The sequence below is a fragment of the Manihot esculenta genome, chromosome 11 (assembly GCF_001659605.2).
Source record: "Manihot esculenta cultivar AM560-2 chromosome 11, M.esculenta_v8, whole genome shotgun sequence".
Taxonomy (NCBI): Eukaryota; Viridiplantae; Streptophyta; class Magnoliopsida; order Malpighiales; family Euphorbiaceae; genus Manihot; species Manihot esculenta.
The window spans coordinates 30119852-30190890 of record NC_035171.2 but is presented as its reverse complement, the minus strand read 5'-3'; the positions used below and the strand labels follow the sequence as shown (position 1 = coordinate 30190890).

The 71039-nt window shown below is 34.4% G+C and overlaps 5 protein-coding genes and 1 non-coding gene across 12 annotated transcripts; 2 read left to right on the top strand and 4 right to left on the bottom strand.

The window, feature by feature from the left end:
• Window positions 1-22729: 22729 nt before the first annotated feature.
• On the top strand, window positions 22730-26079 carry LOC110626410 (2-alkenal reductase (NADP(+)-dependent)). Its single transcript, XM_021772282.2, has 5 exons — window positions 22730-23115; window positions 23254-23431; window positions 24389-24555; window positions 25231-25313; window positions 25540-26079. Exons 1-5 carry the CDS (start codon window positions 22744-22746, stop codon window positions 25916-25918), a joined length of 1179 nt encoding a protein of 392 aa, XP_021627974.1. The 5' UTR covers window positions 22730-22743; the 3' UTR covers window positions 25919-26079.
• Window positions 26080-39921: 13842 nt separating this feature from the next.
• LOC110626409 (probable NOT transcription complex subunit VIP2) lies at window positions 39922-47252 on the top strand. 5 transcript variants are annotated; one of them, XR_002489720.2, is made up of 15 exons: window positions 39922-40077; window positions 41295-41433; window positions 42125-42233; window positions 42311-42489; window positions 42605-42986; window positions 43649-43861; window positions 43960-44061; window positions 44142-44230; window positions 44317-44496; window positions 44775-45200; window positions 45308-45360; window positions 45455-45496; window positions 45730-45874; window positions 45981-46092; window positions 46580-47252. XR_002489720.2 is itself a non-coding variant. In XM_021772278.2 (15 exons), exons 2-14 carry the CDS (start codon window positions 41416-41418, stop codon window positions 46038-46040), a joined length of 1998 nt encoding a protein of 665 aa, XP_021627970.1. In that variant the 5' UTR covers window positions 39922-40077; window positions 41295-41415; the 3' UTR covers window positions 46041-46058; window positions 46167-46469. The 5 variants fall into 5 exon arrangements, 3 of the variants coding, with proteins under 3 accessions (XP_021627970.1, XP_021627968.1, XP_021627972.1); XR_002489721.2 differs by lacking the exon at window positions 46580-47252 and adding an exon at window positions 46167-46469; XM_021772278.2 differs by lacking the exon at window positions 46580-47252 and adding an exon at window positions 46167-46469 and having other exon boundaries at window positions 45981-46058.
• Window positions 42153-42233, bottom strand: LOC122725230. Its single transcript, XR_006352700.1, has one exon. It is a non-coding gene; the product is annotated as a small nucleolar RNA snoR35 (small nucleolar RNA).
• A 6223-nt stretch (window positions 47253-53475) lies between the features above and the next one.
• Window positions 53476-57128, bottom strand: LOC110625702 (probable LRR receptor-like serine/threonine-protein kinase At1g05700). Its single transcript, XM_021771334.2, has 8 exons — window positions 56975-57128; window positions 55926-56460; window positions 55077-55546; window positions 54855-54993; window positions 54679-54747; window positions 54500-54571; window positions 54336-54407; window positions 53476-54245 (listed from the first exon to the last, which is right to left on the bottom strand). Exons 1-8 carry the CDS (start codon window positions 57045-57047, stop codon window positions 53759-53761), a joined length of 1917 nt encoding a protein of 638 aa, XP_021627026.2. The 5' UTR covers window positions 57048-57128; the 3' UTR covers window positions 53476-53758.
• Window positions 57129-58363: 1235 nt separating this feature from the next.
• LOC110625701 (uncharacterized protein At1g24485) lies at window positions 58364-60335 on the bottom strand. Its single transcript, XM_021771333.2, has 3 exons — window positions 60229-60335; window positions 59567-60119; window positions 58364-59198 (listed from the first exon to the last, which is right to left on the bottom strand). Exons 1-3 carry the CDS (start codon window positions 60302-60304, stop codon window positions 58622-58624), a joined length of 1206 nt encoding a protein of 401 aa, XP_021627025.1. The 5' UTR covers window positions 60305-60335; the 3' UTR covers window positions 58364-58621.
• Window positions 60336-62755: 2420 nt separating this feature from the next.
• Window positions 62756-68897, bottom strand: LOC110625700 (ankyrin repeat-containing protein At5g02620). Of its 3 annotated transcripts, XM_043961529.1 has the most exons (6): window positions 68671-68897; window positions 65684-65809; window positions 65557-65599; window positions 64901-65470; window positions 64396-64805; window positions 62756-63648 (listed from the first exon to the last, which is right to left on the bottom strand). In XM_043961529.1, the coding sequence occupies exons 4-6, from the start codon at window positions 65235-65237 to the stop codon at window positions 62770-62772; spliced, it is 1626 nt and encodes a 541-aa protein (XP_043817464.1). In that variant the 5' UTR covers window positions 65238-65470; window positions 65557-65599; window positions 65684-65809; window positions 68671-68897; the 3' UTR covers window positions 62756-62769. The 3 variants fall into 3 exon arrangements, with proteins under 3 accessions (XP_043817464.1, XP_021627024.2, XP_043817463.1); XM_021771332.2 differs by lacking the exon at window positions 65557-65599; XM_043961528.1 differs by lacking the exons at window positions 65557-65599; window positions 68671-68897 and adding an exon at window positions 65938-66216.
• Between the last annotated feature and the right edge of the window lie 2142 nt (window positions 68898-71039).

Genomic DNA, 71039 nt, shown 5'->3' with positions numbered 1-71039 from the left:
TAGTTTAATACTATATATCGTTATATATTTTCGGTAATTTAGATATTCAGAATTAATTTCACACTTATTTATATAAAGAATTAATTTAATATAAAATAATATGTTTTATAATAATATTTATAAAAAAAAATATATGTTTTCATTTAAAAATTAAATAATTTTAAAATATGAAAATTTTAAATGAAAATTATTTTTTAATAAATTTAAAATTTATTAAAGAGCAATAATTAAATTTAAAATAATTTTTAATTGAATTTAAGATGGATTTAATATTAATAATATTAATTACATCTTTCAACGTCATTTTCATGTATATTTATTCATTTGGTTAATTAGCGCACTAAATATTAGTTATGTTTTATGGCCACCAACCTGATTGGCATCAAAAAGTTTTCTTTTTTAAATTAAATGAATATTTTAGAATATTCTTTCAAAATAAAATAAAATAAAATAGAATTATAATAGTTAATTTATATATTATATAATTTATGAAAAAAATAATTAATTATAAAAAATAGATAAAAATTATAAAATAAATGAAATAATTTTTTTTTATTTAAAATAAAGGCTTGAAACGAACTCTTGAGGTCTTGGGAATAGGATATGAATCAACTTCCACTTCTTCATGGAAATTATAAAAAAAAAAAAACTTATCTTCAAGATTAATATGATTAGAGACATTAACAGAACTTGATGATGATAATAATAATAATAATCACATATTTGAACGTCATTTTCATATATATATATCTATTCATTTGGTTAATTAGTGCACTAAAGATTAATTATGATTTATGGCTACCAACGTCATGGCATCAAAAGTTTAGTTTAGTTTTCTTTTTTCCTTTAAACTCAAATAAACTTAGTTTTTATTTAAGTTTTTTAAAACAGAGAAAATAAATGCATTATAGATAAATAAAATACAATAGAGACATGATATTGGAAAAAAAAATTTTTAAAAAAAAAAGAAAAATCAAACAAGATCTATAAGAACAAGTCCAGCCCAAAAATTAAAAAACTTCACCCAGCCAAACACAATCCAAGGTAAATTGCAGCTCCAACCCAATTAGAGGACCGCTATAAGCATGTCAAGATGCTGAAAAGGGTCACAGCAAACAACGGGAGAGGAAGGCATAAAAGATAGTGGAGACAACCTCAGCAAGCGGCTGAATAGAGCTGAACTATATCAATTCCATATAGGTACAAGAGAATCGTGAGGCCGATGAAGGGTGGTGTCGCAAAATGGAAGGAGAAAACTAGAGCTTCCTCTGCCCGAAAGGAGCAGGAAAAATTGAGATATCGACACTAATAAAAAAAAAAGAAGAAGAGAACTCAACTCAACAATTTTAAGTTTTCATAAATTGTTAAATTATATATGATTGATTAGCAATTCTATTTTTATAAATAAATAATTTCAACTAAATAAGTTTTAATTATTATCTGAGATTAAGCAAATTGAATATCTAAATTTTGCTTAAAAAATATAAAAAAGTAATTTATATCTCATTAAAATTTTTTTTTCACATTTAAATTTTTAAAAAGAAATAAGGTATGAAATATAAACAAATTGAGTCACTCAATTTTTGAAAAGTTTAATTTTCATTCGTTAAAATTTTTCGATATAAAATTAAATTCAAACATAATTTATCTTAAATTTAAGTTGAATATTAATAAATTTAATTTTAATTTATTTCGTAAATGAGATTTTTTATTCAATTAAATATAGCTCAATTTATTTACCCACCTTAATAAATTTTTAGCTTATAAATAATAAATTTAAAACTAAATAACTGTAGCTAAATAAATATATATATTTATAATTCTGTTTATAACTCATAAATAATCTTGTTATCCAGTTTTAACTAATCAAATATCTACATATTTAAATTTAGTTTATTTATTAAATAAAATTAGAAAAAATAAGTCTAAATTTAATTTATTTAAAATATAAAATTTTTAATCAAATTAAACTTCATCCAATATGCTATTTCGATTGTAATAAATGATATTTTTCAAAAAAATAATATTTTTGCTTATTTCAATGATCTCCAATAAAAAAAAATTTAGAAATTACTGAGACCATAGATGTACATTTTTTTTCTAGTATAGAAGTACATTTAATCCTTAAAAAAAAATAAATATATCTTGAGATTATAGGAAGAAAACTGTTTTTATTTTCTTAACTCTTGTGTAGTAAGTTACAGATTTTATATAGTACATAATATGAACAATTAGATCTTTGATTGTATCCTCAATTATGTCCTAGAATCGTGCTATGCTAAACATGGTAAGATTTGATCATGATTGATTTACAATCATGTCAGAGGATTCTTTCCAATACTGATTGATTTACAATCATGGCAGAGGATTCTTTCCAACACTCCCCCTCAAGTTGGATCATGTGGATCTAGCATACCCAACTTGCCCAAAACCTCATGGAATATTCGTCCAGCTACTGCTTTGGTTAGGATGTCCGCCCATTGATCCTTTGATCGAACAAACGGTAAAGATATCAGACCACTGTCCAACTTTTCTTTGATGAAATGTCAGTCTATTTCAACATGTTTTGTTCGATCATGCTTGTAATACCCGGCTAAACCCGGCATCGGAATTCTTACCGTCCGGTGGGATTCAAGGATGTCAGAGGTTTCCTGAGGATAGAGTGAAGGTTTTCTAAAATGTTTTAAAGTATTTTAACGGTTTGATTAGGAAATAGTTGAGTTTTAGGGAGAAATGGCCAAAGGAGTTTCTGTCATGTTCGGCCCCCGAATGTTAAGTTCGGCCGCCGAAAGTGCCCAATGTTCGGCCCCCGAAGTTTATGTTCGGCCCCCGAAGTTTATGTTCGGCCCCCGAAAGTTGCATGGTTTTGCATGCAGTTTCGGCAGCCGAAACTGGGATGGTCGGTTAGTTGTGCACGCTCCTCAGTCCGTGATTTGGCCAGGTGTTCACCTCCAGATCATGACCAGAGGTTAGGCCACGTTTCTCCTGACTCATATGCAAGGTTTTAATCAGCCTATGCAGAGGGTTGATCATTTGCAAAAGGTTTTGAACGTTTTGGAGAGAAAAGAAGAGTTGTGAGGGTTTGAAGCTTTGGAGGAGGAGTTGCTGAGTTTGGTTGTTCCTCTTCTGATTTCAGGAGGTAAGGGAAGTCTTTATACTTGTTTTAATGATTTCTAATAGCTTTTTAAGAGGTTAAGGGTAGAGTTATGGTTATAGGTTTAGTTGTGATGTTTTAATGGTTTATGCATGATTATGTGTTATGTGTGTTGATTGTTGGGGTTGATAAGTAGTTTTGGACCCCTTGGAGCATATACTTGAGTATATGTAAGTTGAGGTTTGGAGTTATGCATGTTTAGAGCAGAGGAAAAGATGGAGGAGCTAGGTTGCGGAAGAAGCTGAGTTCTTAAAGAACTCAGGTTCGGCAGCCGAAGAAGGATTCGGCCGCCGAACCCCTTGCATGGTGGCTTAGACTGCCACAGCTTGCCCCTGAGTGCTTTGAGGTTCAGCTCTGTTTAGGGGATTCGGCCTCCGAAAGTAGCCCGAAAGGGTTCGGCCGCCGAAAGAGGATATTCGGCCGCCGAAGGTACTTGAGTTTCGGCTCTGTTCAGGACATTCGGCCGCCGAACCTGCCGCCGAATGTGTTCTGTCCAGCCTTCTTTTGCATGCTTTGTGTGATTGTTTTTAGAGGTTCAGAAGGGGTTAGGGGGGATTGTTTAAGCGTTGATAAGAGTATGTTTGACACCTCATTCGAGTCCATTTGTGTAGGATTGGACCCGACAGTTCAGGGAGGTCGTCAGGATTAGCAGTTGCAGAGTCAGTACAGTTTCTGCCAGAGGAGCAGAGGTGAGTAGAACTAAACTTAATATTTTATATTAAAGTAACAGAATGCTTGTTAGCATAGTTCATGCATCATGGATGCCATGATATATCTTAGGGTGATTGCATTAGAATCACGAATATGGTGCATTGCATTTTCATTGTTTATGAGGATTGGACCAAGGCGACATCAATAGCCCGTCGAGGGAGTTTTGAGGTCATGTCTAATCCAAGATATGGAATGTTTGAGTTGTGATGCATTTTCATATAAAATGCGTATGAATGAACTGTTTTCAGTGTTTCTACTCACTGGGCTTTATAGCTCATCCCTTTCCCTTAATCCCAGTTTTGCAGGGACAAGGTTAGCTGGGAAGTCAGAAGCATCAGAGTGTTGGCTTCAGTATGCTTGTGTATAGTTAGTGTGGACATGATGTAAATTAAAGAGATATGTAGTACAGATGTAATAAACAGTCAGATAGTGTGCTTGTGGATTAGTATGTGCTTTGCCTATAGTATTTCATCCCTTGTATATGCATGTATCCTGTTTTCAGTTTCTTGATGAGAAATGAGTCAAACCAGGCTTAATACATATTGTGTTTCGAAAACCCAGTGAATTATAACTGTGAGGGAAGACAGGGTGTAATTCCCTTGACCCAAGACCAGTGCAGAGGGAAGACCAGGTTTGATTCCTGTGACCCATAGAGAGTCCATTAGAGAAGACCAGGTTTGATTCCTGTGACTCTATGGTAGCCAAGGTTAACTTATGATATGCTGACCCTACAGAGTGGGTTCTATGTTTCCAAGCATAGTGCATGGAGGTTACTTGGTAGTGTATCACTGGTTTAGCCCTGAGGGCTATTTCAGATTGAGATGTCTGATGTTTTAAAGGTTAAGTCTGGTATTTTTACAGAAAAAGTGTGTCAGCTGGTAGTCCAGTCGGATCATGTATGGGATAGTTGGAGTGTAGTTTAGGCTTGCTACGGGTTCTGGCGGCCTTAAGCCGACCTGAGTCCTAGCGCCGAGCAGTTTGGGCCGTTACAAAGAGGGTACCGGTTTCCGGGCTGTTACAATGCTGAACTGGATTTTCAGAAATGCTTATTGCCACCTTGTTGTCACAACGGAGTTCAGCTGCATCCTTTGATGGGAATCCAAGCTCAAACATCAACTTTCTGATCCATAGGAGTTCTGCCAATCCTTTTGCTACAAGTCTAGCTTTATATCTGTCCACCGTTCCGTCTGACTTATACTTTATGGTAAACACCCATTTGCATCCCACTGGTCGTTTTCCCTTGGGTAGCCAGCATTTTTCCCAGGTCTTGTTTTTCTCCAGGGCATCCATCTCGATCTCCATTGCCTCAACCCATCTTTTGTCCTTCTGGGCCTCTGTGGCATCCTTTGGTATCCATTCTGAGCAAATGGATTTCTATAGGTTGACCAACTGAGGTGATAGTCTTTCTCCTTTGGTAACGTTTGCCACAGGGTATCTGGATTTGGCTGCCTCGAATTCTGGATCATATCTCCTGGGTGGAATTCCTCTATTATTCCGAGGGGGTAGAACATATTGGCCTGTTTCAGGAACCTCAAGGGAAATGGGTTCAGTGGTAAGATTATTAGAAACATGAGAAAGTTCAGATTCACATACCTCAGTTGTGTGTTCCTCAGGATATTCTACGGTGTCAGGTTCTGGTTGTGACGTTGAGACCGAGGACTGTACTAGATGGTCAGTGTCTCCCAGTTCTGGTGTAGACTCAGGAAGAGAAGAATGATCAAGTTCTGGCCCCTCCTGACTAAGCCAATTTGGCAGTGGTGGTGATTGTGCCATTGTCTCCCCCTCACTACTAGTTGGCGAGGGAAAAAAATATTCCTCTTCCAGAAAAGTGCAGTCCATGGTAGTGAAGAGCCGTTTAGAGATTGGGTCAAAACACCGATAGCCCTTTTTATGGACACCATAACCAAAGAAAACACACTTAAGAGCACATGGATCGAGTTTAGTGCGGTGTGTTTTAGGAATGTGAACATAAACTGTACAGCCAAAGATTTTAGGTGGAAGGTTGAGAAGGGAAGGGTGTAACGCCTCGGAAATCCGGACCGCTACCGGCGCTAGGATCCGGGTCGACTTAAGGCCGCCGGGACCCGTAGCAAGTCTGACATAAAACCTGTAAACCTGTATAATCCCATACATGATCAACAACATGCATAAAAATTAAAACTTTTCCTCATACATACTGTCATCTACTAACTCAACCTGTGCATACTCTGAACATATACAAAACATAGTCCCTCTGTGGGATCTCATCAAGCCTTAAAGGAAAAACAACCTGTGTTGAGTTAGTTTACATGAACATCATAACATAAGATCATGTATATACAAAAGGGATTAACAATACATTATGGTCAAGCACAACTCTATCCTCAATAACCTCATTACATAACATTCTGAATATTTTACATCTCATCATAATACAATTGTCATGTCCACAAACTAACTATTACATATATATGACCTTTCTCGTCTTGCCTTCTCTATCTATCCCGTACCTGCAAACCTGGGGGTTAGGGGAGAGGGGTGAGCTAGATGCCCAGTGAGTAGAACTGTAAAAAGAATATTTAAAACATGCTATCATGGAATGCGTCACTGCACAATCAAATCACACCACGGATGGACTGATTCAAAAATCCCTCAACTCCATGCCCGGCCCTATTATGGGCACCACAGGACTTCGTACTCGGAGTTATTGCCCGGCCCTATTATGGGCACCACAGGACTTCGTATTGCCCGGCCCTATTATGGGCACCACAGGTCTTCGTATTGCCCGGCCCTATTATGGGCACCACAGGTCTTCGTATTGCCCGGCCCTATTATGGGCACCACAGGACTTCGTATATAGAAGGCTAATGAATCATCCTAATGTCCATCCACTATCATCTATCACAACAATACAATGCGGCATAGTCGTGAATTCTAATGCAAACAACCTATAATATGATCATGATGCATGAAGCATGATAAAAGCATTTCATTTCTTAATTTAAAAAAAGTTAAGTTAGTTCCACTCACCTCTGGCTGACTCTGACAAACTCTGTAGCAGCTGGCTCACTGCTGGGGTCCTTGGTTCCTCGGGTCCGAACCTACACAGGTGGACTCCAATGAGGGACCAAACATACATAAACATGACTCTAATACATTCCCCAAAAACCCCCTAAAACATCCTGAAAATAACACATAGAGATATGCATGAAGTGGCTGAACAGGGCACTTTCGGCGGCACCTTCGGCGGCCGAAAGTCCTGGACAGAGACGAAACTCAGGTAGGTTCGGCGGCACCTTCGGCGGCCGAAAGTCCCAGACAGAGACGAAAGTCTCTTTTCGGGGGCAACTTCGGCAGCCGAAAGGCCTGCCTCCCCAGCCATGTTCGGCGGCCGAAAGTGCCTTCGGCTGCCGAACCTGGTTTCTGCCAAAGGGCAGAAACTTGGCTCCTTTGTGCATTCTCGCCTCCAAACTCCCCAATCATGCATATATCTCAACCAAAACATGCATACAAGCTCCTAGGGGCCTCAAACAAGCATATACCCCAACTACAACACTTCAAACATACTCAAACATGTCACATTGCTCAAAAATCACATAAAACCTAACATTTACTTAAAAACTCATACAACCCTATACATGCCATTCTACCCCATAAAATCACTTAAAACTTACTTAAAACATATAAGGAGCTTAAGATCGGCTCTTACCTCTTGAAGATCGAGAGGAAGACGACCTAAACTTGGAGATCCACGAAAATGAGCTCCTGAGTTCCCAAAGCTCCAAAACTTGGTTTAAAAGCTCAAAACCTTCAATGCAAGCTTAAAACTCAAGAAAAAATGGTAGAGATTTGGAGGAAGAGCACAAGAGTTGCAAAGGGAAGGTCGGAAGCTTGCTGTGGCCGGAAATGGGAGAAAGCTCACCCATTTCGGCTAAGTGCCCCTTTTATAGGTGGCTGGCCAGGCCACGTTCGGGGGCCGAATGTGCCTCCGCATCCATGCAATGTTCGGCGGCCGAACTTGACTTTCGGCGGCCGAACCTGAACTTCCCTAACTCATGCTTTTGGGGGCCTAACGTGCCTCCAAAACGCATGCATGTTCGGCGGCCGAACTTGACTTTCGGCGGCCGAACCTGGGTTTTCCTCCAATGCTATTTTCATGCAAAAACTCATTTAGTTTCATACTTTAAAACCATTAAAATTCATGAAAACATTTTATAAAACATGTCTTTACCCTTCTAGAAGTTCCCGACATCCGAAATTCCACCGGACGGTAGGAATTCCGATACCGGAGTCTAGCCGGGTATTACATTCTCCCCCCTTAAGAACATTCGTCCCCGAATGTTCCTCACTAGCACACATAGCATGGCAAAGAACATAACACATATACAAGACACATAAACACATAGGGATCTAACCTTAAAAGAGCTGAGGGTACTGCTGGAGCATAGACTCCCGTGTCTCCCAAGTGCACTCTTCCAAGTTGTGGTGGTTCCACAGGACTTTCACCATCGGGATTTCCTTGTTTCTTAACTTTCTGATCTGGGTGTCTAGAATCCGCACCGGCTGCTCTACATAGGTGAGATCCTCTTGGATCTCCACATCAGGCTCATTAAGAACCTTGCTCGGATCTGACACAAACTTCCTCAACATTGAAACATGGAAAACCGGATGGACTCTTTCCATCGAAACAGGTAAATCCAGCTTGTACGACACATTCCCAATCTTTTGCAAGATTTCAAAGGGTCCGATGTATCGTGGGGCTAGTTTACCTTTCTTCCCGAAGCGAACCACTCCCTTCATTGGAGACACCTTGAGCAATACCAGATCCCCCTCCTGAAACTCTAACTGTCTTCTGCGGACGTCTGCATAGCTCTTCTGTCTGCTTGCAGCAGTCTTGATTCTTTCTCTGATTATGGGTACCACCCTGCTGGTGATCTCTACTAACTCAGGCCCTGCCAAGGCCTTTTCTCCAACTTCCTCCCAGCAAACAGGTGATATGCACTTCCTTCCATACAAAGCTTCATATGGAGCCATCCCGATGCTAGCATGATGGCTGTTGTTGTAGGCAAACTCCACCAAAGGTAGATGCTGCCTCCAAGAACCGCCAAAGTCCAGCACACACATTCTGAGCATATCCTCGATAGTCTGGATGGTCCTTTCTGACTGTCCATCAGTCTGGGGGTGGAAGGCAGTACTGAAATCCAACCTAGTACCCATGGCATTCTGCAGACTCCGCCAAAATCTGGAGGTGAACTGGGGCCCTCTATCTGACACTATCGAAACAGGAACCCCATGCAGCCTGACGATCTCATCCACATATACCTGTGCCAACTTGTCCACAGAGTAGCCACTCCTAACAGGAATGAAGTGAGCAGATTTGGTGAGTCTGTCCACAATCACCCATATGGAGTCCAATCTGTTGGACATCGCCGGTAACCCCACTACGAAGTCCATAGCTATATTCTCCCATTTCCATTCTGGGATAGGTAGCGGGTTAAGCATTCCAGCCGGCTTCTGATGTTCCAGCTTCACCCTCTGACACACTTCGCAGGCTGACACGAACTGTGCCACTTCTTTCTTCATCGCTGGCCACCAATAAACTTTCTTCAAATCTTGATACATCTTGGTGGCTCCGGGGTGAATGCTGTATCTTGCATTATGAGCTTCCCTCATAATGTCTCCTTTTAGCCCAATGTCATCTGGTACACATAGTCTGTTCCCATAGCGGAGGATCCCCTTACTGTCGAATCTGTACTCGCTATCATTGCCTGACTGAACAGTCCTGGCAATCTTCACTAACTCCGGGTCCTCATGTTGTTTCTGAGCCACCTGCTCCAGAAACACGGGTGCCACTCTCATCTGGGCCACCAAGGCTCCTGTACCAGACAACTCCATCTGTAGACCTTCCTCAATGAGCTTGTAAAACTCCTTTACCACTAGTCTCCTCTCTGCCGCGATGTGGGATAGACTGCCTAGTGACTTCCGGCTTAGGGCGTCTGCCACAACATTCGCCTTACCCGGATGGTACTGAATCTTGCAATCATAGTCACTCAGCAGCTCTACCCATCTCCTCTGCCTCAAATTCAGATCCCTCTGACTCAAGATGTACTGCAGGCTCTTATGATCTGTAAAGATCTCACATTTCACCCCATAGAGGTAATGCCTCCACATCTTGAGTGCAAAGATTACTGCTGCCATCTCAAGGTCATGTGTGGGGTAATTCAACTCATGCTTCTTCAGCTGCCTAGAAGCGTATAGCGATCACCCTCTCATTCTGCATCAGTACACAACCCAGTCCCACACGGGACGCATCACAAAAGACTGTAAAGTCCTCATCACTAGATGGCAGAGCTAACACTGGTGCTGAAGTCAACCTCTTCTTAAGCTCTTCGAAACTCTCCTCGCACTGGTCGGTCCACAGAAACTTCTGATTCTTCCTGGTTAGTCTGGTCAGAGGAGCTGCTATCTTTGAGAAGTCCTGAACGAACCTCCTGTAGTAACCTGCCAAACCCAAGAAACTTCTAATCTCTGTCACTGAAGTGGGTCTAGGCCAGTTAGCCACAGTTTCTGTCTTCTTGGGGTCTACCTCAATACCATTCTCTGACACTACATGCCCCAAGAACGAAATGCTCCTCAGCCAGAACTCACATTTAGAGAACTTGGCATACAAGTCATGTTCCCTCAAAGTCTGCAAGACCAACCGCAGATGATGGGCATGCTCCTCTGCATTCCTGGAATACACCAAGATATCATCAATGAAGACAATAACGAAGTGATCCAGGTACTGGCTAAACACTCTGTTCATGAGATCCATGAATGCTGCAGGGGCGTTAGTTAACCCGAACGGCATCACAAGGAACTCAAAATGCCCATATCTGGTCCTGAAAGCCGTCTTTGGCACATCCTCATCCCTTATCCTTAGCTGATGGTACCCCGATCTTAGATCTATTTTGGAGAAACAACCCGCTCCGGCTAGCTGGTCGAATAGATCATCGATCCTAGGCAATGGGTACCTATTCTTGGTAGTGACTTTGTTCAACTGCCTGTAGTCGATACAAAGTCTAAGGGATCCATCCTTCTTCCTCACAAACAAGACCGGAGCACCCCAAGGTGAGGTACTCTGTCGGATGAAACCCTTTTCTACCAGCTCTTGCAATTGCTCTTTCAACTCCTTCAACTCGGCTGGAGCCATCCTGTAGGGAGGAATAGAGATCGGTCTAGTTCCAGGCATCAACTCTATCTCGAACTCTATCTCCCTAGCAGGTGGTAAACCTGGAAGCTCATCAGGAAAGACATCCTAAAACTCTCTGACAACTGGCACCGAGGCCGGCTCCCTGACCTGACTGTCTAGCTCTCTCACATGAGCTAAGTACCCCTGACATCCCTTCCTAAGCAACCTACGAGCCTGAAGAGCTGATATCAGACCTCTAGGTGTGCCCCTCTTGTCTCCTCTGAAGACGACCTCTGACCCGTTCTGATCTCTGAACCTGACTACCTTGTCCCTGCAGTCCAAGGTAGCACCATGGGTAGATAGCCAATCCATCCCTAGAATGACGTCAAAGTCTGTCAAATCTAGAACCACAAGGTCGGCGGAGAGGCATCTTCCCTCAATAAAAACTGGACTGTACTGGCAGACTGACACTGCCACTGACGGGTCACACTTGGGTCCACTGACCCATAGGGGACACTCTAACCCAGAGACTATCAGACCTAACCTCTCAACGGCTCTCGGAGCAATAAATGAATGAGATGCACCCGGGTCCATTAATGCATACACATCAGAACACCCAATGACGAGATTACCTGACACCACGGTGTTGGATGTGTTAGCCTCCTGCTGCGTCATGGTGAAGATCCTGGCTGGAGCTGATGGACCTTCACCTCGGGAACCAGAAGAAGAGGCTACCCCTCTCCCTCTACCTCTGCCACTGCCCTGAGTTGTGGCTGGAACTGCTGGCTGTGCCACACTACCAGAAGCTGTCTGCTGGGGCTGGCCCATAAAAGGCGCTCTAGGACAATCCCGAGCCATGTGTCCCTCCTGTCCACATCTGAAACATGCATTAGTCCCAGCTCGACACACTCCCCTGTGCGGTCTTCCACATCTCTGGCATTCTGTACCATCTGAGCCTGAGCTCGAGCCACCGCCGAATCCCAGACCGGATTTCAACTTGTTCCAAAACTTATTCTTCTTCGGCTTCTTGGTGGTGCTATCCCACCTCTTCTTACCTGAACTCTGAGAAGAGAAACCTGGTCCTCCTCTGTTTGGGGTCTTAACCCCTGAAGACTGGGTCACTGACTGCTTCACTGACCCCTCAACTATAGCACTTGCCTCCATTCTTCGAGCCATATCCACCACAGTGTGGAAACTTTCTCTCTCAGCTGACTGAACCAACGAGGAGTACCTGGAATGCAGCTTCATAACATATTTCTTGGCTTTCTTCGTATCTGAATCTAGAGCTTGCCCTGAAAAAGGCAATAGCTCCAAGAATTTATCCGTGAACTCCTCTACACTCATGTGCTCTGACTGCCTCAGTTGCTCAAACTCAATCATTTTCAGTTCTCTAGAACTGTCTGGAAAAGCCCATCCAGCGAACTCATTCGCAAATTCTTCCCATGTCATACCGTCTAGTCTCGGGTCCACATAACACTTGAACCATTCCCGTGCCTTCTTGCACTTTAAAGTGAACCCTGCCATCTGAATGGCCTTGCTGTCACTTGCCCCTAGCTCATCAGTTATTGTCTTCACTACTCTCAGATACTCAAAGGGGTCATCCCCTGACTTATATTTGGGAGCATCTAGCTTGAGGTAATCTGTCATCTTTACCTTGCTCCCATCGACTGAGCTAGGTCTAGGAGGTTGAGTAACTGGGGCTGCTGGTTCTGTAGGTGGTGGAGGTGGAGGTGCAGCATTCCCCGAGGTGGGGTTTGCTGGGTTTGGATAGAAGGGTGAGGGTGGATAAGCTGGGTACTGTGTATAGGGTGGATAGAAAGGTGGATAAGGCATGTAGGTAGGGTAGGGGTTAAAGCTGGAGTAATCCGATGTACCTCCCATCGGATACCCTGAACCGTGTGGGAAGGGTGGATAATGGGGTGGAAAACCATACCCCGAGGCCTGAACGCCTCCCTGTGACTCCCCTGTCCCTTCTTCCTCCATGCTCACATCCAGGTTCCCATCCCTCCTCTGATCCTCTCCTGTAACCTCCCTCACATCTGTAGAACTTCCTCCTCTATTTGTCCCCCTTCTGCTAGCATCAAAAGACCTTCTAGGGTCCCTTGACACTCTTTCTCTGTTGGCTCTACAAGACATTGCCCTAGGCAATGTAGGAGGACGGGCGCTCGTGCCCTCATCCTCAGGTGGCACTCCAGTCAATCGCGCAAATCGACGAGTTCCTCTCATCCTATTCTCTGAAAAACAGCTCATAACAAGCAACCATTAGCATCATATGGTTCATGTGGGCACACATGAACCCTCATCACATACATCACATAGCATATCATATCATTAATGCACATGCATAAAGTCATGGCATTTCACATCATCATGCAAGACAGGACTCAACATCCTATCCTAGTGGACATGACCTTCCTATTGTGCTTGACCTTCTAGAACATCTATGAGCCCGACACTCTAGGTCCGATCCTATGAACCTAGGGCTCTGATACCATTCTGTAACGCCCCGAAAATCCGGACCGCTACCGGCGCTAGGATCCGGGTCGACTTAAGGCCGCCGGGACCCGTAGCAAGCCTGACATAAAACCTGTAAACCTGTATAATCCCATACATGATCAACAACATGCATAAAAATTAAAACTTTTCCTCATACATACTGTCATCTACTAACTCAACCTGTGCATACTCTGAACATATACAAAACATAGTCCCTCTGTGGGATCTCATCAAGCCTTAAAGGCAAAACAACCTGTGTTGAGTTAGTTTACATGAACATCATAACATAAGATCATGTATATACAAAAGGGATTAACAATACATTATGGTCAAGCACAACTCTATCCTCAATAACCTCATTACATAACATTCTGAATATTTTACATCTCATCATAATACAATTGTCATGTCCACAAACTAACTATTACATATATATGACCTTTCTCGTCTTGCCTTCTCTATCTATCCCGTACCTGCAAACCTGGGGGTTAGGGGAGAGGGGTGAGCTAGATGCCCAGTGAGTAGAACTGTAAAAAGAATATTTAAAACATGCTATCATGGAATGCGTCACTGCACAATCAAATCACACCACGGATGGACTGATTCAAAAATCCCTCAACTCCATGCCCGGCCCTATTATGGGCACCACAGGACTTCGTACTCGGAGTTATTGCCCGGCCCTATTATGGGCACCACAGGACTTCGTATTGCCCGGCCCTATTATGGGCACCACAGGTCTTCGTATTGCCCGGCCCTATTATGGGCACCACAGGACTTCGTATATAGAAGGCTAATGAATCATCCTAATGTCCATCCACTATCATCTATCACAACAATACAATGCGGCATAGTCGTGAATTCTAATGCAAACAACCTATAATATGATCATGATGCATGAAGCATGATAAAAGCATTTCATTTCTTAATTTAAAAAAAGTTAAGTTAGTTCCACTCACCTCTGGCTGACTCTGACAAACTCTGTAGCAGCTGGCTCACTGCTGGGGTCCTTGGTTCCTCGGGTCCGAACCTACACAGGTGGACTCCAATGAGGGACCAAACATACATAAACATGACTCTAATACATTCCCCAAAAACCCCCTAAAACATCCTGAAAATAACACATAGAGATATGCATGAAGTGGCTGAACAGGGCACTTTCGGCGGCACCTTCGGCGGCCGAAAGTCCTGGACAGAGACGAAACTCAGGTAGGTTCGGCGGCACCTTCGGCGGCCGAAAGTCCCAGACAGAGACGAAAGTCTCTTTTCGGGGGCAACTTCGGCAGCCGAAAGGCCTGCCTCCCCAGCCATGTTCGGCGGCCGAAAGTGCCTTCGGCTGCCGAACCTGGTTTCTGCCAAAGGGCAGAAACTTGGCTCCTTTGTGCATTCTCGCCTTCAAACTCCCCAATCATGCATATATCTCAACCAAAACATGCATACAAGCTCCTAGGGGCCTCAAACAAGCATATACCCCAACTACAACACTTCAAACATACTCAAACATGTCACATTGCTCAAAAATCACATAAAACCTAACATTTACTTAAAAACTCATACAACCCTATACATGCCATTCTACCCCATAAAATCACTTAAAACTTACTTAAAACATATAAGGAGCTTAAGATCGGCTCTTACCTCTTGAAGATCGAGAGGAAGACGACCTAAACTTGGAGATCCACGAAAATGAGCTCCTGAGTTCCCAAAGCTCCAAAACTTGGTTTAAAAGCTCAAAACCTTCAATGCAAGCTTAAAACTCAAGAAAAAATGGTAGAGATTTGGAGGAAGAGCACAAGAGTTGCAAAGGGAAGGTCGGAAGCTTGCTGTGGCCGGAAATGGGAGAAAGCTCACCCATTTCGGCTAAGTGCCCCTTTTATAGGTGGCTGGCCAGGCCACGTTCGGGGGCCGAATGTGCCTCCGCATCCATGCAATGTTCGGCGGCCGAACTTGACTTTCGGCGGCCGAACCTGAACTTCCCTAACTCATGCTTTTGGGGGCCTAACGTGCCTCCAAAACGCATGCATGTTCGGCGGCCGAACTTGACTTTCGGCGGCCGAACCTGGGTTTTCCTCCAATGCTATTTTCATGCAAAAACTCATTTAGTTTCATACTTTAAAACCATTAAAATTCATGAAAACATTTTATAAAACATGTCTTTACCCTTCTAGAAGTTCCCGACATCCGAAATTCCACCGGACGGTAGGAATTCCGATACCGGAGTCTAGCCGGGTATTACAAAGGGATGGTGTGATGAGAGGACAAGGTATGCAAGGGAGATTGGAAATTAAGGACGCGAGACGGAAGTCGATTGATGAGGTAAATGGATGTGGCAACTGCTTCAGACCAAAACTTAGGAGGAACTTGGGCTTCAAACAATAGGGCTCGGGCAGTCTCAAGGATATGTCGATTTTTCCTTTCAGCAACCCCATTTTGCTGCGGTGTATAAGGACAAGTGGTTTGGTGAAGGATCCCATTATCCCGGAAAAAGGTTTGGAGATGGTTATTGACAAATTCCCCCCCATTGTCAGATCGGAGGACTTGAATGGTCTTGTGAAATTGGGTTTTAATCATGCGGAAAAAATCACAGAATTTCTCAACCACTTCACTTTTTTGTTTTAACAGGTACATCCAAGTAACACGAGTGCAATCATCGATAAAAGTCACAAAGTATCTATAATCAGAGGAGACAGTTTCCGGGGCAGGCCCCCATACATCAGAGTGTATTATTGAGAAGGGAGTATCAGATTTATTTGTGGATATATGATAAGTACTCTTATGACTCTTAGCAAGTACGCATGAAGTACAAACTGGAATGTCAATGGATTTAGACTCAGGAAACAAAGTACGAAGATAATCACTTGAGGGATGGCCGTAGCGCCGATGCCAGAGCCATAATTGTCGGGTTGAGGACCCTTGAGCTAAATGAGTTGACCTAGTACTTGAGACCTCCTCCACATAGTACAGTCCATCTTTCTCAGTACCACGGCCCAGTACCGTGCCCGTATGAATATCCTGCAAAACACAAAAATGAGGATACATGAGTACTCTGCAATTTAACTGTTTGGTGATCTGACTGACAGAGAGTAATTTGCAAGATAAGGAAGGTACATAGAGGCTGTTGGAGATATTTAAAGTGGGGAGGTCGACCATTGTTGTTTTGGTGAGAGAAAGAAGTTGGGAAAGGTATTTGGTAAAAGATTATTGCAGGACGGCAATATTTTTAGACCGAAACCCGCTCTGATACCATCTTGAGATTATAGGAAGAAAACTGTTTTTATTTTCTTAACTCTTGTATAGTAAGTTACAGAGTTTATATAGTACATAATATGAACAATTAGATCTTTGATTGTGTCCTCAATTATGTCCTAGAATCGTGTTATGCTAAACATGGTAAGATTTGATCATGATTGATTTACAATCATGACTGATTTACAATCATGACAGAAGATCACTGATTGATTTACAATCATGTCAGAGGATTCTTTCCAATACTGATTGATTTACAATCATGGCAGAGGATTCTTTCCAACAACAATATTTTAGAAAACAAAAATATTTTATAATTAATTTACTAAAGAATAAATATAATCCATTGGATTCACCTATGCAAATGACATTGAAAGAAGTAAAGAGCTTTACATCAATTTTAGAAAATTACACAAAAAATTGAAAAATCACATCAGAATAATTAATGACAGAGATAATGAAGAAGAGGAAGTCCACATAATGGAGTTATGATGTGATGGGAAAGAGATAATGATGCTATTTCAAAGCCGTCTCGAATTTGAACACCCTAAGTTTGAAAAAAATTATATAATACGTCGAAAGTATTACAGGATTTTATCTTAATTGATTTCCAATTGTCAATATTTAAAAAGTTTGTCAAATTATTTTATTCATAAGTTTGAATAACTGAAATAGGTCAAGATAAAATTACGTAAGAACCATCCAATTTAGAAATTTGACAATTGATTAAAATGTTAAATTTATCCTCAAATTATCAATAATTATTAAAAAATTAAATAAACTCAGCAAGGTCTGATTTATATTTTAAAATCATGATAAGTAAAAATTAAAATCTTAAGTCAAATAAATTAAGAAAAAAATAAATCACAGTTTAAAATATTAAAATTTAACAAAACATGAGATGTTAATTTAAAAAATAAATACTTATTTTTAGCAATTACAATAGTTGAACATCAATTTATTAATTTTAATTATTCAAGCATGTAATAATATAAATATATTTAAATTATTAAAAAATTTTAAATGTTTCAAAAATTTAAAACCTTTATCTCTTTTATTAATTTTAGCATTTTTTTATTAATTTTAACTTAATTTAAAAATTTGTATCTATTTTAATCATAATCAAAATTGAGATAGAGAGTTACTAATTCGGCGGCTGATATGACTTGAATAATGATGTTTTATTTGATATTGCTGATGTAGATAAAAAATTTTATAATAATTTTTTTTTTATTATATCCTAATTTTAAAGTTTTATTTTAAGTATAGCTAATTGATTAATTTTGATCTAATTTAATTAAAATTAATATTTTATTATTTAATACAACAAAATTTTAATATATTTATTTATTTATTTTGTATATATTATACTAAGTAAATATAATAATTTATCACCACATAATGTCTTATTTATATTAGTACAATTTAATTCTAATATAGTAACTCTAATTAATTTTTTTGATATTTTTCTGTTACCATAGAAATTAACTCATTTTATAAAATTATAATTCCACTAAAACTCAAATAATAATGCTCACTTAAATTTAAAATTATATATATATATTTCTTTCATTTTTTATGATTCATTTTGTAATAAAAAATTTAAATAAATTTCTATAAAATTATATATATTTTTATTTTTTAAACAATAATTTTATAAATTATAAAATAAATACAATTTTTCATTTTAAATAGAAATTTGATAAAAAAAATTGAATTTAATTTTTTTAAAACTTTTTAATTTTAAGCAAGGGATCATGATTAATAGGATATCCGAAGATTATGTAAAAGAAATTTAAACACAAATCTGACACTTTATTATATGGGCACAAAACGACACTGTTTAATATTAAATTATGTTGACTTAATTCGACATAACATTATTCATTTGAAAGGGACTTCACACAAATTAACTCATGCAACAAAAAAAAAAAATCAATATATTATAAAAAAAAATTATTAATTAATTATTTTATTTTAAAAAATATACTAAAATATTTTTAACATTTAAAAAAATTTATTAATTAATTTTTCTATTAATTTTATTATTAAATATTTTATTATTTAATTTCTATAATTTTTAAAAAATTATTAATTAATTTCTATAATTTTAAAAAAATTATTAATTAATTTCTCATATTTTTAAAAATTCACTAATTAATTTTTTTATATTAAAAGTATTTTATTTTATTTTAATATTTAATAGTTAAAATTAATATAGAGATTAATTAATAGATTTCTTAAAATATTAAAAATTATTTTAATATATTTTTTAAAATAAAAAAATTAATTAGTGAGTGTTTTATATCATAAAAATTAAATAATAATTTTTTATTTAATTTTTTTTTGCGGTTTTCACGCTATTAATCTTAATATTTTTAAATTTAATCTTTAAAATTTTACTTAATTAATAAAATATTAATCTTTTATAATTTTAAATTTAATCCTTAAAATTTAATCTTTTAAATATTAATCCTTAAAATTTTGTGGTTTTCACGCTATTAAATATTAACCTTTATATTTTTAAATTTTATTTAATTAACAAAATAATTTTTTAATTTAAATTTTTTATTTTTAATTAAAATTAATTTTTAGATTTTTTAAATATTATAACTACTAATATATTCTTATATTTACGAATTAATCTATCAATTTATAAAGTTTTAATACCTGAAAAATAACAAAATAAAAAATTTAAAAGATTCGTGATTTCCTTTGAACTCTAATGAAATAAAAAAATCAATAAGAAAGGAAAAATTGAATAAAAAAGAACTCTTTAAGTTTAAATATGGATGCATATTCTAAAAAAACATGAGATATTAATTTAAAAAATAAATACTTATTTTTAAGCAATTATAATATTTAAATCTCAATTTATTAATTTTAACTATTTAAGAATGTAATAATACAAATATATTTAAATTATTTAAAAAGTTTAAATGTTCTAAAATTCTAAATTTTTTTTATATTAATTTTAGCTAATTTTTTTAATTTTAACTTAATTTTAAAATTTTAAATCAATTTTAAAAATTGAGTTTTGAGATTGATATAAATATTAATACTTTATTTAATATCACTGACATAAATAAAAATTTTGTAATAAATAAATTCTCTAAATTCAAAGACAGGGAAGGCACCAGAAAAACAAAGCGCTGTTGTACTAAAGAACGGACACGAAAAACCAAAGGATCGAAAAAAACAAAATACGCGACGTTAACCTACCACTAGTTTCCAAAAAAAAAAAAAAATTCGTTTAGAAAATTATTAAGTATACGAGTACCAGTAACTTTTTTTTTGAAAAAAAAAAAAAAGCTACAAATCAAAAATTTAAGGTATCAAATCCAAAATTGATAATATATATATATAGTTTATAAATATAAAAAATATATTATTTAAATATAAATTTATATTTATTCATAAAATAGTGTTACTTTAAATATACATTATAAAATTCTTAATATATAAAATGATATAATTTAAAATCTATAATTTTTTTAATAGTTTTTACACTAAATTAAATTTAAATTTCCAACTTCAAATGTTGGTATCTAAACATTATATTACAGATTTATAAAACTTTCAAACTTTCAAATTTTTAATTTTTTAATTCATTAAATTAAATATTTACAAAAAAAAATTATGTAATAGAAAATTAAGATGTTAAATTTAAAGCAACTTATAATTCAATTAAATAGAATTATTATCATCTTAGACTCGCTAAGTAATTTTCGGTCTCTCGTTAATGAAATAAAATATTTTACTTTTACCTTTCATTTTCATACTTTCTATCTGAAAATTATAAATTATCTTTTTTTTTATTATTATTATCGGCATGAAGTAAAAAATATCCAAAAAAATCATAAAATCTCAGAAGTTCACAGGTAGAAGCCCAACAGCCCAACCCGATACTTAATTCCACAACCCACTGAGGTATGTTCTGGAGAAATAGATACCGTCATCCTCAAACCACCGGAAAAGAAATCAACCATCGGAAAAGAAAATCGCAACACCAACAATCAGCTCCATCCATCGCTTTACTAAAACAGAATAGACCAAATGAATAAATCCACCACCAAACAGAGTCCCAAGCCACAAAAAGCCATGCAAAACCCAACGACAACACAACAATTAGACCCACTCATCGCAATTAAGAGTAAGCAAAGCGGATGAACAGAGGTGCGATCACCAACAAATCTCAAACCCAAACGCCACCTAAAGACTGACGCAAAACTTCCACCGCAGGCGTAAAAGTCATCGTTAACAGCTACCGAAAAGACAAACGGTCCATGACGCTTTCAGTCTCAGGCGGTCATGGAGCAGTCGAACGAATCAACAGATTTCTGCGCCGAATAATTACCGGTCGATATCCTCACCAACAGCAACAAGAAAATAATCATCCAAAACAAAACTCAAAACGATTCGAACAAGAAAACACCAAAACTCAACAACAAAAGACAAACAAAACTATACAAGCCGATGACCGCAGAACTCCACACCCAAAGGTAAAAGAGTTCGACGGCCGCAGCATCGATCTCTTATAGCCCTTTTTTTTCTCAAACTTCTGTTCTCTAAATTCTTTTTTTTTTTCTCTCTTCTTTTTCCAGAAAGCATCCTTCTTTAATAAAATTAAATATTTTTCTTAAAGTACATTTACTTTAAATAGCAAGTATTACATTTATCTTAAATTTTTAAACTTTCTATTTAAGTAATATAATTATCATTTATTGTATCTTTTTCTCATCAAATTAAATATTTTACACCTTTTTCTTGTTTGAAAAAAAAAAAAAAAATCATGCTTCCTATTTAAATAATATATTTATCATATATATTTGAATTGATAGTTAAAAAAATTATTTTATTACAATTATACTTTATATTTTTTTATAAATTAAAATTAAAATTTTTAAAATTACTCTAATTATAATCTACAGATATTATATCATTAAAAATTAATAAATTAATAAAATTATTATATCACTCAATACGTTAATATTATATCAAATCAGTAAAATTTAAAATTAATTATAATATATATATATATATTATTTTTGTTATAATTTTATTTTATAATTTATTTTTTATCAATTAAATTCTATAATTTTAAATTATTTGTATAATTGAAGAGTTATAAAATAAATTACTCTCTTTTACTATTAAATATATTTAAAAATTATTATTTATTTTATTATTTTAAATTTTTTAATTTTTATCAATAATTTTATAATAATAATAAAGTCTTGATTTTATTTTAATTAAAATTATTATCAATCATTTTTTTTAAATTTATACTTACTATTTAACATTACTTTTAAAATTATAATTAAAAAATAATTTTATTAAATATATTAATTATAAAATATTAAAAATAATTTAAAATAATATTTAACAAGATTCAATTTAAAAATATAAAAAGTAATAAAATTATTTTTTAAAATTATTTTTTTTAATTATGCTAATTTATTTTTTTTAAATTATACTAATATTTAGAATAAATTTTAAAAAAATTAATAGTATATAGATGAAATATTTGATTGTATAGTGTGATTTGGTGAATTGGTTAAGATAATATATAATTCATTTAAAATTATAAATTTAATTTTAATTTATTTATTTTTAAAAAAATATTAATAAATTAAATAATTATTAAAAAATTCATACACTTTTAATTCTATTATAATTTTATTCTAAATTTATAAATTATTATAAATTTTACTTTAAAATTTATTGACATATAGTATTTACATAATGAGTAACGCACAATTTTATTAGTTTTTAATAATATAAATAATAATAAAAATATAATTGAAATAATTTAAAAATTTAAATTTTAATTAATAAAAAATATAAATATAATTACAACAAAATAAAAAATAAATAATTTTTTTAACTATTAACTTTATATTTTTCTCATTAAATTAAATATTTTTACCAATTAAATAATATAACTTATCATTCATCTTTTTCCGATTAAATTAGATAATTTTACTCTATGACCTTTCGTTTGCCAAACAAAAAACTTACATATCCTTGCAACGCGATCGTTCAACAGAGTGTAAAGCCCAGGCGACTTGCAGTCTCCGGCCGGTGTAGGAAGTTACGGTTGTCGGAAGAGAACAGACAGAGAATGGCGTCCAGCGGTGAAGAGGTGAGCAACAAACAGCTGATATTCAGAGACTACGTCACTGGTTTTCCTCAGGAATCCGACATGTATGTCACCACTGGTACTGTAAAACTCAAGGTATCAGAAGATTCTAATGGTGTTCTTCTCAAGAATCTCTATCTATCCTGTGATCCTTACATGCGAATTTTGATGAAGAAACAAGAGGGTGTTGGCGGATTCTCCAGCTACACTCCAGGCTCTGTAAGCTCTTTACTTCAGTTTCTTTGTAATTAGTTAATTTCTCTTCTGTTTGGTTAACCGAATGAATCCCATTTTAATTTTGCATCTGCAGCCCAAAATTCATCAGATTTTTTAACTTGTGTTGATGAAAACATGCAGCCACTTACTGGGTTTGGAGTGTCTAAAGTTTTGGATTCAAGAAACCCTGAGTTTAAAGAAGGAGACTTGGTTTGGGGAATAACTGGATGGGAAGAGTACAGTCTCATTACAAATCCACAAGTACTCTTTAAAATTCTGCATACTGATGTTCCTCTTTCATACTATACTGGAATTCTTGGTAAGTCTCAGAGAATTCTGCAGCAATTGTATATGGTATCAACGATTAATTGAGAGCTAGGTTTTGATTGCTTTGATTGCAAATGTGATTCTGAAGTTCCATGAAGTGCATGCTACCATAAGTGTTTCTTCCTTATAATTAAAGACATGAATGATATGGGTTTTATCTTGATGGTTAGATTGGCTTTGGAATGTGATGTATGAAATTGAATTAGTGGATATATTGCAATCCAGTATAAGCCATCTGCATAATGAAAATGTTTATTTGCTTTGTTGTACTCATTTCAAGGTAGTAAGATGACTTCGTTGGTCCACTTAAAACAAATAATTTCGGACATGGTAGTATATGCGTGCTTTTGAGGAGGGGGGGGGGGATTAGATCTTAGATACATCAGCAGTCTATGGTATGGTTCATGATTATATGACTTGAATGTTGGATATATTTTTTTCATGGGCCAATTGGGATCCGATTCGAAAGTTCCATGATGTGATCTGAAATAAATTTTTGTGATGTATGTGGTGGTGGTGGAGATTGTAATTTTCCTTGCCTTGTAAGAATATGTGAGATTATTCGGGAGATACACTGGAGTTAGGATAGTGAAACTTTATCCCTGTCTACGTGTGTGCCTAATATTGTGGGTATGTTTCAATAGATTGATTGCGTGCTTAAGATATGAGAATAAAATGAGAGATTGTTCCATGTATCTATGGCATGTGGATGGAGAATTTTAAACCTCAAGAAAATGAGCTGCAATTAATATCGCACACATAAAGATTTGAACATGTAAAAGTGGCGTGTTTTAGATTACATCAAATTCTTGAAAGTTCATTTTAAACTATACTTATGTTTTTAGGTATTTCAAATTCATTCTCAAACAAAAAATCCATTTTATGACTCCATATCTGAGCGTTTCTTGATTTCCTTTTTCATATCTATATCCATGCATTATTTTTGTAGGTATGCCTGGATTGACTGCTTATGCTGGCTTTTATGAGGTTTCTTCTCCCAAGAAAGGAGAAAATGTTTTCATTTCAGCGGCCTCTGGTGCTGTTGGTCAGCTTGTTGGCCAATTTGCAAAGCCGATGGGCTGTTACGTTGTTGGAAGTGCTGGAAGTAAAGACAAGGTGATTTGCTTTCATTTTCATTTGATTGTATATTTGCATATCAATACCACTTAACTAACTTCATAAATTTGTGTTCCAATCACATAAAATTTTGTTTTGGAAATTCAATTAAAACATTTTGGCAAATTTCATAATTTCCAAATGTTTTGCAGGAAAAAACATTGATCATATACTTTGATATTCCAACTCTTCATTTTGCCATGTCGTATCCATGTGGACAAGACACTTCATAATATACGATACGGAATATGTGTTTTATACATATTCGTGCATTCGGACACTTAGTGACATACTCATACATAGTTAATAGAGCATTTTTTCTCTCAAGATGAAGAGCATGTATATAGATGAAAATAATTATTTATTTGTATATTAGATGATGTATTTAGTTATATTTTATTATCTATTTAAACTATAATTATTACTGTATAACTATATTTTTTTATTCTAATTTATTTTATATAACATAATGTGTCCAAGTACCCGTGTCTGAACTTAGATCATATCCCCATATTTTCTTACTTAGATCCATATCCCCAAATTTTCTTATTTATAAAGTTGATAAATTAGACATAGGGATATGCACCCATTTCTGACACTCATATCCGATAAATGGATCAAGGATGAAACGAATCTTAAAATGAATTCTCTCTTTCTCCTCGTCATTCTAATCAGGTTGATTTGTTAAAGAATAAGTTGGGGTTTGATGAGGCCTTCAATTATAAAGAGGAGCACGACTTGGATGCTGCTTTGAAAAGGTCAGTATGTATTACTTAATCAAGACAAACATGAAAATTGCTTCACAGTTATTTCTCAAATATTCATGAATCTGAAGCAGGCAATTTAAGGCACTGACTTAAACTATGAATTTTTACCGCAAAACCTGTCAGGCTGTGAGGCGAATAATTATTATTCTTCAATTTTCAAGAAAAACAACAAAATATGAGAGATGGTATTGTTATTGTTATTATTACATTGTCACAGATGCTTCCCTGAAGGCATAGACATCTATTTTGAGAATGTTGGTGGGAAAATGCTAGATGCTGTTCTTCTCAACATGAGACCTCACGGTCGCATTGCTGTATGTGGAATGATCTCACAATACAATCTTGATCAGCCTGAAGGTGTTCATAATTTGATGTCCATTATTTATAAACGGGTCCGATTGGAAGGATTTGGTGCACCTGATTATTTTCCCCAACATCCCAAGTTTTTGGATATTGTGCTGCCTTACATTAGAGAGGGGAAGATAAAATACATTGAAGACATTGTTGAAGGACTGGAGAAGGGCCCTGGAGCTTTCATAGGCCTTTTCAAAGGTCAAAATGTTGGCAAACAGGTGGTTGTAGTTGCTCGTGAGTGATCGGATCTTTTGTTATGTGTATATTTTTCGCTCAAGTTATCTTAAATCTCGTATCGAATAATAATTCTACGTCTGCATAGAGATGTCAAATATGCTGTTGAGATGCATTATGTTGGACTGTTTTTAAATGGAATGGAAGCAAGTGAGTGCATTAGAGTTTCCTTTTTGTTTTGGCTCAATCTATCTATGCAGTCTGGCCTTTTTGCATCTATGCATTCTTGCCTTTTTTTTTTTTGGAACCTCACTATATGCGTCTTGGTTGAACTTGCAACTAATTGTCTGACTTTTAATATTTTCTAGAAAAATTTACTATAATATAGAGAAAGTCATTAGTTAGTCTATTGATTTTTTTATGACGGTCAGACTCTAAAAGCCTAGGCTTTGGTAGTGCCTATGTTAGAATGACCGGGTCTGGTTCAATTAGGGCTCAAGGTGTGGCTTTATGTCTTGTGAAATCCCGAACTCGGTCTAGATGGGCCGGATTGGACTAAAATCTGTTCGAGAGGGCTTTAGCTCTATAGATCCATTGGCCTATGCAGAACAATATAATCCATAACGTTCAGATAGTGTTTCAGAGATGCCGCATGAAATTAAATGACTGTCTGACGAAAGAAAAAGGATATAGCGCCTCTATACATACGGTCAGCGTGAACATGACAAAAATGTACTAGCCCCAAACAGCAGTTACACGTCACTCGGATAGCGGTTACACGTCAGTAAAAAACAAAAGAGAAGAGAATAAAAAGATATGTAAAGAAAATAGAAATCAAGCTGATGAAAATATACTTTAAGCCTGACCCATGATTAGATCTGAGACATCAATTGACGCGTTTGTGGAAGCGAATGAGATCTTTTCATCATCAGAGTTATCATCCTCATTTCACCCACTGAGATCCACATGGCCAATCACAGTAAAACTCATACCGAAAACACCCCAAACGACCTGAGTTCAACTCAAGAAGGTCCACACTTCTCATTCTTTAGCCCAACCGCTCTAGTAATCAATCACCTATGTTGTTTAACTCTTCACCACCCAGAACTATCTTATTTGACTAAGAATTGCAAAGCATGACTCTCCTACTACATAACACTAGTTAGGCCAGATGTTACAGCAGAGAGAGCTCAGTACCCCATTGAGTATACCACCTATAGCCGAGGATATCACTAAGTCCCAACCCACATTAAACTATCAAATCCCTCAATAGAATAGTAAGATAGACGATGGAGATGAAGAAGTCAGTCGAAAAAACGAGTCGACAGCCTCAGCGAGGCAGGGTAGTGAGACAACTTATCGAGAATGATGAGACTGGAGTGAAGAGTTAGAAAGAAACTACTGCATGGAGAAGAGGCCCAGAAGGAAAGACGCAGACGTAGATAAAAAGTTAGAAAGATTGAAAGAGCAACTACTGACAGAGTTAGGAGCACGAGACAACAACAATCCCTTATTGTCAACCTCATCGTTGTTTATAAAATAAATTCAACAAGAAACCATATCAAAGAAGTTCATGATGCCAACTATGGCAACTTATGACGAGAGGGAAACCCCCGAGAGCACGTCTTGAACTACAAGACATTCATGGAGTTGCAGATTCATTCGGATGCTCTGATGTGTAAGGTCTTTCCCACCACCTTAACGGGACTAGTCCGGACATAGTTTAACAACTTTGGAATCGGAGAACATCAAGAACTTCATAGACCTGACCAGTGTATTCATCAGTAGATTTATTGCCGGAGTTCCTGTTAAAAGAAAAATGAGTTACTTGGGAATCGTGCGGAGGAATGAATCCTTGAGAGAGTATGTGGCCAGATTTAACTCTAAGGCTTTGCAAATACGTGAGTTGGATGAGGGAAGGGTAGTATAAGCCATGCATAAGGACACAATCTCCTTGGAGTTTTTCAGGTCGTTGTGCAGAAAGTCTCGTACTACCCTGTTGAAGCTGATGAAAAGAGAAGAGAAATTGACGGGAGTTAAATTCGTCAATTTAAAATTTAACTTGATAAGAACTTGTAGATGCCGAGTTCTTCAATCAAGAACTTGTAGATGCCGAGTTCTTCAATCAAGAACTTGTAGATGCTGGGTTCTTCGATTCCTATTTTGGCATATGAGTTGCATTCAGTCCTCCATAATTTATAAGGGCTGCCGAGCTCTAAAGGATAAGCTCTACTGGACATGAAAACTAATTCAAAGTTTGAAAAGGTTGGGAATGAGAAAAAGATCTTTATTCCTAATAACTGGAGTTTGTTTAGCAAATAGGAATACTTGGAAATAGGAATAGGACGTAAGAACTGGAATAAAATTAAAGTATTCCATTGTTTTATCTCCTCATACGAGTATTATAAAACCATGAAAATAAATTTTAATTCACCACTATATCTTTTTAAAAGCCAAATAATTTTTTTTTTTAAAATAAATTCTTAATTTTATATTAAAGGCCAAATAGATTCTATCATATTAAAATTTTAAAATAATATTTTTTTAAATAATAAAATAAAATTTTTATAATTTTTGAATTTATTTTTATATGAAATCAGTATAATGACACTCAGATTTGGTGCAAGTAAGATTAAATTTGGGTCCAAATAAATTAGAGATACTTATGAATGAATCCCAAAGAGTGAATAATTTCCCCTAACCCACATCACTCCATAAGACATTCTTATGAATTATGATGGCCTGCTATACCACTCATTGGAAATTTGCTTGGAATTTGGGTTTTATCAAAGAAGAATAGATTGAAAGTAAGCATGAGCACATCACTCTCAATTTTTTTTTTTTTGGAATGGGCATCACTCTCAATTAATTACATCAATTATATATCTTGTTTAATCCAAAAGCTTCTTCGCGAGCCATCCGCCCCAGCCCAACCACGACCACGTAATATTAATATCTTAAGCACAATCCTCCAAAATTTGTAATGAAGTTTATGTATGCATCCTTAGTTATATCTTGACGATTAACAATGAATTTAAAAACAGTTTAGAGGTTATAATATATATGCAGGTGGTTCTCCAGTTCACTTTCGATGATCCTCCATGCATGTCTTGGTGAGCCTAGAGCCTTCTTCACAGGGATGCTTGGTCTTCTCTGACAACCTTCACACCGTTTCATCGATTGCACTTGCCCTAGACATGTGAAGAGCTTTAACTTGATTCTTGATGCAAAAAGCCTTGGGATCATTCATCTCCTTCTCTTATTGAACTACTGATCCTTAGGCACGATGATAGTTGATAAACTCTCCTTAATGTCCCTTCCATGGCTTTGATGAAGGAAGGGTTTGGTTCTTGGTCATGCGGCTTCTGTGTTCCTCTCTTTTTGCAAAGTTCTTTCTCTAGGTTGTTGTGCTTCAAAGTTGTTTACTTGCTGTTTAGGTGACATCTTGGCTCCTCGTTGGTGGCTTTCTTTTCAGACGGCGATGATACTAGAAACTTCCCATTTAGCAAGCTAGGTTTTTAGCTAGGCTTAGACTTTGCCTATCTATGGGCGTGGACCTGAGCTCTTGGGCCTTGTATTCTTTTGCTTATTTTGTTTGGGCTTAAAAGCATATTATTTTAAAGTCTGGGTGATATATTTAGGTCTAGGCCTTAAACCTCTTAATATATCGATCAAATTGATAAAAGTAAAAAAAATAAAAAATAAAAAGAAATCAACTAGCTCAGTCTACTAAGGCCCAACCTAGAATAAGATAAACCATAGCTACAAAGTATAGATCTTTGCATTTAAACAATATATAATGTTGTCATCGATATATGAATATAAATTGATGAGAAGAAGTACTAAAAGTTAAATAGTTTAAATCAATAACGGATTAAGATTAAGATCATATTTTTACCTATAAAAGTTTAGTAAAAACCTATAAAATAGTTGTTAGAGATGAAACTCATAAATTATCTGAAAAATTTATTATTTAGTTCTTGTATTATGAAAAATTTTATTAGTTATTTAGAAATTACAGCTCTCTCGCTCGACTCTCTCTCGCAGTGCACGATAGCACTTCTACGCATGCCGCGTTCTGAACGAGGAAGGATTGGTGCGGGCTTGGCTTATTGGGAAGACAATGGAAGATATGGTGAAGGGAAATGGCAGTTCTGAGGGTGAAGATGCGGTCGAATGGAGGACAGAACAAATGAGATGTAATATCCGGCTAGACCCCGGCATCAGAATTCCTGCTTTCCGGCGGAATCTCGGATGTCGGAACCCTCTAGAATGGTAAAATCATGTTTTTATACAATGTTTTCATGTGTTTTAAGGTTTTAAGTAAGAAAGAAATTGAGTTTTTGAAAGAAAATGTTTTGGAGGAGAAACTCAGGTTCGGCTGCCAAACGTTGGTGACTTGCGGAAGCTCTTTTGGCCCCTGAAGGTGGTCTGGCCAGCCACCTATAAAAAGGCCCCCTGTCCGAAAATGGGCGTGTTTTCTCTCTCTATTTTCGGGCAAGGTGAGTCTCCGCCACCCCTTTTATCGATCTTGTGTTTTCTCCTCAAATCCTTCAAGTTTTAACAAGTTTTAACTTGGTTTTGAAGATTTTTGAGCTAAGAACGAAGTTTTGAAGCTTGGAGACCCCGAAGCTCGATTTCTCCCATCTCCGAGTTTGGATCGCCTCTCCTCTCGATCTTCAAAAAGTAAGTGGAGATCCTACCCTTCTTTTATATTTTATGAAAGTTTTGAGGGGTTTTAGAGAGTTTAAATGCATGTTTAGAGTAGTTGTAGAATGTTAGGGTTTATGTGCCCTTTATGCCTAAATGTATACTATGTGGATGTTTGTTGGGGTATAGGCTAGTTTTAAGCCCCTATATACTTAAGAATATGTATATGCATGTTTTAGAATAGTTGGATGTGTGTTGAGAAGGTTTGGTTGGCTGAATGTGTGTGAGAGGCTTGAGTTCTGCCATTTTGGAAGAACTCAGGTTCGGCTGCCGAAGCCATGTTCGGCCACCGAACCTGCCTGGGGAGGCAGTTTGGCCGCCTAAACTCGCCCCCGAAAGTTTGGACTTTCGGCTCTGGAGGAGAGTTTTGGCCGCCGAACCTGCCGCCGAAGGTTGGTAACCTTTGGCTCTGGACAGACTTTCAGCCGCCGAACCTATCCCCGAAAGTGCATGACTTTCGGCTCTGGAGGGACTTTCGGCTGCCGAACCTGCCGCCGAAAGTGCCCTGTTCAGCCTTCCTTTGCATGTTTTCTTTAAATGTTTTATGGTGTTTTGGGGAGATGTTTAGAGTTATATTAAGAGTATGTTTGGTCCCTCATTTGAGTTCACCTGTGTAGGTTCAGACCCGAGGAACCGAGGACCCCAGCAGTGAGATAGCTGCTTCAGAGTCTTCTCAGAGTCAGCCTGAGGTGAGTAGAATGGATCTTTATGTTTCAAAGTAAATAAATTTTGAGCATGTTCATGCATCACGAATGCCATGTTATATACTAGGTTGTTTGCATTAGAATTCACGAATATGATGCATTGCATTAATTATTGTTGATATGGATGGTTATTGGATGATCCATTAGTCCTCGATATGATATGATATGGTATGGTACGAAAGTCCAAGTCGAGGCCCATTCTACGCCCCTGGCACAGAGTAAGAGAAAGTCCAGGTCGAGGCCCATTCTACGCCCCTGGCACATTGGAATGTTATGTTATGTTATGTTAAGGGAAAGACCAGAGGCCCATTCTACGCCCTGGCACTGTTGGATTATGTAGAGGGCTATTGGAGACAAGTCTATCCTTGATGTGATTTGTTTGTGATGTGATGCATTCCATGAAAGCATGTGTTTTAATATACTGTTTTACTATTCTGCTCACTGGGCTCTAGTAGTTCACCCCTTTCCCTTAACCCCCAGGTTTACAGGTTCGGGATAGACCAGGAAGTTAGCAAGAGTAAAGGTGTAATGTATGTAATAGTTAGTTGTGGACATGAAAAATAATGTAATGAAATGTAAGATGTTGTACAAAATGTAATGAGTATTAGTATTGTGCTTGACCTTAGTGTGTGTGGTTAATCCCTTTGTTCATGATCAGTATGAAATGTTTTAATGTTGAGAAATGTAAACCGAGCTTGATGTATGTAATGTTGACCCAACTAGAGCATTTGATGAGGGCTCTAGTGTGGGTTTTTATGTATTCAGTACCAGTGTATGCAGGTCAAGCTTGGTAGATGAAAAATTTAAAATTTTTATGTAAATGTATGATCATGTATGGGATTTATCCGGTATGTCAGGTTGTATGCTAGGCTTGCTACGGGTCCCGGCGACCTTAAGTCGATCTGGATCCTAGCACCAGTAGCGGTCCGATTTCGGATCGTTACATGAGGGATGGGTCTATTAAAGCTGTGACACAAACGGAGCTTCAACCAATGGAACCAGAGCAATAAACGGTGGAACCAAACGACATCAATGAGAAGGCGGAGTGATAGTAGTCATGCAAGAAAGAGAAGGTGACCTAGGGAAGAAACCTTGGGAAAAAAAGTGAGCAATCGATTTAAGAAACCTAAATCCGAATTAAGGTATGTTCCGCCTTTAATTTCGAATGGTAACAGGGTAGTAAAATTTCATAATGTTGAGTTGAAATCTTAAGAAGAAAAATGGAGGAATGCTCTTATTAGAAGTGTTATTAGGCCTGCTCCTAGATTTGTTTGGGTAGAGAAATATGCTATGAGTAAGTGGAGAAGGCATGGTTTGAGGAATGTTCACATGGTGAAAACAAATGTATTCTTGTTTATGTTTCAGAGTGAGGAAGGGAGAGATTTACTTATGGAGGAAGGGCCATACATTTTTTATAGGCGACCATTTATATTAGCACCTTGACAATCCAGAATGAAGATGGAGATTGATAAATTATAAAAGTAAAGTATGGGTTATTAGTACTAACAATAGTGAGGGGGAGAGTATGGCTAGAATTGTAACGTCATATAGAGTAGAGAAGGGAGATGGAGAGAGGGAAGTAGGAAGGGGTAAGGATCTCCCCTTTCAAAGGGGACGATTGGCTCTTGGAATATAAAGGGTCTTAATGACTCTAAAAAGCAGTTAGAGGTTCACTCTTTGATTGTTAGGTGTCGGTTAAAGGTAGTAGCAATTTTGGAGACAAGATTTAGGGAGTGAAATAAAGAAAATGTTTAAAAAGGCTTGAGGCTTTGTGAATGGGATGTGGTTTGTAATTACCAAGATATGGATCTGGTACGAATTTGGGTGTGTTTTGATATACGTTAGGTAAAACTGCATGTAATTATTTCTACTGATCAGCTATTTCACACTCATGTTGAGGTGGAGGGTAAAAGGTTTTTCTGGACAGTTGTGTATGCAAGTAACACTAATATAGAGAGAAAAAGTTTGTGGGAAAATAATGAGCATATTTCGAGTGATATGGAAGGAGCATAGCTAGTGCAAGCCGATTTTGATTCTAGCCTTTTTGCAAGTGAGAGATTGGGAGGACAAAAATCTACGAATCTAGATGAGAATTTCAAATGCTATATTGAGAACGCGGGGTTGGTAGAGGTGTGCATGAAAGGATGATTTTTTACATGGACAAACAATCAAGCTGGAGAGAATAGAATTTGGCGGAGGCTTTATAGATGTTTGGATAATGTCCATTGGATGGATGAAATGAGAATTGTTGATTGTGAAGCTTTACCTGCAGGTGTCTCACACCATTCACCTTTAATTATCATATTTATGGGTGTTGTTAATATGAGAAATGTCTCATTATGATTTTTTTAATATGTGGGTGTCACATTCTGAGTATGAGGAGATTGTGAGAAAAGTTTGTAAGAGAAAAGGAGGTGAAATGCTATATTTAAGCTCTAGTATAAGCTAAGTGAGTTCAAAAGATAATTGAGAAAGTTGAATAGAAGGGAGTTTTCTAATTTATCAAGGAGGGTTGATAGCCGTAAGCAGGTGTTGGAGCAACTACAAGAAAGTTCGCAGAGTGATCTGATGAACCCTATACTTTTGGATGAGGAGAGGGTTGTGATGAATTCTTTTAGAAATCTGTTAAAGCAGGAGGAGGAATTTTACAAGCAAAAGTCAAGGCTCATCTGAATCCAATCAAGAGATCTCAACACCAAAATTTTTTCATAATTTAATAAAAATTAGGCGGGTAAGAAATTCAATCCCAGTTTGGTGGTTAAAAATAGTAGTGTTATTGAATACCAAAACGCCATTAAACAAGCAATGGTTGGTTATTATCAAGGTATTATAGGAGCCTTCTGCTGGTTAGGTGGCACGTAGATGCAAGGGTTATCATTGCGAGTCCAGTGGTTCAGAAGAACAAAACTTTAGTTTTGTGTGAAAAGTGTCGAATGAGGAAATCAAGATAATTTTATAGTCTATTGAGAATCATAAGGCGCCAGACATTGATGGGTATAATAGCTATTTTTTCAAAAAGGCTTGGGGGACTATAGGAAGAGGCGTTGTGAATCCGGTTAGAGAATTCCTTCAGACCGGTAAGATATTAAAGTAGTTCAATGTGACTATTATAACTATAATCCCTTAGATGGAACATCCTAGTAGCCTTGGGGATTATAAACCCATTGTTTGTTGTACAATTATTTACAAGATTATTAGTAAAGTGCTTGCCATAATACTAGGGAAGATTTTGTGTATAATTATTAATCTTAGTCAATCTGCTTTTATCCCAGGAAGCAAGGGAGAGCATTCGGTCGGTTCAATTTTGAACCGAAATGAAATAAAAAAATTAAAAAATCAATCTATTGAAAAATGCCAACTGAAACTGAACCGAAATAAGAGAAAATTGAATCAAACCGAAATGATTCGGTATGATTTGATTTCAGTTCGAAACTGAATTGTTGGTTGGAGAGAAATGCCCAAAAGTATCGTTGAATTTCGTTGCCTCAATCCCAATTCTATATTTCTAGTATCCAACAATAATCTCAAACATAATCCAAATCATATCAATCAATAATTCCAAATTATAATTACCAAATTTTACAAGAAATTCACAAGAAATTTCAATTAACAGTAATTCAATACCTCAATACACAAATTGACAACAAGCCATTCACATAAACAGATTCAATAGAAAAAAATATGACAAATATGTGTTTCTCTCATATGGTCAATAAAATTAAGAATCATTTGGATCCTAGTCCCCAAATTAAATCAGCAACTCAACATCCAAACAAAGAAAAAAGTAAATTACAAAGGCACCACCTGAATAATAACTAGATCTTGAACAGTCTTTGCACCATAAAAAATCTCGTCGCACCATCAAGGATCGCCATCACACCATATTGAATCACCGTTGTAGGAGATAGAAATCGCCTTGCCGTCACACCATCACAAACTGCCTTTGCTGGGTCTATCACATTTATGGGGAAGAAGGGAGAAGAAGAATGAGATATAAAAAGAGAAAGGGGTCTAGATTTGTGGATGGGTTGTAGCGGCCTTAGATGAAGGAGGATGCGATGCTGGTAAAGATAAATGAGAAGGACATGATGTTTGTAGGGACGAACTAGTGATGAGGCAACTCACGAGGCTCTTGTACGAAGAATCCATATCTGACTTGCCAGGCTATGGGATGCGACTGCGATGCAACTCGTTAGCTTTGGAATACGAACTTGATGGGAAGAAGAAGAAGATGAAAAGGAGAAGGGAGGTCAAATGAGACTTTGAGAGAATAGGGAAGCATGGAGAGATTTGGAGCTTATGGATTGATTGAGAGGTTTGAGAGAAGATAAGGATAGGATCGACAGAGACAGAGTCATAAGGACTAGGAGTATTATTAGGTAAAGTATAAAAGGTTTTGTAAATATATATAAAATCGGTCGATTCAATTTTTAATTTTAATTTCTATTATATAGCCGAACCGAACCAAGAATTGAAATATTATAAAATTACTAACCGAACCAAATTGAAATAGATCAAATAACCAAACTGATCGGTTCAGTTTGGTTTGATTTTTTATTTTAATTGAAAACTGCTTAGCCCTACCAGCAAGGAAATTTTTTGATAATGTGTTGATTGCGCATGAGCTTGTTGGGAATTATCTTAGGAAACATGGTCCTCCTAGATGTGCATTAAAAATAGATTTAAGGAAAGTTTATGCCTTTGTGTATTATGATTTTATTAAGGAGGTCTTATTGGGTTTAAGCTTTCCTGGTAAATTCATTAATTGAGTTATGGAATGCGTTAGAACTCCTTGGTACTTGATCAAACTAAAATTAGTCTTATTTTTTATATTGTTATTAATGTTAACTTACACATTTTCTATCTAATTTTGTAGTTTTGATCTAATTTTGTAGTTTTGATCTTATTTTTGCAGAAAATGGTGTAAAATGGTAATTTGGTGAAAAATGGCCTTAAAGTTGTTCAAAAGAGAATAAAAGAGGACAAGCCTGATTTGCCCAAGTCGGTTTGCCCAAACCAAGTTGAAGTTGAGATGAGAGAAGGATGAGAAAAGCGCAGATTTGTTGTTCGACCAGATTGTTTGCCCAAGCAAACTGGGCAAACAGATCCTGCAGACAGAAGCAGAGAGAGAGAGACAACACCCAAGACAGACTGTTTGACCGAGTTATTTGCCCACACAGACTGGGCAAACAGATCGCGCGACAGCAGAATAGTAGGGACGCGAGAAACTTGGAATTCAAGCCTTCAATAAGTCTTTCCCTCCCCAAACATGTGAGGATAGCTCAGCAAATCTTCAAAACACCTCAGCACTCTATCCCACATATCTAGGAAGCCAAATCTCAAAAAGATATAATTGTCTTCCAAGAATTCAAATCCAAATAGGAAAGAGAACTCCATCTCAACAAGGAAATAAAGGGCAACATATTCAGCTATAAAAGGACAACAAACCAGCAAGAAAATAATCTCATCATCGGCAGAAATCGCACAACAGCCACGCACCAGCAGCCAACCCTTCCTCTTCTTCTTTTTGCTTTCTTTCTTTTATTTTTATGTTAGTTTCAACCATGAGTGGCTGAAACCCTTTTTCTAGTCGAAGATTAGGTGAAACTTGAGTTTGTTTATGGATTGTGGGATCTGAACATATGATGTTTATCTTTTATTCATCAATCTTTGTTGTTTAGATCAATAAGGCCCATTGATTTTTTATTGCAAAGTAATAATTTGTTAGTTTGGATAGTTTAAATCTGTAATTGCTTGAATTATTCAAACACAAGTAACTCTTGGTGTAAAAACCAATGAGATTGTATAATCTAACAGGATCATCATACGTTTAGGTAGCTAGAATTAAGTTTCTCTATTTTTTAATGCAATTGAGAGTTGTATGATGCTAAAAGCTCCAAGGACGTTCCTTGGCAACTTGTTGATTAATGATTAATTAGAGAACGTTTCCTAGTTAATCTATACTTAAGGAGGGATATGGTGGTGAGAAACGTCTTCCACCCCATAACTAATTTATTGAGACAAATAAAAGAATATAAGTGTTAATGATCCATCCTAACAACTGAAGTGGATCCAATTCTTCAACTAGGCTTTTCTCATTATTGAATTCTCTTCACTTTATTATTTGCTTTACTTTATAGCTTTTAATTCTAGTTTAGTTCATCAATCTCAAAACTCTCCTTTTATTTTATTTTCAATTTATTTACTTAGTCTTGATAAGAAAAATAGGTAATTATTAATTTCCTGTGGATTCAATTATTTTACCACTATCTACAGTTGTAAAATTGTGGATAACAAAAAAGGTTATTTTTGATCGGTTTTGACAACCGCACAGTCAGTACTATGTGCTGGTTAATGGTAGTGTTGAGAGATTCTTTCCAAGAAGAAAAAGTTTAAGATAGAAGAATCCTATGTCGTCTCTCTTGTTTGTGATTGCTATGGAGTATTTGTCCAGTTGTTTAGTAGTGAAACGCTCTGTTATTTTCAAGTTTCATAAAAACTGTAAATGTGTGAGTTTGAACCATCTATACTTTATAGATGATTTATTTTTATTCAGTTATGGTAATGTGGAATTTGTGAGATTTTTGGCTGGTGCACTATAATACTTTTAAAATGTATAAGGATTATAGTTTAATGAGGATAAAAGCCTTATTTTCTTTGCTAATGTTGATGATGAGGTTAAAACTCAAATTTTATAAGTGTTATCTGCTGTCATAAAAAAAGTGCATTGCCAGAAATTAGTGAACAAAATAACCGCAAGAATTCAATGTTGCGCTATAAAGCATCTATCATATGCAGGAAGGGTTCAACTAAGCTGTATTGAGAAGTATGTATGTATATTGGTGCAGTATATTCGTTTTACCCAAATCAATTATTAAAGAAATTGATAAGAGATGTATGATATTCTTATGGTCGAGAACAATTGAAGAGAAAAAAGGAGGGATGATTGCTTGAAAGATGGTTTATAAATCCAAAAATGATGGTGGTTTAGGAATAAAAGAGCTTTAAACATGGAATAAAGCAGTGGTAAAGAAACCCATTTGGAAATTGATAACTTCCAAGAGTTTATTCTGGGCTATATGAGTTAGTAGAAATAAATTGAATTAATTGAGCTTTTAGAGAATTATTAAACTGCTGGATGCAAGCTGGGGCTGGAGACATATTGTGAAGATTAGTAGTGTTTTCAAGCAGTTTTATGATTACAAATTGGGCAAGGGTAACATATCCTTATGGTTTGACACTTGTTTGAATGGTATTAGTATTTATAATAAATTTTCTAATTTGAATTTTGAGGATGCAGATGTACCTAAACATGCAAAGGTAAATGACCTGTGGAGGTAAATAAATTGAAAGCTATCGGATCCTAGTGATATGGGTACTGTGCCAACTTGGGAGGAGGTGAGGAATTAGAGGATGGTTAACAACCAGGATGATGCCACAAGTAAGTCTCTATTGCTGGTGCTTGAAAGGCAATAAGAGAGCCCAATAATAAAGTGAGCTTGTACAAGTTGATTTGGGATAGGTTTATTGTCCAAGACATAATTTTATTACTTGATTAGTTTTGATAAATAAATTAGCTGTTAAAACTAAATTGGTGAGATAGAGAGTTATTAATAACTCTATTTGCCACCTATACTTAAATGGTTTTGAAACAGTTGAACATAACTTTTTTACTTGTTTTTTTTCTATGAAAGTGTTAACAATTATTTTGTAAAAATATAATGTGAACAGTTCTATTATGAGATAAATGATGAAGGTAAGTTGGTTTGTAAGGAGAACTAGATAGAGAGGGTTCGTTCATAAAAGAATAATATTCAATGCAACAATTTACTTTATTTGGATGGAAAAAAATATTATTATTTTTAAGCAATAACCCCTAATGTAATAGAGTTTTACATATTTTTTTTTCACTATTAAATTGAAATTAGGTGATGTTTACAAGTCTATAAATTGACACAAATAGAACAGCTAAACTGTATTTTGTTTAGAATGTCGTTTTGTATATAGGGTATTGTGTAGTTTTGTTTCTGTTATTTAATTGTATCCTGCTACTTTTGTTTACAATAAAATAACTTTTTATAAAAAAATTTATTTGTTGATTTATCAATTTTAAAAAATATATTAGAATATATAATTTTAAAAATTTTATTAAGTTAAATATTTTACTATTTAATTTTTAATGAATGTGAAAGTTAATTAATTAATTTTTTAATTTTATAAAATATCTATTAATTAATTTTTTATATTAAAAAAATTTTGAATTTTTTTACACCACTGAATAATTAAAATTAATAAAAAATTAATTAATAATTTTTTAAAGAAAAGTCTTAATATATATTTTTAAAACTGTGAAACTAATTATTTTATGAACTTATATTACCGGAGCAAAGTAGCAATTTAAAAAAAAAGCTATTAGCTATTTCAAAAAACTTCAATCAAACGCCATCTCAGGCCTTACACGGATCCGAAACTGGACCCAAGTCGGCCCGTGTGCAGGGTAACATTAAAGTGCGCTCGCACAATAAGACGCACAATCCAAATGCAAGTATTTATGACAAAAGATTTTCATCCAATCAAGGGGCTGACAAAAGCGCATCTACAAAAGTAATCCTACATATCACCGTACACAAATTCTTCTTGTCTTTTATTGTGCACTTATCAAATCATATCATCCCTCAAAAAGCCCATTATTTCTCTGTGACTCTGTTTCTCTCTCTTGTTCGCTTCTTTCAACTTAGGGCAAACTCTTAACTCGCTTCTTTTGACTCACAAGCCTGAAAGATCTCTATATGCATCGCTGATCTGCCCCTCAGGTACTGCTTTCGTATCTCTCCCCGACTCGGGCTCGCTCTGGCTTCGATCTCCAATGATCTCCGACTTCATTTGTTTCTTTTATGATGCTTTCCTGTATCTGTATCTTGGCCTTATAGCTCACTGTTTGTTGTAAATCCGGGCCAATTTTCTAGGGTTTTTGGAATTTTTTGTGTTGGATTTTGTGTGTTTTAAGGATTTTAGTTTGAATGTTGAAGGAACTGATATGCAATTTAGTTTGGCATTTGTTTGGTTGATCAGAAACCGTGGTAATATAGAAGAAATGAGGTATCATGTGGCAGTTTAGCATTGAATTAACGTAAACTAAATGCATCTTAAGTGAACCAGTAGCAATTGGAGTTTTTCCGACTATTTTTTGAACTAATGGCGAATGAGTAATTTAGATTTTAACAAGCTGTTGGTTTTTTTCGTATGCGTTTATTTTGTGGCTTACCAATAAAATAATTAAGTTGCTGAATAATGAGTTCTGTTTTATTTGCTGGGTACACATAATTTATTTGCTGAATAATGTAAATTTGATACATTGTATGCTGGAAAGGTTTTGAGGGTTTTCTTTATGAGCACAAAGCATGATTTGGCTTATAAACAGTACCGTTGTTCAGAAGTGTTGGTAGACCGCTGTGAACTGTGAAGAGCTATGTGCAAGTGTAATAATCTTCCTTTTCAATAACTATTATTTCCCATTCTGTGAGTGTAGTAATTTCCTGTTTATCAATTTTCCTGTAATTTATCTCAGGAATACTAAATTATGAGTTTCTTTCCTGTGGTAACTTAGCAGAAATCATGTTTATTTGTTCACTTTGCTGTGGGCAAATTTAGTTAAGGTTTAGGGTTCTGCAAAAGATGAATGCATCTTGTGGTAATTGTTTAAAGAAAACTGAAAGTAGAAGCCAAACACATGGATGTTATCTATGTCAAGGCTTTGTATAAAAGCATAACTGTTATCTGTGTATAGAGATGGCAAAAACTGAAAACTGATGCTTGGTATTGAAAATTAGATAGATGCATTCATGATTTTGTTGGTTAATTATTTTATAAAATTATTTCTTTCTTTGTTGCATCTAGTGCATGTCTGTTTTCCTTGTTTCATCAGAGGTTATGGTCTCTTTCTACTGCCTTTGTCCAGAAGCATGCCCTTTTTGTTCCCTTTCTTTTGGGCATTTTTCTGAGTTTCTCACAGTATCCTGGTTCTTTTCAGGCTGTAGATTCAATATTTATTGGGAAAAGCTTTTTGTTCAATTTCTATACCTTAATCAAGACAAGGACAGCTACTCCCCAGCAAGGAATGATTTTTGGCATGAACTTTTGACATTTTTGCAATGTCGGGGTTACTTAATGTATTGACACTTTTCTGTCTAACATAGTTGTACTCCCATGCTTCTGGACTATTATCTCCTTGGTTATTATTGGGTTCGGTTGTTTTTATGTTTCATTGTGATAGTGCTTTCCTAGGTGCGCATATTATTTAAAAACTAGTTAAAACCTCATGGGTATGAACTTGTCAGTTTTCTTCAGAATCATGCAAGATATGTTAATGCGTGGTGTTATATTGCACATGGATTTTCTTAACTCATGGACATGTGGTTTCTCAAACATGTGTTTTTGTTTGGCACATTGCTGGTTTTTATTGCTGAGCATGTGATGTTGGAGGGGATATTATGTGAATTAGTGAGGAAGTGTGAGATTGGGAAATAGGAATTGAGTTGGAAGCAGTTTTGGTTGGAGTTATTCCAAAGAACAATTGCAAGTTCTTGCAGTTCTGTTCCTTATTTGCCCCAGTGTGGAAGATATAGAAGTAAATTAGTCCTCATAATGTTTGTGTCGTTATGGGTTATTGCGTAGCCTTTTATGTTGAATACTTGTTAGGTGCCTTGCCTTCTTGCGTCGTACTTGATTTCTGTTTTGTTTTTAATAAAAGTTTCCCCTTCTCTTTGGAGTTTATAAACCTGTGATTGGGATTTCAGATTACTTCTTTTGTATGGTTTTCTCATCTGTTTGTTGTAAACTTTAGTTTGTTTTCACTTGCAGTCTTCGCTAAACAGTTCAGCTTCAAATCTGCCTGACAGCACTGGACGATCTTTTACTACTTCTTTCTCTGGCCATTCTGGTGCAGCATCTCCTGTTTTTCATCATACTGGTATATGCTAGTGCTTCTCTCTTTTGTTCTATGTAATATTTCTCTTTCCTTTGTAATTTTGAGGTTTCTTATTGCAGGAACTATTCAAGGGCTGCATAACATCCATGGGAGCTTTAATGTCCCCAACATGCCAAGTACACTTGCATCAAGAAATTCCACCATAAGTAATGTTCCTTCAGGTGGAGTTCAACAACCTACTGGGAGCCTCTCTAGTGGTCGCTTTGCGTCCAATAATCTTCCTGTTGCACTCTCTCAGGTACCTTAGGTATTCTTGTGAACTAGCAAATGTATCTTGATTTGCTTAAGCAAAGTAAGCAAATATTTTTCCTGCTTTCTCATTGTACTTTTTCGCCCTTCCATCGACTCTGCAGTTATCTCATGGCAGCTCTCATGGACATTCAGGAGTCACAAATAGAGGAGGTATAAGTGTTGTAGGAAACCCTGGATTTAATAGTAACACAAATGGAGTTGGCAGCTCTATTCCTGGGATTCTTCCGACCTCTGCCGGAATTGGAAACAGGAATGCTGTGCCAGGATTGGGAGTATCCCCAATTTTGGGAAATGCAGGTCCTCGGATTACAAGTTCTATGGGGAACATGGTTGGCGGGGGAAACATTGGGAGGAGCATAAGCTCGGGTGGAGGATTATCTATGCCTGGTCTTGCATCTCGGCTAAATCTAACTGCTAATAGTGGATCTGGAAGTTTAAGCGTGCAAGGACAAAACAGATTAATGGGTGGTGTGCTTCCACAAGGTATAAGTGTGCAGAGATGGTCAATTAATTCCTTAACTGATGATTTTGCAGAGAGTTTGTGGGTTAAGAGAGAAATATTTGGTGCTGGCTTGAAAATTGAGTTTATATTCTGTTTAAGTTTATTTTGTATATACATTGAACTTTTGCCATTGGTATGGTTACTTTTTGTTATAACATTTCTCCTAAATCCCAGAACCTCTAGCTGGGGCACTTTGCCACCCCATATTTGATTATTGTTTTCTTTTGAATGGAGTTTTGTAATTGTCTTCTTGATATGAATGGAGATTCCAGGTAAGTGGACTCTTGTAAGATCTTGAAAATCACTGCTGGATTTCAGAGAATTTTTTTTATAATGTCTAATATTAGTTTGTTTGAGTTTCAAGGATGATCGGTTAGGTCTGTGTGTAGCTGTATCGCATGATGAAAGAGAATATGTTATAGTTTTCCTATTTAAATGCTGCTTGATTGAAATATTGGATTTGACGTGGTCAATCCTTTATTTATTCATTTCAATAACATTATTTTTGCTTGCTGGCTTTTAAATTGTCTCTGCCATTATCCTCAATTTGGTTATTTGATTTTTTTTTTTCATGGATGATAATTCAAGAACTAATTATTGTTTGGATATATTTACACGTGTGAATGACATCTTCTGGGTTCAGGATCTCCACAGGTAATTTCCATGTTAGGAAATTCCTATCCGACTGCTGGTGGCCCTCTTTCACAAAATCATGTCCAAGCAGTGAACAATCTTAGCTCAATGGGAATGTTGAATGATGTGAACTCCAATGACAACTCCCCTTTTGACATAAATAACGACTTCCCTCAGTTGACAAGCCGTCCTAGTTCTGCTGGAGGGCCTCAAGGGCAATTGGGTAATTAAAATCAGAGTCTGTGACTTATTTTTGGTTGCTTTTGTTAAGCATTCTTATATACGATTAGGGAATAAAAAGAAAAAACGAAACAACTTCAGGTTCATTACGAAAACAAGGTCTTGGCGTTAGCCCAATTGTCCAACAAAACCAAGAGTTTAGCATCCAGAATGAAGATTTTCCAGCTTTACCTGGATATAAAGGTTCTTTAATATTCTGTTTGGCTTATAGTTGCTTTAATTTTCATCATTTTGTGGCGACCTTAATTTTTGATTTTCTTCAGGTGGTAATGCTGAATTCACTATGGATTTGCACCAGAAAGAACAACTGCATGACAATACCATGTCAATGATACAATCTCAGCACTTCCCTGTGAGAATTTATTTAAAAGAAACTTGAATTCACATCAAGTCACATGTTACGTGCTTCTCTGATACTTCAATTTTGCTTTCCTGTAGATGGGTAGGTCTGCTGGATTCAACTTGGGGGGAACTTATTCGTCTTATCGTCCACAGCAGCAGCAACAACATGCTCCAGCTGTCAGTAGTAGTGGTGTCTCCTTTTCATCTGTAAACAATCAAGATCTTCTTCATGGTTCAGATATATTTCCATCTTCACATTCAACCTATCACTCACAGGTGTGAAAGACTTCCTGTGAAGTGTGCATGGCCAATATGTTTTTGTGTTCTCCAAGATCAAGGGATTGTGGTTTTGTATCTTACGAATGGATGATCTCTAATTACTGCCTCTAATTTAAAATAGAGACTTTAAATTAAAAAATTTATTTGAATAGTTTCATTTTCCTACGCCAGGGTAGTGTAACTGTAAATTTTATTCTTTATCCCCTCTTTATATTTATCTTTTTTCCCATTTTAGAAATTATTTCTTTTAACTGTATTATTCATCTTTGGTTCAGACCAATGGACCACCTGGGATTGGATTGAGACCTCTGAATTCACCGAATACAGTTTCTGGTATTGGATCATATGATCAGCTCATCCAGCAGTATCAGCAACACCAGAACCAGTCCCAGTTTCGGTTACAACAAATGTCAGCTGTCAGTCAACCCTTTAGGGATCAGGGCATGAAATCCATGCAAGCTGCACAATCAGCTCCAGACCCATTTGGGCTACTTGGCTTGTTAAGTGTTATAAGAATGAGCGACCCTGATCTGACCTCCCTAGCACTTGGAATTGATTTAACAACTCTAGGACTAAATTTGAATTCCACAGAAAATCTTCACAAGACATTTGGCTCTCCATGGTCTGATGAGCCAGCGAAGGGCGACCCGGAGTTTAGTGTGCCACTATGCTATTATTCTAAACAACCTCCTCCTCTACATGTAAGCTGCATCCCCCCTCCCCCTTTTCTCATTATTTATTATTTTTGTAAAATCATTTGGTGCTTTCCCTCCTTTTCTTTGTTCTTACTTCATTTTGGTGGCTGCAGCATGGATACTTCTCAAAATTCACGGTGGAAACACTGTTTTATATATTTTACAGGTGCATTTCTGTATTGAACCTGTGTTTTTCCTTTATGTATCAGGTTTTACACTCATGTCTTACTTGTCCTTTTTGTTCCTAATTATGTTTTCAGCATGCCAAAGGATGAAGCTCAATTATATGCTGCAAATGAACTGTAAGCTCTCAGATCTGAACTGAATTCTTTGTTGCTTCATGTTTTTGTACTCTCCTCTCTGCTTCTTTTGTTGCTTTTCTTGCTTGTGTGGATTTACCTCAAAACATAGAATCAAATGTGTTCACATCTGGAAATCATCGAAGTTTTTTTGTAGTATTGTGTATCCTTGCTATTGTTGGTAAGCAGGCATGAGGGTAAGTTGCTAAGGGTGATGTGAAACCTCTTGTTGGCAGTTATAACAGAGGCTGGTTTTATCACAAAGAGCACCGATTGTGGTTCATAAGAGTCCCCAACGTAGAGCCACTTGTGAAGACAAATACTTATGAAAGAGGATCTTACCACTGTTTTGATCCAAATACATTTGAAATAATCCGCAAGGTTTGGCCTGTTATATGCTATAGTTTCATTTGGTTGCAGCTTGCACTTATTCATAGCTGGCATGGAACTGTTCTTACTAACTGTGGTGCATTTGGTGTGGATGCAGGATAATTTTGTTGTTCATTATGAAGTGTTGGAAAAGAGACCATCTCTACCTCAACATTAACAAGTTTTTGTTTACATTGTAAAGTTTCTTTTATGTACTCATTCATTAGAATGTAAGTCAGTTTGCAGCATTAATGTTACTTGAATTTTACAATTTTTGCTAATTGTCTTGTCAATCTCGTTGCAGTGAGCCAGTCATTTTAGCTAATATATCACTTAGTAAATTGAAGATGATGAAAGCCAATACATTAGCTTCAGCATGCTCTGAAATAACTAGGCGTAGTAAATGCTCTCCACCTGCCTGTAAACTGTTACGTTCCATGTTGAAGGGCAGGATTATGGTTGCAGGCTTTAACTATAGATTACAAGTTTCCGTTTCTGAACAATAAACGAAATGTACTATATTTCCGATTTAAGATTAATAGGTGGTACGAAATCATCTACTGTCCAATTAATACAAGTTCCTTTTTCTGAGCAATACTTTTAACAATTTGAATTAGGTTGCATGTTGAGATGTGGCCGCTGCAGTTTTGCCCTCTTTCATTGTTGCACATGCTCTTTTTTCTTTAATTTTTTTTTTTTTGGTGCTGTGCTGTCCAGGTCGAGATCAGTGGTGATTGGTCCTCTTTTTAAAGTTTATCTGGAGTAAAATCATAGATTAATAGAAATCTAAATTGGGTTTCTTATGTTGGATTGAACATCGGTTTCATACAGCATTTGATTCCCCCCAATCTGGCCCGAGAGAACCACAAATTTTCAGGAGTTTTTTGATATGCTGATCCATGAAAATATTTCGTCTCTCTTTGCAACAGAAGCACGGAGAGCGGCCGTCGAAAGATCTCCATCACAGAGCATTTGCACATCTTGCATCTTCCAAGTTACTTCTCTTATTAGACTTGCTAATTATGGAACTAAGAGGTTTAGATTGTTATTTTAGCTGCACTGGGGTTTCTCTTTTCCAGTTTTAATATTTTATTTTACTTTTCTTTTTGTTAATAGAATTGTAAAATAAAATAAAAATGATTTTGAAAGAATATGTCAGCATATGATAAAAAAACGCAGGATCGAAGAACTTGACGTTAAATGAATGACCCGTGAAGAAAACCATTGTCCTGTCATCAAGAAGCTTGGTTACTGCGAAACCCATCTTCTGTTCTTTTGGGGCTTGCAAACGCTTTGCTTCCTTCATTCCCAAACCCTAGTCTGAACTATGAGTGAATAATTCCATTTGTTTGTACTTTTAGTCATGTTTTTATTCCTTTCTAAGCCAAGTTTAACTTCTCATCCAAAAAATGATATGTAATCATGGTGACCCATCTTTTTCCAAAAAAAAATAAAATCATAATTATATTTTCTTAACATGCATTGCTATTGTATGGCTGTCTAAAAAGTCAGCTAAAAATCAAAGTATTTCTAAAAGAAAGTTTAACTACTATTTCAGCAACTCTATTATCTTGCAGATAGTTTAAATAAGAGATTAGACAATTGAGATCTTATAATAATGGTAACAATATTTGAAAAAATGAAAAACCAACGGTAAATACTAAATAGAGAATTTTTACATTCATAAAATAAATAAGTGATTGTAAACTTTTAGATAAAACTAATTGAAGAGTTTTAAGTACTGCAAGAGTTTCCGCTGCCCGCTGCCAAAAGAGAGAGTAGCAACTAACATGAATATTTCATTGGTTTGTAAAAGTCAATTTCTTTTATTCTAAAAAAAGAAAATTCTTGTTGTGTCATGCAAAATGCTATTATTATATGATAAGAAATTTGTTTTTTTAATTTGTAAAGCTGTGGGTATTTTCTTAATTTTAAACTGTCGTAACTTAGAACAAGTCAGTAAACCAAATATATAAAAGGGGATGATTTAGAAAGTTTGTTTTCGTATTATCTGTCTCCATAGCTAGAGGAAATTGCTCAGAATATATCTTATTTTTTAACTTGGCTAAACAAATTGTTTTCTTTTAGATGTCTTACATATGAATTACCTATATGATGCAACAGAAAATTATTCTATTGCTATCGTCATTGGCGTCCCGCTTCAGAAAAGCTTTTAAGTGATAAATTTAATATGAGAATGAATTTAATAACAAATATCTATGTCGAAATTGACACAGAATTAATTCATATATATATATATATATATAACGAATGCATGAATTCAGATGTAATTGTTTAATCTAACAGTCTTAAGTTCTTCATATGACGTCGAACTTTCAACAACCAAACACTTCTTGTGCACTCATGTACAAGTTCTAGGTTTTAGGTTGTTTGGTGTCTTGAGTAGGGATGAGCATTCGGTCGGTTCGGTTTAAAACCGAACCGAACCGAATAAACCGAAAACCGAAATGTTAGTATTTATGAAAACCGAACCGAACCGATTTTGGTCAGAAACAGAATCGAACCGGTCTGATTCGGTTTGATTCGGTTCGGTTTGATCGGTTTCGATTTTTAATAATTTTTTTTATTTTTTAAAATTTATTTTTAATATTTTAAAATTTAATTGAAATATTTTAATGCTAATATGATTTAATTTCTCTATATTATTCAAAATAACATATTATTATCACTAAATCGGTTCGGTTTGATTTTATCGATTTTTTCTGATCAAAACTGAACCGAACCGAAATAACCGAAATTTTTGAAATTAAAAACTGAACCGAACCGAAATGAATAAAAAATCAAACCGAATCTTTAAATTAATTCAGTTCAGTCGATTTTTTCGGTTTGAACCGAATACTGCTCGACCCTAGTCCTGACACTGATCATTTTGATTCTAGAAGCTATGGCCTCTTTTCTCCATTATTTCTTCTAGAAGTTTTTTGAGTATTTAATATTTATTGGATATCTAAAAGTCTTATTGGATATTTAAAATTCATTTTTATTTTCTAAGTATGTTCTTCTTTTTCTGTTTTTGTTATTAATATTATACTTCTTCATGAAGTTTTCTATGTATATAAATATGATTTCTACCAATGAAAGTTAAAAGAGATTTTTTAGCAAATTATTCTATAATTCTCTTCATCTTTCATCTATTCTCCATCTATTTTCTATCAAACTCTATCAATTGGTATCAGAGCATTATTCTTAAGGGATCTGTGAAGGTTATTCAATCAAGGGTTAAAGGAATATAAGATGTCTTCAAGCAACATCCTTGATTCAGGTCCTCCTTAAATTTTTAGGGAAAATTATCACATATAGTCAATTGAGGTGAAGATCTATATTTTATGGAAGTAGGTATATCTAATCCCACTGCTGCTCAAAGGAAGGAATTTGAAGAGAAAAAAAGGCAAAGAAATTGAAAGCTCTTGCTTCTCTGCATTCAGCTTTGTTCGATATGATTTTCACAAGAATCATGACTTGTGAATCTCCAAAAGAGATATAAAATAAGTTAGAAGAAGAATTTGAAGAGAATGCTAGGTTGAAATCTGTCAAAGTTTTGAATTTAAAAAGAAAATTTGAAACTTTGAAAATGAATGAAAGGGAAAGTGTAAAGGATTTCTCCTCTAAATTTCTTGATATTGTTAATAAAATGAGATTACTTGGAGAAGATTTTTCGAATGAGAAGGTGAGAGAAAAGATCTTGATAAGTCTTCCTATGAGGTTTGAGTCCAAGATTTCTGCAATTAAAGAATTTTGTGATCTTAAAACTATGAGAATTTCTAAGCTTTTGAGTAAGTTGTAAGTTCAAGAGCAAAGGGCTATTATGAAGGAAGGAGATGTCTTTGAAGGTGCTTTTCAAGCAAGGCACAAATAGAAGCAAGCCAAGAAAGAAGGGAAGAAGGAAAGAAGGGAAGAAGGAAAGAAGGGAAGCAATGACAAGGGTGACAAAGGCAAAGGTATAACAACGACTTTAGATTCAGACAAAAATAGAAAGTTTCATCCATGCAAGTTCTACTCTAGAATCAGTCATCTTGAAAAGCATTGCTAGTTGAAAGGTAAATCTCTAATTCAATGCTATTTTTTGTAAGAAACTTGGCTATATTAAGAGAAATTGCAGGCAGAAACAAAGCCAAGCTCAAGGAAAGGATGTGCAACAAGCTAATTACATCGAAGAGGATGAAGAAGAGGAAATATTAGGAAGATTGTTTATGGTTTCTCAAAATCCTACAATGGCAATAAAACATGTATAGTTCATTGATGGTGGTTGTACAAGCCATATGACAAAGGATGAAAATATTTTCACTAAACTTGATAAGACGTGCAAGACAAAGGTGAAGTTGGGTAAAGGAGTTGTTGTTGAAGCTAAAGGAAAATGTACTGTTGCTATTCCAACTATACAAAACTCATTCATAATGTGCTATTTATTTCAAGTTTAGTATAAAACTTGATTAGTGTAGCTCAAATGATTTTGAATGGCTATGTGTTGTATTTTAAAGATTGATTGTTGAATATACGATGGAAAAAATGAATTGATTGCTAGATTATCTATGGTTGATAGAACTTTAAGTTGGAGTGGTGTGAAGGAGTCGTGAAGCTTTGCTAAAGTTGATGAATCTGAAATACGACATAAGAGGCTTAGACATTGCAATTATGGCTCCCTTTCTTTGATGTATAAAAAAGGCCTAGTAAAGGGATTGCCTAGTATATAACAACCTGATGGTGTGTGTTCTTATTGTGAAATTAGGAAGCAACATCAAATGTCTTTTCCTAGTGGATCTTCATGGAGAGCTAAGGAAAGATTGAAACTTGTTCACACTGATATGTGTGATCTTATGAAGGATGAATCCTTGAGAAAAAAATAAATATTTTGTATTATTTATTGATGATCTAACTAGAATGACTTAGATCTATTTTATAAGTCACAAATCACAAGTACTCAATATATTCAAAAGGTTTAAGAAGATGGCTGAAACAAAGTCTGGATGGAAACTTAAAATATTACGGTCAGACAATGGAATGGAGTATAATTCAATAAATTTCAAGAAGTTTCGTGATGATGAATGAATTTCTCGTCAACTTTCAGTTGCTTATACTCCTGAGCAGAACGGTGTCCCTGAAAGGAAGAACAGAAGTATTGTGGAGATGGTGAGATGCATGCTAGCTGAAAAGAAGCTTACTAATTCATTTGGGCTGAAGTTGCTCATACATCAGTTTATTTGTAAAATCGGCTACCAACTATTGCTCTTAAAGGAGTAACTTTAATTGAAACTTGGAATGGTGTCAAACCTTCAGTTGCTCACATGAAAATCTTTAACTTGTGTTGTTATGTTTATGTTCCATCTGTTAAAAGAAGCAAGTTGAACTCAAGTCTGAAATTTTCATCTTTTTGGATTACTCTACCCAATCCAAAGGCTATCGAACCTACATCATTAAGGAGGAAAAAGTCATTATCAGTCAAGATGTGGTTATAGATTAAAATTCATTTTGGAATTGGGAGAAACAATAAGTTGAGAAATGTCCTAACTCAAATGAAGTCAATCATATCTATGTGGCAGCTAGTGATGATGTAAAAGCCAATAATGATGAGGAAGCTAGTTCAAGAAATATCAATTCAAGTTCAAATGATGATGAGCCATTGAATCCAGAGACGAAGTCTCTTGTTGAAATTTATGAGAGATGCAACTGTGTAATTACATAGCCAACATGCTATGAAGAAGCAACAAAGGAGGAAGGATGGGTCAATACTATGAATGACGAATTAAAGATGATAGAGAAAAATAGAATTTAGGATCTAGTTTTGAGACCTAATGGAAGAAATGTAATTGGTCTTAAATGGGTTTATCAAACTAAGTTGAATCCTAATAGCTCTTTAAACAAACTCAAAGCTAGATTGATTGTGAAAGGTTATGTACAACAGCCCAGCATGGATTATGTTGATATTTTTGCTCCAGTGGCAAGGTATGATACAACTCAGTTGCTAGTAGCATTAGCAGCTCAATGCAAGTGAAAAATCTATTACCTGGATGTAAAATCTGATTTTTTAAATGGTGATTTGCAAGAAGAAATCTATACTGAACAATCTCCTGGCCATTCTGTCAAAGGCAAAGAAGAAATAGTGTACAAGCTTCACAAAATTTTGTATGGGCTAAAGCAAGCTCCTAGAGCTTGATATAACAAAGTAGATTCTTATCTAATTGATTATAGATTTAGGAAGAGCCCTAATGAAGCTACTCTTTATACTAGAGTTGATGGTGGAAAAAATTGATTATTTTTCTCTCTGTCGATGATTTGTTGATAACAAGTGATGATGGTGATCAAATAAAGAAGTTCAAAGATGAAATGGAAATGCTTCTTGAGATGATTGACTTGGTTGAGATGAAATACTTTTTTGGTATGTAAATTCATCAAAACTCTAAAGGTATTTTCTATCTCAAGAAAAGTATATTAAAGATCTTCTTAAGAAGTTCAAAATGGAAGAGTACAAGACTATGTCAACTCCCTTGGTAACTAATAAGAAATTGTCCAAAAAAGATAAAGATGCAAGGGTTGATTCTTCAACATATAAAAGCTTAATTGTGAGTATTTTGTATTTGACCATCTTAAGACTTGATTTAATATTTTCAACTAGTTTACTTTCAAAATTCATGCAAAATTTAGGAGAAATACACATGGGAGCTGCAAAAAGGGTTTTCCGTTATATAAAGGGAACCATTGATCATGGAATATAGTTTAAAACTGGAATTCCTATGAAGCTAGAAGGATATTCAGATTGTGATTGGGCCGGTAGTATTGATGATTCCAAAAGCATTTATGGGTATGTATTCTCACTTGGTTCGAGTATTTTCTCATAGAGTTTAAAGAAGCAAGATGTAGTTGTACAATTTTTAGTAGAAGTAGAGTATATTTCTGCTACAAGCGCTACAAATCAAGCTATTTGGCTTATAAAGGTGATGCAAGACTTGAAGATGGTTAAAAATGAAGCGACAACATTTTTGGGTGGACAATAAATCTACAATAAATCTACAATTTCTATGACTAAAAATTTAGTTTTTCATGGTAGAACAAAGCACATCAAAGTGAAATATTATCCTCTAAGGAAAGCGGAAGCTAATGGAGAGGTAAAGCTTAAGCATTGCAAGTCTAAAGTTGTAAACGAGTGTCGTGAAAAATCTTGAGTATTAAAATTAAAATTTTTTTTCATTACTTTTTCTAAAAAGTTTGAGTATTTAATGTTAATCGGATATCTAAAAATCTTATTGAATATGTAAAAATTATTTTCATTTTCTATGTTTGTCATTAATATTATATTTTTTGATGAAATTTTCTATGTATATAAATATGATTTTTTATTGATGAAAATTTAAGAGATTTTTTAGCAAATTGTTCTACAATGCTCTTCCTCTTTCATTTATTCTCCATCTAATTTTCTAAATTTATCTCTCATGAATTCCTGAATGCTGACTCCCGAGAAAATCACTAATCCATCATTCCTCATTGTGATTTTTCTTGGGTTAGCAATTTTCACTGTTTCACATTTTACTCCAGCTCAGGACTTGGTGAGTGCATTCATAACAATGGTTTAATCAAATTCTGAAATTGTAGAGGCAAATTGTAAGTCACTCAAAAGATGCTAGTCTTTATCTATCTTATTTCAAATTATTGGATAACATTTTTTTTTGTAAAATAAAAATACAAGCAACTGACAAAAGTTTGTCACCCTTATAGTACACTTATTACATTCACCGGGGAAAATGATATAAGAAAGAAATAGATGATGCATGGTGAACAATATAGACAAGGGGTAAAGTTGGGAAAAAACTAATGCTTCTTTAATTTTCTAAAAACATCACCTAAAGCCTTAGTTAAGCCATCAGAAGCACAGGGCTTAACAACTTATGTTCTCACATTGGCTCCTGTACTTCCATGCTGTCGAAGTAGATCATTTAGCTCTTCTTCATCAATGTCTTGAACCCCAAGTTGATGATTATTAATTTCAGAATTAATATTGCTTGAAATATCTTCTCCACTTATTTCTGCAGAATAGCCATTTGCATGTATTGGCATATTTGCATGTGTGCCATTTGGTGCTGATGTAAAACTCTCTCCTTCCGACTGTAAAGTTGTTTGCTCTATTGAATTTGGCTTGACCATTGCTTCTGTGGTTACTGTCACAAAAGTATTCTCATTTTGATTTGTCTCACCCATCTGTAGTTCCGTTGCTTGCACTGGGCTAGGTGCCGGTGGCTTTCTCTTTGAGAAGTAAACTATAATTATCACTGCAATTACTAGTAGTAGGAATATTGGTATTCCAACGGCTAAACCAACTATAAGTGCTAAATTCTTTTTCTTTGGTTGATCGAGATTTGGGTTCCCATCCAAGCTGCATATGCAAAAAGAACAGACAATTTCAGAAAATTTGTGTGGTGAATATTTCAACTTAAGAAGAAAAATGAAAGCAAGTCACTCTTACTAGTAAGTTAATTTGTTATTATCAGTGATACTTCGAGGAATCTCTCCAGAAAAGCCATTATCTCGAAGGTCACTAAGAAATCAGAATAACAAAGATATTCAGGTGAAATCGCAATTAGTTGAGAGCTATTCTTTTATTTTATTTTTTTGTTGTTTTAGTCTTACAGCAATGTTAGACTGGGCAGGTTTCCAAGGAAATCTGGAATTGGACCAGAAAGACTGTTGTTTGACAGATTTCTGAAATCATTACGAAGAAAAGCAAAGAAATGTTATAACTAGATAAATAAATAAGAGAGGATAAACAACAAAAAAAAAAAAAAAAGAGAGGTGAATAGATGAGTCACATTGTTTCAAGGGCTTGCATTTGGCTGAAATCAGGGAGATGAGCATTCAGACCATATCCTGATAGGTTTCTGCAACATAACAGGTGAAAATTTTCTGTCAGAGAAAACAAGGGATTCTAATTAACATGCTAGAAAATTGACAAAGTTTTGATAATTTATTATCTCATATTCTTTACATTGAAGTGACCCTTGGTGGGTTCACGTAGCTGCCTGTGCAAGCCAGCCATTGCCACACAGTATCACTTGGGAGACAAGGTTCACCACTCCATCCCTTCAGCTGCTCGAATGAATCTATGAGAACAGCTAAACCATCCACTGTTTCCAACAGATGGGCTGTTTCAGGATTTTAGGAAATGCAAACTAGGAAGAATAAGACAGAAATAATTGAAGCTACTTACAGTCATCTTGTGAGGTTCCTGCAGAAACAAGAGAGTCTGTGGCCGTGTATACTTCAATGGCACTAATTATCGGCGGTAATGTGGAATCAAAGCTTGGAAATAACTCAACATTCAGAAAAGTGAAAGATCGAGTATTTATCATGTAACCTGTACAGTTTTTGTACTGTGGGGTAATCGTGAATTCCCATTTTCCATTCACATATAAATCAAAAGTCCTAATAGCATTAATATCTTGAACTATTTCTGTGAAATATACTGAAACATGGTCAAGCCGTGTCATTTCAGTGATTGTAAAAGGCTGCAAAAGGATCGATTCTGACGGCAGTGGAGATTCCACAGCATGGATTATTGCTTCATCAGGAGGATAATTCACAGTTGTATAGTCCAGGGTAGTGAAATTGGCTTTCACTGCATTTAGATCTTGTGGTGTCATTGGCACCCATATGCGGTTCAGCCTATCTTCTGGGTAACTGCAGGTTGCAAGCATCGTAGCTCTAGTCAACGGCCCATATAACATTTATATTTTGGACAATCAGTGCAGTATTTATATTTAAAAGGTTAAAATATTCATTAATGCAATAATATAAGTAAAATATACATTTAATAAGTTTAAGTTAATACAATTAAGTTAAACTAATTATAATTTAACTACAATTAAATTTAATAAAAATATAATTTTAATTTATTATTTTTAAAAATTAAAATTTTAAGGAAAGAGGGACGGCATTGCCTGCCCCGGTCGGTCACCGACTCCAGTAGTGTGAAATGTTTACTAAGCATTCTTTTCTTGTGCTGTTTCAGCCGGGTGCATATATAGTTTCAGAAGAAATAGTGGTTATAAATTCTTACCCAAGAATTACATCAGAACCACCATAACTGTAGCGATAGGCTTTAATCCAGGCTTTGTCTCTAGTCATGATATCGTAGGAATCGTCAGGAATTGCCCAAATTTCTAGCATGGAAATAAATGGGAACTGGTTATCCTGAGTGCGAGCCAAACATACACTGATATTATTTCCCTTGCTTGCGTACACTACTTCATGGAAAATGGTGTCAGAAAGTGAAGTCTGGACAGTAATCCATTTGTTTCCATCAAACTGGAGGTCAAACGTTGGTGGGTTTGAGAGACCATCGTAATTCCCGTAGTGAAACATAGCTCTAATGAAGTACCTGTCTGTTGTCGGAGCTGGCAAGCTGTAACAGTTCTTGTTCTGTTCTTTGAAGACTCGTAGTGTTCTCAGTTGGTCTAGTTTTGTCTTGCTGTTGGGAGAGATCCATTTATTTTCACCTGTTTTAATGAAACCTTCATCTGTCTGCCATGTGAGTTCATTCTTGTACTGGCTTGTTTGTGATCCACAGTCAATCCCTACCCAATTCTTCATGTCTGCCATGCATGAAATAATAGTAAAATAAGATGCTATCGTCGGAGTTTAATTCAAAAAGTAAAAATCTCAACTAAATATCCAATAACCCAAAAAATCCTATAATTTATTTAAATAATGAAATTTAAAAAAAAAAAAATTAACAGCTGAATATAGAACACTTCTCTCTAAATATAAAATTTATGAAGCATTTCTCTTCGCCATCATCTTTCAATTGTTGAACATTTCTTTTCAAAAATCTTCTTGGCATCAAACATTCATTTGTGAAACTGTTTTTTTTCTTACCTCTGTGAGCTCTCTTGATTTTTTTTTATAAGATCATTAATACTACGATATCATATTAAAAATTTGATTCATGGTATTTGGAAAGAAAATAAGATTAGAAATAGCAGAAAATGGAATTATCTAAATATTGAATTCAGATATCATTAAATGAGTTTTACATAGCAAGAATTTGAACAGCTATTGTATGTTAAAGAAAGTGCAAATGAAAGCTTGTCAAGTGATAGTCTATACCTTGAGATACAGCAGCGTTGAGAAAAAACAAGAGCACGAGGAAGAGGAAGAGGAAGAGAAAGAACTTCTCCATTGATAATCTTCTAAACTTGTCAAGTGGGTTTGGAAGTTTCTGTTAAGGATTATCAGATGACTATTATAGAAAATTACTAGAGGCAAAGAAAGAAAAACAATTAATGGGATTCACACGTTTTGATGATTACAAGAAAATTGAGTTTTTCATTGAAAAATAAATTGAATCAAGTTGTCTGGTAATGTTTGTCAATTTGAACATAATCCAAAACTTTCATTGATTAAAAAATTTTTTAATAGCAACATAATAGAGTTCTATCGATCGATGTCGCCATCTTCTAATAACAAAAATTTGGTAATAACAACATAATAGAGTGCATTGTAGTCTCCATATAATTATAATAGGCCTGTCATCTTTACTAAATCTTGAGGTAATCCAACGGTAATCAAACAGTTTGCGCTGTTCGATAGTATATGAAGTTGTAAATCCCTTCTTACAGGATCATGTTGATTAATTATTGATCCTTGATTCTTGCCCACAAAGCCTGTGCTTGTGTAATCCACAGTTAGACATCAAATAAAGTATAATGCAAACCAGGAAGATCTAACATGACACAAAGGATAGCATATGAATATGTCTTTACTTCAGATATTATGGTTTAAGGTTTGTGATATAGTCTAGGAATCTGATGTACATATGACAATGAGCAATCAGTCTACACAAAAATAAATAAATGAAGTGTATGAGGTGACCGTTATTCTAACGCTCAAATTTATAAAGTACTTAATAATTTATAAAGTACTTAATAAAAAAATGAAATAATGTAGAGGATTTATGAGCATTTCAAAGTTGTATGTTTAAGGTATGCCAGATTGACTATTGCTATAAATTTAGAAACAATATAATAATATGAATATTACCATTAATACAAGGTTTACGGATCAATGATAACTAGTTATTTATTAAAGGGTCCATGTCCATATGTTACGTAAGATGTCTGAGTGTCTTGTCCGGGTCACATATTCCAACCTGCCCGTGTAAGTTACCCATCCAAGTTTGAACCTTATCATTAAGGTGTCAAACCTTAACTCGAATGGTAAGTGTGTAGCCGAGTTTCAACATCTAGAACTCTGAGTGATATGTACCTGATTCCGGTGAAACATAGTACCGAGCCATATCAGTTTGTGTGCTGTCAACAGATATCAGTTGCAGAGTTAAGCACAATTGCTGTCATTTGGAGTAAATTAACTAGATACTTCATTTATAAAATCGTCATGTAGTCTGCAGAAGAATTGGACTGTATATGAGCTAGTCAGCTACCTAGATACTAGGTGTACACTAAGTGATCATCTAAAAATGGAGTGGATGCTTCTGAGTTGACAAAAGTTTCTCTCACGACTTCTGTATTCATCGCTTCTTGTGAACAAAGCAAAATTCAAGCACATAATTAACAGTAGCCTTACTTTTATTTATACGATGTAGTATGGTAAACAAAGCACTTTGATATGTAACAGTCACTTATAATTGGCAGTCTTACTGTTGAGTTCCAAGAACCAGGCTAGGATCATAGTCTATTGAAACATAAACTACACAAACATGGATTTAAACAGCATTACTCATGGAATTACAATACTTTAGAACAGCTCAGTAGCAGAAACAATAATGGTTAACAGATGTAAGAAAACCAAACAAGACACAACAGAAAGATTTGGCAAGTAAGCTGCCTTGGAAGCATAAGGCATATTAACTACAGAAAACACTTCCATGGCATTAAGGAGAGGTGCTAACGTAGAATTCTTTGCAGGAGAAATGGTTACATTAGCTGAACCATTAACCTTAACTGGATAAAACGACACCACATGGAACACATCAGTAGTTCGATAATCGGGAGGAACATCAGTAGCTCCCAATTTTTGGCTGTCTATGAAAATCTCAACTTGGGCAATACTTTCAGTAAATCTTCCAATTGGGTCCCTGAAATACAGCACAAAGTAGGCTACTGTAGTTGTTTGAGCAGAAAAGTTGACAGATAGATGAATGGAGTCAGAGATGTTTTTTGCTTGTATAGCAGTTTGCATAACAGGCCATGGTGGATAATTTTCACCAAGCATTGTGTCATCAACGATTATGGCAGAAACAATGTTGAGATATTCCGACATTTTTTTGGCCTTCCAAATTCGGTTGAACCAATCTTGCTCGCGATTGAGTTGCCTATAGCATACATAATCAATTTTATCAGAAAGGCTAATAGCACTAAAAATTCTCATCTTTTATACATTTTTGTGTTTTAATCCTAAACTTTTAATTTTAGTATCAAAAGTCCAAAAATTTAAATTTCCAAAAAAATTTATCCAATTGGGAAAATGTGTAGCACTGTTTGTAAAATAAACATAATAGAATAAAAAGATTTGCTTTTTCAAATTGGATAAAATTTTTTCAAAATTTGAAATTTTAAATGTTGGTGTCAAAATTGAACGTTAAATGCAAAAACGAGTAAAATTCAGGATTTTTTTTTTGTTATTGGACTGTAAGGAACTTCTTGGAAAATTTATATCAATAAGTTTATACGTTGAACTCACTCAATAGTAGCGTTTGCTCCATAATTGATCCTGCTATGAAGAAGCAAACCTGTGTTGTTCTCCATCAACCTGTAGACATCTTCTGGAATAATTTCGTTAGCTTCAAGGGAAGAAATGAATGGAATCTCATCACTTGTTTGGACCAAACACACTTGAGCACTGTCTCTCTTGATCCTGTAAATCAATTCATAGTAAACAGGCTTATTATTATTCGTAGAGTTAGTTGTCACTGTTGTCCAAAAATTTCCATCAATCTCCAAATTGAAACTTGGAGGCTTGGACAGGCCATCATAGTTTCCATAATAAAATCCTGCTCGAAACAGAAACTTTCTGTCCGATGAATCCAAGGGTAAGAAGTAGCAGTTCCTCTGACCAGCAGGGAAATATCGTAGAGAGTTCATTGTGCTAAAGTGTTGGCTGTAGCTGAGGAGTTGGTTTTCTCCGGTGTATGCAAAATTTTGGTCGGTGAGCCATTGAACAATATGACCATCTTGATTCCTTGCCGCCGTTTGGTTGAATGCTCCACAATCAATCCTTAAGTCATAATAACGTTCTGTTACAGAAGTTACTGATTTTTGTTATAGATGTCAGCATTCCTCTCTCTCTCTCTCTCTCTCTATATATATACATATTTCTTTCTGATTTTCAGAACAGAAACTTACCTTGTGAAAAGGCCTGCAGGGAGATGGAGAGGAGCACCACCAATATCAGAGTCAGAAGCATCGTAACTTCCTCCATTTTTAGAACAATTAATGAAAGAGTTAAATACTTGAGGTTTGAGCTGAGCTATGTATATATATATATATATATAGAATTGCCGTCTTCCTGCCATAAAGATAAAAATGCTAAATCCAAGCAAGAGTTCAAAGGATGTTTATAACTTCAAAGTCTTAGAATGCTTAATTTTTTTCTTTTCTTTTTTAACAATGGTAAATCGCATTGTCATTATCACATTATGGGATTTAGGCAATTATTTTAACGGATGAAATTTTTGTCTTAATATTACTAATATAATAGTTTGATTGTAATTTAATTATTATAAAAAATCAATTTTTATTATAAAATAATATATTTAATAATTGACTTTTTCTGTATCTATGAAGATTATAATTATCGCAATGATTTTTTTTCCATTGTAAAAAATAATTAAATTATTATTTTATACGATAATAATAAAAAAAAATATAACGGTTATTAAATCTTTATTATTAATTTATGTTTGCTAAGTGTATATTAAATAGTTACACTGAAATTTGTTATTAATGAGTCTTTTAAATTTTATATTGACTCTCCAAGAATTTACTATTAAAAATTATTAAATAGTTATAATAAACGTTAACTTTCTTTAATTCACCTCTCAAATTTTTTTTGATTAATGTCTAGTTGTTTTAACATATTATTACAATTAAAATTGAAATATAAAAATTAATTGGTTATTATTAAATGGACATAAAAATTTAATTAAAATTATTTTTAAATTTTATATTTACTAATTGAGATTGCACTGGTGGTTATTTTTAAAATTAAATGAATCTCAATCTCATAATTGTCTATTATATAATTTTAATTTAATTTCTGAAATTATTTTATTTATATATATTTAGGTAATCAATATCATTACAAGTAAGACATGAGTTAATGCAAATATTATTCTCCTCTTCATCACTATATGTACAAGTATATATAAATACACAACCGAAAGGAAATTAATACTAATATGTAATTTGCAGTAAATTAGCATAGCTAATTAATTTAACTAACTGAATCTCTATTGTCTGTCCGTCGAGTTTATACCACAGTTTTAATTAAGACAGAACCGGTCATAGTCTTGAACAAGATAGAACTGACTTCCTTTAATGCTGAATAATCTTAATACTGACTTCCTTTAATGCTGAATAATCTTAATCCTCTCCTCAATTCTTTATATTCAACTTGTTCAATAGAAATTTAAACTGTGAAGGGTGCAATGCCTTTGTGAAGATAGTTACGGTCTGTTCTTTGGAGTACAGGTATTTTGGTTTGATTATTCTTTTTATTACCTTTTCTCTGATAAAATGATAGTCAATTTCATCGTGTTTGGTCCTCTCATAAAGAATTGGATTTTTCGAAATATGTATTGCCTGAAAAATTAATGGAATGTTTGTGCATTCTATAATAAAAAACATTAAGGTTTGTCTTGCTTGGAAAATTAAATTTTATGCAAATCAGTGCGGTGCTGGTTCAACTCAAGATTAGCTCTTTTCGATTTCGAATTCTAATTTTAGTTTTTTTTCAGTTACAAACAAGTTTTAGTTTTTGATCTTGCCTCATTCAGCTCTCATTTTGATTTTTGGTTCATTTTCAGTTTAACCTAATTCTGTTCCATCTAGTTTCTAACGACAGGTCAAACCAGCAAGTATAGTCCAATTTTATCTAATAAATAAATTTTATATATTTATTTATTTAGTAAAAAAATAATGGAGAAGTGAATTAGATTATTGAAATTAAAAAAAAACGAAGTTTGTATTAATTTTTTTTTACTTGAAAGAAAATGATTTATACAAAAAACAACAAAATTAAAATTATATTTCTTGTTTAAAATTTAAAAAAAAAAAAAGAAAAAAAAAAAAGAAATTGCTTGCAAATAATTGGTGAGATTGGACCGGGTTGATTAAAGACTCGACTTGACGTTTGGACTAGGCCTAAGGAAGGTTGGGAGTATACAAATTATAACATTATTTTAATGCAATTAGTTTTTTTTTTTTATTTTAAATCTCCCCTCCAAAAGTAGAATTAAAATTTCAAATAAAGATATAGAATTTTAAATTCTCACTTTTATCAAAGAGTATATTTCAAGTTATTTTAAATAAAAAAAGCTTGAAATTATAATAAATTCAGGCTAAAGTGAGTCCATGAAACTAAATAATTTCTAATGAAAAAGAGATTTTAAATGCATACTACTTAATTAAAATAAAACTATCATCCAGTTTTCTGCCAATCCCAAATTTGACATCATTAGAACTCAAGGCTGGTGGTTTCTGCCATGCCACCACCAGCCACCATACCTGTTTTAATTTCTCAATATATATGATTTGCTTAGTAAGAATGTACATTTTAGAAGTAAACTTCATTGGAGGATAAAGAAAATGCAAGATGCAATATGGAAAAAAAAAAAAAAAAAAAAAAAAAAAAAAAAAAAGATCATGTATGGGATTGGAAGGTATTTAAATTGCATACATTTTCTTATATTCATTGTTTAAGATATCAGTATCTGACACTACAGACATTGAAAATGAACGCGACCTGCTTCCCAACGATGATCTTCGTATGCTCCTCATGTTCGAGGCCTCGATCCGATGCTTAATTACCCAGTAACACATAGTTCCCAGAGTTGTAACCATTATGCTTGTTCCCATGATTGTAACACCAATTGCCAGCCACCTCCCATGCTTGCCCACCACAATAAATGACAGAGCTAAGAATGCTACTGAAATAAGTGCACAAGCTATCCACATCAACTTGTTAATGATTGCCATCAGCTGCTTCTTTGCCTTGCTCTCTATGACAACAACTGATGTTTGCACAACCACAACAGCTAGAGAGATGAAGAGGGCAATAGAATCAAAGACGAAGAATATTATAAACGGAGCTTTGGCTGCAATGTTTGCTTCTCCAAGAGATTGTCCTGGGTGAATTTTGCTTGGATCATCTACGTATTGGCCGGGGACAGTGAAGATGGCTGCAAAGGCAACTGTGGCAATGAGGACAGCAACAACGGTTGTGGAGTTGATGGCATTGTTAAGGCCTTCTGCGTGCATTTTGTTAAGACGTTTAGCAATGCCTTGTACTCTCTTACGAGTTTGACGGGTGTGTTCCAACTGGTAGTGAACCTCGTGTTTTATGTCGCTTACAGTTTGTTTCAACTCTCGTACTGGATTTGTTACTTGTGGCTTAATAGTTTTGGCACTCTGAACACCATGCTCCTGCAAAATGGATGCAATATCTGGGTGTCCAGTTTTTTCTGCAGTATCAATGGCAGTTTCGCCAGTCTTATTGACTGCCTTTGTGTCTGTTGCATCGCGCCTGAGTAGCAACCGCACAATCTGCACAAACAGAAAACTACTATGTCAATTAATCTGTTTCATTTCCAAGCACTAATGCTATTTGGATTTGTGCACAATTTTGTAACACTGAAGATGGTTCTGTTGTGCTTTATGAAGCAGCTTTCAAGAAACAGGTGTTCAAAAGTAAATCCTTCCAAATTACGGAACAATCTAGAAGAGGTGTAAAATTTGGAAATCAGCAAACCCTGCAAGCTGACATTACAGATTATAAATTTCAGGCTTTATAGTGGTTTGAAGAAGCATAATCTCAATTCTACAGAATCCAATTTTGAATTATTTCCCCTCAATTCAATTCAACCATCAAGTTGTCAAATATGTCAAGCTCTTATTCAAAAGTCAACATCCCATACAATTTCATCAACCAACTGGGCAGATTATAACAAAGAATAAAAGAAGCCAACATTTGTATAAATTTAATCTCACTACATACATAGTGTTCTACGTTTTCCCAATTAAGTCGTCTTTAGTAAACTGAACCAGTCCTCTTCACCCTCTTATTTATCACATGTGCTCAGTAACTAGGCAAGGTATTCAAGGCAAGCAAATGAAATAATTAAGAAATTTGACATAAACAAACATTTCAAAACTGGTATTCAACTCATAAGAGCAAAAGCATTCGTTCCATTCGTTCAGTTCACAAAGAACAGAACGTTGCTCGGAATAGTAAGCCATCCACGAAAAAAGAATAAAGTTGTCTTTAGTGATTAAGGGAAAGAATCCATTCACCTGTGTTCTTCCTTTCCTAGTTGCTATATGTAATGCTGTGTTGCCCTTAGTATCCACCATGTTCACCGACGAAGGTTCTGCTCTAATCAACTCCGCCACCACCTCAACATTTTGCCCCTTTACCGCCATATGAAGTGCTGTCTGCCCCTTTTTATCTATCCTTGTCACTATCCCAGGCTCCATTGCCACAAGTGCCCTAACAACCTCCAGGTGTCCATTTCTTGCTGCAGAATGCAAGGCAGTCTTCCCATTGCTTCTAGCAATGGTTGCCAGGCCGCTTCCTACACTCAACAAAAAATTCACCACCTCTATATGCCCTTGTGTTGCAGCAGTGTGCAATGCTGTAGTATTTGATAAATCAACAGTCATAGCCAATTCTGGATGGGCCTCCATCAGAAGTGCCAATATTTCTGAAACAACAGAAGCCAAAACTAACTCATCTTTCTTAAAGATTAAAAAAAACAAAAACCAAAAAGAACAAATAGTTCTACTATTGAAACAATACCTAAATCTCCTTGCTTGGCAGCAATATGGAAGGCATCAAACCCATTTCTCGCTTTGATACCAGCATCAGCAAGATCATAGTATTTAATCATCTCCCTAACTAAATCGACATAACCATATTCGGCTGCGACATAAAGGGCAGTTTCTCCTGATTGATTTTGCTTCCCTAGCAATTCCTTCAACGCTTTCTCCCCTGTATCAGAAAAGATTTCCATTACAGCAGCTAGATTTCCTGCTCTAGCTGCAGAATGCAGTTTTGTATCATCTTTTTTTCCAGTCAATTGTTTGGTCATCTTTTTCCGAGGAGCTGGATTAGGCAGCGGAGATGATGGCTCCATCGATAACCTCCTCTTTCTAATAATAACAACAAACTCAGGTCTTCTTCTTCTTCCCAGCAAAAACCCAGATTAAAATATGCATCATGGATCGTTAAGAATCATTATTAATTTAAAACAACCCAGATAATAATAAATATTGAATTTCTTTGGAATTCAACAAGTGTAAATTCTTGACCCCCGATTCGTGCCTCCCATGTCTGGCTCTGCACCTTCTCGCATCCTAAATTACAAACCTATAAAAAAAATAAAAGGAAGAAAATAACTTTGAGTTTCAATCCCGTTAAACCTTCATATATAATGATAATCCCAAAGAACGCACATTTTCTCTTCCATTATCAATGCCAATAGCTACACCAACTCATCTACATCACTTGAAAAAAAAAACCCTTAAAAAGAAAAATGTAAAAAGAGAGAGAAAATGAAGGAAAATATAGCCATAACTTTACCTGGGATGGAAGGAAAGGGCTTGATTTGCTCTCCTCCGTGAAAAACCAAAAGAATCCATATAGTTTATTAGAACCACTCTCTATGGAGGAAAACGCAGTCAGAATCGATACAACCTGTAATCCATTCTTGAAACATAACAAACACAAAAGCTTTTTAGCAGTTTGATCATTTTATATTGCAAGAAGGAATGAATAATAATAATAATAATAAAGAAAGAACAAGAAGCATTAGGCCAAAGAGCCATGAAACGCACATGTGGGCAACAAGTTTATATGAATAAAAAAAGGTCAAAATTCGCATGGAAACAGAGAGTGGTATGATGAGAATCAATCTTAGCTAGACTTTTTTAGAGGTGGTTATGACTACAATGTTAATGTGAATTTCTTCGTTTTTTTTTTTTTCTTTTCTTTTTTTAGAGAGACAGAGAGAGAGAAACACGTAAGAAAGGGGAGAGACACAAACCAGAAGGGATGTTGGGTAATGGACACCAACAGTAATAATATATGATTGAAATCTCGGTTTATGTTAATTTAATAAATATTAATTATGATAAAAATATAGAATTTAAGATCTCAGAAGTTGTGCTGGGAACCATTTATTTTGTTAAAAAAATTATTAGAATTATTATAAAATTATGTATGGTTTATTTTTTGAAAAAATAAATTATTTTTAAATTAAAAAAATTGCATTCTAATTACAAACTTGATTACTATATCTGAAATTAAAAATTTCTCAAAAAATTCAATTAAACTAATTTCAATTTTTGTTAGTTTGAAAATTTTTATTTTTAAAAAAATTGAAATCTCGTATAAGTTTATTAAATTTTATTTGAATTTTTTTTATAAAATAAATTATGTTAAACAAAGGAATAAAAAAAACAATTAAATTAAATTTTATGAAATTCTTTGATTTTAAATAGTGATATATTTTTGTCTTAACTCTATTATGAATTAAATTTAATTAATCGATTACTCGAATTTCTTTGGGAGAGATGTATTATAATTGGCTGCTAAATTATGAATTAAATACATTGTTATTTTTGTATAAGATTGTTATTGTTTATTAGTATTAATATAATAAAAAAATTATCTGAAATTCGATTTTAAACATGAATTATCTGTAAAATTATTTCAAAATTCAACAATTCTTTACTCGTTTTTATCAATTGCATATCAAACCATATTTAAAAAATAAAAATTGTGAATCTATGACATTTTAATTCTTTATCACATTTTAATAGAAAACATTATTGCATTTAAAAAGAAAATAAAAAAGAGAGGCCAAGAGTAATAAAGTGTAGTGCACAATTAGTTCATCTAGTGGTTAGAGTTAATCTTTTAATTTTTAGATTTTCAATCTTTAAATTATTGTGCTTAATAAATACCATTTTGTATTTTTATTTAACCTTTTTTTTAATTAGTCAATTAAGAGTGAATAAAATGAAATATATGTATATGGGTTAAATATTTTTAAAAGATTTCGTTTATGTATCTTGAAAATTATTTTCTTTGAAGAATATTTTTTAAGAAAATAATTATTTATAATATTAAAAAATAAAAATTAATAAATTTATATGTAATAGTATTAGCAAGATTCTAAAAGTTTAAAAATAAAAAGTCATTTACTTTAAAAAAAATAATTTTTTAAAATATTTTTTGTTAATTGATTTTTTTTTTGTCCCACATCATAAAATTTAGATAATATTTTCTTAAAAAATATTTTTCAAATTAAAAAGGTTAATTTTGTATAATAGTACATATATAAGTGGATGTGAATATAGAAAAATGCCATTTTTGAAAATTTCTTGTGAAACATGTACATAATCACAAACTTGAAAAACTTTTTAAAATAATCAGCACAAAACAAAATCCATGAAGCAGATATCAGTTCCATCGCATGATTGAAATATTGAATGCATGTAGAAATTAGCAACAAATAGTTAATGCAGCTAGGATTCTTTTATAAAAATTGAAATAGTTAATAAATTGTACTTATCAATGGATTTTGGTTCATTGATGCTGAAGTTTTCAAATCAATCAAAGTTAGAAAAGAAAGTGCTTTCAATCTCGTGGATCCATTCTTCCATACTCTAATTGGATATTATGTGGAGAAGAAGAAAAATAAGAGAAGGAAAATATTTTTGTTTTCTAGTTTTTATTTTTCTCTTTTATGTTTGGAAAGATTTTATTTTTTCTTCCAATTTAGAAAGAAAATAAATAGAGGAAACAAAACTTTATTTTGCTCTCTTTTTATTTTCCTGAACAAAGCAAAATTTAGATTCTCTTTTATTTTCCACCCATAATTTTTCTTTCCCTCCACTTTTCTCCTATCCAAACATACGCCTAGAGTTTCTTTTTCAGTTGTTATAAAGAAAACTTCAGACTAACTGCACCTTCATCAACCACAGAAACAGAATCCTCGCACATCAATTATTATTATTATTTAAAAAAATCTCATTTTCCATAGTTACAGCTTGCAGTAATCCTAATTGCTACTTATATATTGTATTTAGTATAAGAATTTATTTTTATTATGAGAGGAAAATTTGTATTTGTACCAAAAAAATTTATCAAAGAATCTCGTAATTAAAGCAAGGGATAAGCATTCAAACTCTCTTCTAGACTATTCTACAATAGGTTTCTGAAGTGATCTTCCAAGGAAAACAAATTCCAGAAAAACCGCATTCTCATCATAAAGAATCTTATTTCTAAAACCCAATTTTCTGTTTTCTTTTAGAATGCTAAAACAGAGCAGATGCAGATCACACTTCTTTGGACTCATTTTTCTGAAATCAACAGTATCAAAAGATCAACCGAGAGACCATCATCAAATTTAAAAACTGAAAAACTCAAATCCATAACAAGATCAACACTATCAGCTCAGGTACTCGAATCACATTATTTTTAAATTTTCAGTTCTTGCAAAATTAGGAGCTAACCATTGAAGCAGATCAGCAGATCGATATTATACCATAAAAGCAACTCACCAGATGGAAGACTCGGAGTCGCTGACTAGCTTCTGCAAGAGAATGAAAGATTACAGCTTCAAATGTTCAATGGAGAAGATAAATGGAAGCCATGATGAAGAACAGTGAAGACATGTCGGTTTGCTGGAGAAGCAAAGCAAAAATGGAGAAGAAAATAAATTACCAAAGGATTTCAGGAGAAGCCAATGGAGAGGAAAATAAATCCGGAAATGTTTGAAGGCTGTATTGTGTTTAATCATTTTCTTATGCAATGTAAGTTTTTTTCCAATTTTATTTTTATTTCGCTCAAATTATTTTTTTTACACTATTAAATTCCTTATGATAATAAAAAATTTTAAATAAATTCTTACAAATTTATGTAAATTTTTATTTTTTTTAAATTTTAAATTTTAATTTAATTAAAGTCATTTTAAATATTTGTTTTTACAATTCCTTTATTTTATGATCAGAGCATAAAATCCTTTAAAAATTATATCAATTAAAATAATCGAAGACCTTAACCAATTGATTTTTGTCGTGTTGAGAATAAAAACATAAATAAAAAACAAAAGAAAATTGTAAGATATTATGCAATTTGGAGAGTGGAGTACGCGCTTGAGTGACGCATTGGCTTGGAGAAGGAAGCAAATTTTACAATATGTTCACTTTTTTTTTTTAATTATAAAAATAATCCACAGTTCTTTTCAAAAACAATAATAATAATCCACAGTAATAATTTAAAGGTAATTTAATTTTTATTAAATTATTGAAATTTAATTTTTTAAAACTTTATTTTAAAAATATCATTTTTAAAACCGTGTAAGTGAAATTTTAGCCAGCAGAATCCCATACTTGGAAAAAAATATAAAAATAAAAAATAAATGTAATTATTAGATGTTAACTTTAAGCTTTTACCATTAGATTAAAACGCTTATCAAAGTAATGATTATTGGAATAAATTTTAAATATAATTTCTTTTTTAACTAAAATTTAAAATTAATTTTCAGCTAAATAAATTTACCCCTTTTTGTTTATGTTTATGTTTAAATAAATATAATATTTTTAAATAATAAAAAATTATTTTTTTAAGAGAAACAAATCACTCAAATATATATTTTTTAAATGGAGGGAAAATATTTTTTAAAATTATAAATCAATATATTTTATGAGCTTTTTTAGTAATTAAATTGTAAAATATAAGAAAAATTAAGTATTTCATGGATTGACAAGTGCATGAACCTAGACCACCAACATGAACCCATCTAATCATCTTTTTCAACGCTTCTCTTTCTTTACCCCACAAATCACTATCACAATTTTTAAATAATATAATCTAAAATTAAAAGTTTGTTTTTAAAAAATATTTTTTAATTAATATTTGGAATTGAAAACTTGAGATTTAATTTTGAGTTTTGAAGTTTTAAATAAAAAATTACTTTAGCTGGAAAATTAGAGAAATTCTTATCTACATTGTATTTGCATGGATTTAAAGAATAAATATATAAAACTTTATATAAAAAAATTTAAATAATTAATCAAATAAGTTTATTTTAAATTTTTCAAGTTATTTTAAATTTAATATTAAATACATATTAATGTATTAAAATATTAATTTTAATATTATTTATATAATTTTTAAATATTAAACCGTATAAACTAGTATCAATTAAAATAAAAATAAATAATGAAAAATAAAAAAGAGTTGCGGCCTACAAATTCTTTAAAAATTAAAATCTAAATTAATTATATAAAATTAATATTCATATAATTACTTGTTTTATTTAATTTCACTAATATATTTAACGAGAAGCCCCGTGTATGTTTCGAAAATGGCACGCGCGCACGCGACATAAGTTTATACAGTTACTATAGTCTAGTCCTCACAGTATCTGCCCGACAGGTACCGAAATACCCATATCCAATTAAACCCATGTGCCTTTTATCCACTTTAAGACGCCATAACCAGCAAAACGACCACAAACTAACATGATTGCCCTTAAATTCTCTGCCGTTTCACATTTTTCAATTATTAATTCTCCCCCTCTTTTTTTTTTTTTTTAATTATTTTTAAATTTGTCTGCTGCACCTGCTTATATGATTCCTCCATGTACTATCATATTGGTTGTATGATTTTTTTTTTTTAACATATAAATTAATTTGGAATCATTTTAATTTTTTAATATTTTTTAATTATTTTATATATATTATCCAATATTCAAACCCACTTGCCCAATAATTTTTTTTATATATATTATGTGAATATGAATTTCATTAAAATTTGAATTATCAAATTAAATGTATAAGTGGGTATTTATTTATTTATTTATTTCTAATAGGAATATTAAGAAAAATTATGTAGAGAATGAATTGGATACTAACCATTCTTAAAG

What these genes read in the sequence shown, in the direction of transcription:
- LOC110626410 (XM_021772282.2), top strand. Translation starts at nt 22,744, where the DNA reads ATGACCTTTCGTTTGCCAAACAAAAAACTTACATATCCTTGCAACGCG. An exon ending in GTGCTGGAAGTAAAGACAAG is followed by an intron (nt 24,556 to 25,230) that starts GTGATTTGCTTT and finishes CATTCTAATCAG; the next exon opens with GTTGATTTGTTAAAGAATAA. An exon ending in TTGGATGCTGCTTTGAAAAG is followed by an intron (nt 25,314 to 25,539) that starts GTCAGTATGTAT and finishes ACATTGTCACAG; the next exon opens with ATGCTTCCCTGAAGGCATAG.
- LOC110626409 (XM_021772278.2), top strand. An exon ending in TTCCTGTTGCACTCTCTCAG is followed by an intron (nt 42,490 to 42,604) that starts GTACCTTAGGTA and finishes TCGACTCTGCAG; the next exon opens with TTATCTCATGGCAGCTCTCA. An exon ending in AGGGCCTCAAGGGCAATTGG is followed by an intron (nt 43,862 to 43,959) that starts GTAATTAAAATC and finishes AAACAACTTCAG; the next exon opens with GTTCATTACGAAAACAAGGT.
- LOC110625702 (XM_021771334.2), bottom strand. Translation starts at nt 57,047, where the DNA reads ATGGAGAAGTTCTTTCTCTTCCTCTTCCTCTTCCTCGTGCTCTTGTTT. An exon ending in CAACGCTGCTGTATCTCAAG is followed by an intron (nt 56,461 to 56,974) that starts GTATAGACTATC and finishes CATGCATGGCAG; the next exon opens with ACATGAAGAATTGGGTAGGG. An exon ending in CCACCAAGGGTCACTTCAAT is followed by an intron (nt 54,748 to 54,854) that starts GTAAAGAATATG and finishes GTTATGTTGCAG; the next exon opens with AAACCTATCAGGATATGGTC.
- LOC110625701 (XM_021771333.2), bottom strand. Translation starts at nt 60,304, where the DNA reads ATGGAGGAAGTTACGATGCTTCTGACTCTGATATTGGTGGTGCTCCTC. An exon ending in CCTGCAGGCCTTTTCACAAG is followed by an intron (nt 60,120 to 60,228) that starts GTAAGTTTCTGT and finishes CTTCTGTAACAG; the next exon opens with AACGTTATTATGACTTAAGG. An exon ending in GGAGCAAACGCTACTATTGA is followed by an intron (nt 59,199 to 59,566) that starts GTGAGTTCAACG and finishes TGTATGCTATAG; the next exon opens with GCAACTCAATCGCGAGCAAG.
- LOC110625700 (XM_043961529.1), bottom strand. Translation starts at nt 65,237, where the DNA reads ATGGAGCCATCATCTCCGCTGCCTAATCCAGCTCCTCGGAAAAAGATG. An exon ending in TGCCAAGCAAGGAGATTTAG is followed by an intron (nt 64,806 to 64,900) that starts GTATTGTTTCAA and finishes CTGTTGTTTCAG; the next exon opens with AAATATTGGCACTTCTGATG. An exon ending in CTAGGAAAGGAAGAACACAG is followed by an intron (nt 63,649 to 64,395) that starts GTGAATGGATTC and finishes CTGTTTGTGCAG; the next exon opens with ATTGTGCGGTTGCTACTCAG.